General features: G+C 32.7%; 1 pseudogene; it reads right to left on the bottom strand.

Annotated features, from left to right (window-relative positions):
• Positions 1-45,242: 45,242 nt before the first annotated feature.
• Positions 45,243-45,800, bottom strand: LOC149545987 (chaperonin 60 subunit beta 2, chloroplastic pseudogene; annotated as a pseudogene).
• Between the last annotated feature and the right edge of the window lie 26,289 nt (positions 45,801-72,089).

Genomic DNA, 72,089 nt, shown 5'->3' with positions numbered 1-72,089 from the left:
AACAATTGATAGAAATATTTCACAATTTTTGTGTGAAAATTTCTTATGGGTATAGTGGGCTCAGTTCAAAACATAGGTGATTGATTTATAAAATTATATGTTATAAAATGGAAGATGTTATTTTATTTTATAGTTCATTTTGTGTATTCATTTGAATTTAAAAGTTCCAATAGGTCTTTAGATGAACTAGATTCTATAGTAATGTTCACTTGCTATCAAAAAATTAGTAGGGTAGCCAAGAGCAATTCTTGTCAATTCATTAACATGGGCTTCCAAAATGAGAATGAAGATAAAAGTATTAAACTTAGAATTGAAGCCTCCTACAACTATCATTTTTCTCTCTGGAATTTGTATGGGATGGGCAATTAAATCCCATTAAAATTATAGACCAATAAATTAATGAGAGAATATACTTGATATCCCTATTAGGAACCTATAAGACTTAGCAGTTATAATATGAGTTGGTTAACAATAGCTCCCCTAAGTTTTTCCCAAGACACAAGATTCTAAAAGAGACATATATACTTGTACAAATAAAAGTGTGGTACAAAATAAAATAAAATAAATACAAATTTTGACACTTGAACCAAACCTAAAATACAAATATATTTATAAAAACAAAAAAAGTAAAACATTGGTAAAACCTACTAAACCTAGGCATCACCTTAACACCATGTTCAAACACAAAAAAACAAATTTACCATAAAATTTGGGTTGTGGTCCCCACTAAGCAGCCTTCACCCTACCACACTTTGGGATCACGTGATAAGCCATGATGGAGATTTATTTACTATTCTGACATGAGTCAGATCACTATTCTAGGGACTTTATAGCTAAAAAGGTAAAAGGAGTTGTTGGATTGCTGGATGGTGGGTCCCTACCTCCCCTTAGCATCCTCTTTCATCTTTGAAATATTAGAAAGCTTTTTAAAGGAGGCATATTCTAACATAAAGTTAGCAAGGTCTCCCGTAGGGGCCCACCTTGGGAGGTGGGAGAATGGCCACCCACCTAGGGAGTAGTCATCCTTGGGAATGGGGTAGGCTTAGGGTTAAAAGGGATTCTTTCCTTGTAATATGTGTTTGACTTAGGATTGGGGAAAATGTTAATCTTTAGAAAAGATGTATAATTTTAGCCATGGAAAGTTTGGTAAAAGGATTTGGGTAGGTGATAGAGTAGTAAGTGGTAGCAAAGACTTTATAAGTAGTTTATTTTATTTTATGGTTTTATATTTTTCATTTTTTGTGTAGTGTTAGGAAAGTGGGGATAGTCAGGTATTGAACCTAAACCAATAAAGGTGTACTCATAGGTAATAGTTAGATTTATAAAGTTAGAGGATGATTATTAACAAAGATGTAAGCACTTTATTTATTTGGGATTTGGAGTAAAGTGGTAGTTAGTAAGTAGCTTAAGGATGGATTGTGGTTTAGTAGTAAGCATGTTAATATTTATTCTAAGAATAGTATGACTAACTGTTAATCACACTTTAAGTGTATTATATTTAACTATAAGTAAATGTGGAATTTTTAGTAGGTATTAAAGATAGGGTGGTAGCACTTAATATTTAAATCAATAATTTATAAGAAAATTTTCTAGTACACGAACATGTTAGTAAGACATATAGTTAAAAGTGCTAAGGTTAGTGAGTTAGTAGATGGTACTAGTCTAGTTAGTGATGACTATACCATAAAAAAGATTTAAATTAAAATTAGTTTGATAAGGCCAAATATATAAAAACGTAGTAGTCTTGACATGTCAAATTAATATAAATATCAATATACACCTTGAATTGCTCTCTTATTTAGGGATATCGGTTCTATAGAATAAATAATAAATAAGTGAAGGATTAAGTGAAAAAAAATCAAATCCAAGAAAAAAATGATATATGAGGAAGGGATACATAAATATGTGCAATTATATGCAAATGAGAGATAAATGAGGAGGAAATGTATGTAGGAGGGCAACTGTATTCAAACCACATTTAGACAAATTACAAAACATCTCTGCATTTGTAAAAAAGAAACATACGAACAATGCTACTACATGAAAAAAAAAATTGAATCTTCACTTACTATGGCAAAGTGCCTTAATTAAGAGAAAAGAAGATGAAAAAGGGTTATATCTAGATATCGCTGAAAATTTGTATGCTAACTTGGTAAGTGAAATAGGTGATCCCTCATAAAACACTTAAAATCTAGTTTTCAATTTAAACTAACTTTGTTTCATTGACCACTCTACCATATCCAAATTTAGTGGAAATACACATTGAGAAGTCACCATTCAATAAGAAAATTCTTTATTAACATAGATCTATACATACTACCTATAGTACACCTTTCAACAAAAAAATTATTTATGTTTTTATCTCATAATTTTAGAGCATGATAGTTATGTGTTATTTGTTTTCTGCTATGGAAGAGCATGTTTAATTATCTATCTCAGTTTACATGCTACATTATGAGATGGATGTGTGGTGAATATTTTATGGTTAAAGTTTTGGAGTGTTGATTCAACCCTACCCTCCCCTTGTTAGAGTTTACTTTCCCATTGTTATTTCCAATAGATTGTCCACATACGTGACAACCATTTATGTAGTTATCCTACAACTATTTTAGTTGTAACTTTATCCATCACCTTTTTCTCAAACTTCTATGAGACCATCATATAAGTCTTTCATTTGTGTCAATGTCTAGACCATTTAATTTCTCCACTATTTGAACTAATTGTTCAATGATTGGTACTTTCTCATTTAGGTTATCAAAAAATATTTTATCAAGGAATATGTACTTGACCTTATATAATACATCCTTTTGTTGTTGTTCTTTTTTTATCTCTTATTTCTTTTTATTTCTTGCTAATATATCCTAAAGTGTCTTGATCTGATCATAAGTTAAGTTGGTTTTTGCCCAATTTGGAATCACAATAACTTCATCAAGCATAATAGGTTTACCTTTCATATCCTAAGGTGAGTGTTACGCCTTCTTCTTTAAACTTTTTCCATGTGAGTCTAGTATGTTTGAGCTCATCATAGTTACCTCAAGACTAGCTTGTGTGACTATACTATCATCCCAACTATCCTTATGATGTCTCCTATCTTTTTCTCTTTTGAACATACAACTATACCCATATGCTGTACAATTTATGTTCTTTTCCCTTCACTTCAACTATTCAGAGCTCACTCACTAAACTCAACTAGGATACCTCCTTACTTCCTTGAATATAAATTCCTAAGGCTAGTCATATTTGACTTGTTGTACATCCATATACATTAAAATTTTGTCTCTTGTCTTTCTTCTCATCTCATTCTCTTCCCTTAGTTGATTAAATTTTTTGAGTAGGCACTTATTTGGCATGTTATATATTGGTCAACATGCTATATAGTACTTGACAATACCAACCTATACATTACCATCATTATTAACTAGACTTGATATAGAAATAAGAGAAGATGAAAATAAAACTATTCGAGCTGCCACCTATGTTTCAATCATTGGATAATATTTAATTTCTACTAATACAATTTTAGGGTCTATCAACTTAGCATGTGGTGGCAACAGTATAGACTTGATTTGAACTTGACTTTCACTTTGCTATATTGAATCTATCAGGAATTCTTTAACAAGAATTGTTGGCAATCCAAAATGAAGATGGGGGGCATTGAATTAGAATCTATTATACATTTAAGCTTTTCACAATGTTATACTACATTCACCACATTTACCATATCATATCCAATTGCATGTATAACTTATATAGTCAAATTGTAATAATATATAGATCTAATCTACTAGTACACATGCATGATAAGTAATCAAATGACACAAATATTTGGTTACCTAGAAACCCTCCAAGGTGAACGTAAAATAGGGGTGGGGATGACACCCACAAATCTTCACTACTATAGTAAGAAAGTTAATATATTACGTGGTTACAATTATTAACCATATCCAATGATCTACCCTTTGAGGGATCTTTCTCACCATGTTAGAGGGTTTTAAACTTACAACAAAGTAAGGACATTGTTACAAGATTTAATAAGTTTTGTTAATACCATGTACTTTAGAGATTTATGTTGTCCCAATTTGTTCAATTAATATAGTACTAGATCCTTGGTCTACTCTAATAAGATGATGTTTGATATCCTCTTTCCAATATGATATGATCACTTATCTAATATAGCTTTTTTTCCTTGACTCCTTTGACTAGGTCATTTCACTTATACCTCTTTGCCTCTTCTTCATGTTGGAAATTTATTCAACACTCCCCTCAAAATTCAAAAAAATTACTTAACCACCTTCAATGTACTATAAGTTTTCTAGTTGTATTGAGCATTGATAGATTAGTATTTTGAAGCAATGACAAGCCCACTATAGAAAGTGGTATTAGAGCTTGGTTATAGGTTTGAATCCTCGGATGCTTAGGTAATAGTGAGGGGGATATTTTTGAATAAAAATTCAATAATCCCTTTGGGATTCATAACAAGTAATTAACCATCTCCTGTGTACTATAAGTTGAGTGGTTGTATTAGGCATTGATATGTCAATCTTTTGGTGCAATAACAACCACATTATAACACTTCAATGGCCAGGCACTTAATCTGCTCTATGTTATTCACTCCTCATTACCATATTCTTCATATGACTAATTTTGTACATATTAAACCAAGTTAAGATCTATTATACTTAGAATTTTAATAAAGAGTTTTCTAGATACTTCCTTGATTCACCTCTTCATCTAATTTTTTCTTAACTAAACATAGGGATATATTATCTACATCACAAAATGTGTAATAAAAACTATAATAGCCTCCATAAGTATTAAATATCTTTTCCATCTCATCCTAAATTATTTACCTCAAAGTTTATAAGATTCTTGACTTGTATGTTAATGATGCATTACTTGACAAATACTATTTTTGATGCTCATCACTCACTATATATACTACTAATACTCAATCTCTAGTGTGCTTGACACCTTTTGTGTAACTTAGCTTCAATGTGCTCAAACTATTTAGTAAACATTAGACTCAACTTATATTGAAAATATTTAGTGACCAAAGACTTTCTTGACTCCTATAGAGGTTGACATATACATGTTTTATAGACAAGTCTTTACATGTCTTGTCCTAGATAGACTAGCTTAGTCATAGTGATGACCTACTAACTCTATATAGTATTTGACTAAGTGTTTGACACTAATAAACAACAATAAATAGAGATATCAACCGTATGCACTAAAAAATGATCGCTTACACTATGGGCCCCTATTCTTAAATTTATAAATTTCCTAAATCAATTTATTAATTTCTTGAATTAATGCATTGGAATATTTTATTGAATCAATTCAAATAAATTTCCTAAATCAAATTGCAATTAATTTAATTATTTCAATATTTGCTAAGGTTTAATCATCTTATTATAAGTCTTATTTGATTAAAAGAAAAAAATAATTAATTAAATAAAATAGCTCATATTTAATTAAAAAAAAATTATCTTTTTTAATTAAATAAAACCCCCACTTCAATCTCTCTTTATGATGAAGAAAAAGGAAATAAATTAAAAATAAATAAATAAGTCTTTTTCTCTCTACACTTAAATTCACATATTTCTAAGTGGGATTCCTTAATATCCTATTGCCACTTTCTTGTAAAATACTCCTCTTTTCTCATTGGTTGAATTTTGTCTCACATGGATCAAGTCTTATTATCCCATATTGGTTGTGAGAGGCCACCCACCTTTACAATTACCTATATAAGGAACCCTCTTCTTCTCATGATAAGAATAATAATAGATTTTAGTTGCTATAGTATTGTTATCTTGTATATTTGGAGAGCAATTTCAGAGAAGGATTGTGAGCATTAGGGTTTGGACATTGTAGCTTCATTGCAGCTTCTTTCTTCTTGTCTTCTTCTCACTTGCATTTATGGTTTCCATCATAATTTTTCATCCTTGAATTTTCATATTAGCTTAGATTCATATTTACTTTCATAGATTAATCTTGCATTGTGATTTTTCTTCATAGATTAAATTTCCTTTCCTACATTGCTTTGCATTGTTATCATTTAGATTAGGTTGCATCTTCATTTGCATGCATATTTTGATCTTTGAATCTCTCATTTTATGGTATACTTGCATGGGCACAAACTAGGTCAAATTGAGGGCCTCCATTACAAACCCTTACACTTCATGAATAGAGAGCTATGAGTAATCATTATAGACCTCATTCTTGAGAAATCTTCAATATAATGACTCGTAGAAGTATGTCAACATTTTATCACACATTTTTGGCACCCATTGTGGGGCAGCCCAGCATTACATGTTGGTTTTGGCTATTTTCAGAGCTAACCCCCTTTGCGGGTCTGTTTGGAGATGAAAACCCTTGATCTTAAAGTTCTAATCATATCTCCCAAATGCTTTATGTTTCAGTCTGACAAGTTTCTTTAGGTTCTTGACATATCAGAGAAGCTTCGTTAAAAATTTAGATTTGTTTAACGTAATTTCTATTTTTTATAATTTATTTATTTTTTTCTAAAAAATTGTTTTTTGGCAAAAATTAGCAATTTTTAAAAAAAAGTATACATTTTTAGAAAGTTCTTTAAATTCTTAATAGGGTTGTTTGTTTTTGTTTTGATTTTACAGTCCATGTGAGGGCTTATACACTCGATTTTAAACAAATAGGTTTTTTTTGACAAAATGGGTCCCTAGGGCACAAATGAAAATATTTTCCTAAAATTATGATATTTTTGGAAGGTTTCTATTTTTTAGCAAGGGTCTTGTTTCTATATTTAGGGATTTGGGTCTAAATGCATGGCATATAGGTCCAATCTTATTGACTAGGTAAAAAATTAGAATTAAAAAAGGGCATTTAATGATTAACTTGCATTTAATTTTCATATGATTCATTACATGATGTGAGTTTTCATTTGGGTTATTTTCTGGTTATTATTACTCCTAAAAATCAAATTTTTAGAGCTAGCCTTAGGATTTTCATAAGACATATCTATCTTGTATTAGTTTGCTTGTTGTTTTCCTAGAGCACTTGCTTGGTTTGTTAGATCAGTGGAGTAATATGTGTGCATTCCTTTGGATTTGAGGTATTATTCTACATCTCTATAACATTTGGACTTTGGAATTAAAAGTGAACCTCTCATGTGTTTGGCTTGAGTGTTTTATATTATTTCATAATTCACATTTTGATTGTTGCTCTAAATTTGTACCTAGATTTTCTTTCTTGCATACATGTTTCACATGGTAATTAGGCCCTGTGAACACTACTTGTGGTGATATTGAAAGAGTGGGCTTCATTTTCTTTCCTTACATGTGAACATATTTTTTTCAATAGATCTCCTTGTAGGTAGGCAATGCTTTGATATTATTTCATTATCTCGCTTGGTTTGTCTTCAACATTTGCTAGTACTTTCTCTCTTGAGATTAATGGTGATTGTTATTGGCTTTCCAAATGTCAGGAAAGTGATTTCAAATTAGTGTGTTGATGAATCTATTTTCTATGTTCAGGTGAAGTGAAGAGGCTAGAGGAGTATGCTATGATCCCTTTTCGGCACATCAAAAACTTGGAACCCTTGAATCCAAAGTAATTCCCCATGTGGTCCAATTTTGTGATTCTTTCTTGATTAGAGATGGTTAACCATAGTGTATACTCTCTTTATTAGGTAAACCATGTGGAAAAAACCTCAAGTAGTAGTAGCTACTTTCACCATTGTAGAAATACTCACTATATAAATGTCCTTGTAGAATAAATCTCCATGAGTGTAGTCTTTTGTTGGGCTATCAAATTCCCTTAGCATCTTTAATTGATTAAATTCTTAGAATGCGTGAAAACCCTAGTTCATTGAGATTGAATTTCACCCAGTTGTGATTATAAGAGTTATAGAGTTGACCACTACTAAGAACCATATTGTAGCCCATTTTTTCTTTTCTAGGACTATGTGTATGATTGAAAAACATTTTGAGAATATACAAGGTATTGGTTCTAGGGAATAGATTTATACTATGACACTATTCTTGTTTATGCACAAGGTTTCATTGTCCCTTGACCATTTCTTATAGAAGTTTTCTTAAACTCCCTAATTTTTGTCTCGTGAACTTAATTTATGATAAAAATCTATTGATGTGTCTAGTTGTTAATTAAAATGAACAAGAAAATTGAGTTCCCAGGTTGAAACCTTTCACAATTTTTTATCCTCTCATTTCAAGTCCTCCTTGTTTGATCTAGGTTAAATTGGGTCACTTACCCCCATGTTGGAAGCTTTTTTGCACCTTGTATTGTTTTATTTTGACCTCTTGAATGAGTAATATTTGATTGCATTGTGAGTTAGAAATTTTCCTTTTTGAGAAGATAAACCTTTGGATTCTTTTATAACACATTTGGAGAGTCTTAGTAATCTCTTGTGCATTCACTTCCATGAAAATTCAATTTCAATTAATTATAATTTGGGTAAATCATCCTTCTGATGTATATGTGCTAGGGTATTCACCCAAAGTAGTGGTCACCTCTATGGTAGTGTTGGTTTATTCCTATTGCAAAATTCTATCTTATAATATCTCTTTTGAACAGGTGGGTGTTTTTACTATCCTAGTTTAGTACTAATGTTTCTTAGGGTTGTCCTATCAACTAGTACCTTTTCTTTCATGTCAATTACAACAATATATCATGTATCAATTAAGGAAAAAGACCTCAAGTAGTCTTTAATACCTTAACCTTAGTTCAAACTCACTAGAGATCTAAAGGAAAAGAACCTATATTTGATCAATCACCTAGGAACAACTCAGAAGTTTGGTTTTTTACCAAGAATAACCTTAGCCACTTGAGTACACCCTTAGTATCTTGTTGCTCGAATATGGATATGAATTATACAATGACTCGATGAGAGAGAGAAGAAATGGATGAATGACTCGATGGCATATTTGAAAAACATTGAGATACCATTTTATTGGGAAGTTCCTCTAATGAAAATCAACTAGTGTCATCCCTTATGTCAACTAGATATCTGAAGGACACCAAAGTAGTGTAAGAAATAAGAGGAAAGCATGTCAAGAAGAACAATCACAAGATGAAAAATAAGATGATGAACCTCATGGAACTTGTGTGACTACAACAAACACCAATAACTTGTTTAGAAATTGAAGACCAAGTTCACTAGTCAAGACACCTTAAAGATAAATGAGTGAAAGAATTAAGAGAATTGAACTTGAAAAGAAAGCCTTCTTAGATAAACAAGTTGCAATGGAAGATAAATTTAGACTCCCAGAGTTGGAGAGACAATCCTTGTTGGATATAGAAGAGAAAAATGATCACACTTACCTTTATCTCACTAAGCGCATAATGGGAATGCAATCTGAATTTGAAAAATTATTAGAGGAGAATACATTATTACATAAATAATCTTCTTTGAGGTCTATATCTTCTACTCATGGACATCAATTTTAAGAGAACTTTTACTCCTTTGAGATTTTCATATGACATGGCTCTTGAGACCTTAGTTACAAATAAGATAACTACTTTACCATTGTACAAGTCTATACCTTACGAACCTTAGGTAAAATGTCCATGGTGTAGAGATTATCAATATTGTGGTTACCATAGAAATAAAGGTCATAAAATTGAAGATTGCATATATTGAAACGTAAAATTCAAGAACTTATTGATGATAGAATCATTGATGCTAAAATTTCTAAAGACTTATATGATAAGGGTACTTCTCTTGAGCATGATCATGTTGATGAACCTATGTCAAGTGATTGTTTCCTTGATACCTCCACTTCTTCTATTAGTCATGAACTTCCTAAGACTTTAAATATATCCAACATACCTCCATCAAACAAAGATCCTAATCATTTCTACACTGATTATGTGTATCATCAAGGGATACATCTAAAAGAAACTTAAGGTAATCTACACTTGGCTACAAATCTTTTTCATGCTACTAAGACTAAATATGATCAACCTTCATGTGATGCTATGCCTACTATCCTAAATTCAACTATTTATTCACTATATTCTCAATATACTATCATGCAAACCTCATATTATCCATTGTCCTTAGAAGTGACTCTATGTCAAGAGGACTCTCAAAAGGCTAATGATATAAATGTTAAGAAAGATCAAGATCAAGAATCCTCCATTTCATCCAATCCTTTTAATAATTTATGTTATCTATTCCATGGTTCTTTTGATCCTACACACCCTTTCTCATTCATTCCACCATGTCTTACGTCTTCTCCTAAGAAAGATCAAGATACTAATTGCACTGTTGATCTTAACGATAAGAAAAATAACCATACTAAACATGTCCTTTCCAAATATGATACTTCTGTTAAGTTTATTAAAAATGGTAATGTTAGTGACAATTTTGAGCCTATTGAAAATAAGGAGAAATATTATGTGCTTACGCTATCCAAAGATCCTTGTCAAAATAATAGTTTTCCATCTTCTTGCTCTACCACTCCATGGTTGCTTCCACTTTATACTCTTCCTAAGTCTTTTCAGGCTCCAAAAAATCCTATCAAAGAAGTTTCTCCTATTTAAGATCCTCATAATGCTATTGAAAATCTTAATGCTTACTCTAAATATGTTGATGTCCTTGGCTTTCATATAGATGTTGATGGCCTTATTGATTATCCTTTCTCATCTTCCATGTCCATCCTTGGAATTCCTCCACCAAAACGAAGGCTTTCATGTCTTCCTTCCATATTTTGTCCTAATGTCCTTTCATTCTCCCCTCCTAACTCTCCTAATTCATCATCCATCTTAGGGCCTTACTTCCCTCCATCTCCTATCTTTCCTTGCAATCAATGTAGATGCATAACCTTGAATACTTTTCATCCACCCACCCATTTAAACTATTTGTATCCTTCTTCTTGTTCCACAAGTCCCAAGTCTTTTGGAAGTAACTTCAATGTTCAATACAAGAAAAAAAAGACTTACAAGAATCCATCTAGAAAAGAAGATCACCATGTCTCCTCTAATCGACATAGGGGCATAATGTCAAAAGAGATATCTAAGAAGAGAGCTACAAAACAAGTATGGGTTCCAAAATATGTCATTGAAAATATTATCTCTAAATCATCAAAAAGAAATGAAAATCCTACTGCTATATGGATTTGAAGACTCTCTCAAAATATTCTAATGTTGAGAAATGAGTAAAGTTGACATTCAAGCTTCTAAAAACTTCCACTTCATCTTCTTCCAAAATCATTCTTTTCTTCCATGTGCCTAAACCACAACCTCTTTTATCCATTCACCATATCCCTTAATGTATTCCTTCATTTACATTTCCTCCATCCTCTTGCACCATTTCAAGGTGTGTAGTTACATTTATCTTTCCCTCCTTTTTGTCTACCCTTTCCAAATCCTTCCATTCACTATCCTTATACCTTCTATCATTTTTCCTCATTTTCATATTTGTCCTATCTTCCAACCTCACTCATTTTGTATAAAACCTTATCCTCCATTTTTCTCTTCCATCTTCCTTTCCCTATTAGTATCTTTGAGCATATCACTTTTAACGTTTGGCATATCATTGTTTATCCTTTCAAGGAACATTATCTAAAAGCTTGCCTTCTTCCAAAAAAAACATTAAAAAAATTGAAATTATGCCTTGGTCAAAACCTAGAAATAGGTACATTCGTAGCAAAACCAAAGAGAAATAAATTAATCCTATGGTGAAAACCACACCCCTGTGGCACCTAGGATAAGTAGTGTGCTGAAAACTTGAAAATAAAACATCATGTGTAGTTATTCTACATCTTTCATCCATTCCACCATCTGTCTTTGGTCTTGACAATCTTGACCTATACACAAAAATTTAGCTATCTTGTGAAATCTCTTATGATGATATTGCTTTTATTCCTTTCATGTTTAGCCTTCATATCTATTTTTCTCCATTCATTCTAGTATTTTTCTATCATTTTCTCACTTGATCTTCATCTAATAAAAAACAGTAAAACTTGATACTATGAAGTCTTTTGACATTTCTACTCCTTTGGATTGCATCCTTTCCTTCTATTGCATTATGATTTCATGGCTCATCCTATGCTGGCCTTTCATTTCTTTTCCAAATGTGCTTTACATGACAAGTTTTCCCTAGCTTGGCTACTTTTGAGGAGTTTTCCCTTGAGAATTTCTTCTTTTAATTCTCCTTCATTCTCTTGTCTTCCATCTCTTCCACTAGCTTGTTAATCCCTCTTGTCCTCCACCTTGCTAGATATTGAGACTACATGATCTAATCCTATAGGATGTTTCATGCCCATTCTATTTGAGTCCATCCTATTAATATATTTATTTATCTTGAAAAAATCTAGAAAATTGACATATTTCAAAAATTCAAAAAAATGATGTATTCCAATAATCGAAAGTACACTAATAATAGAAAGTACACTAATAGGCACTTTGATGTATCTCCAAAAAAATTATATATTCCAATAATAGAAAAAAATCCAAAAAATATATAAAAATCCAAAAGAAATTTAATAATTTTAAGATCCAATTTGTGAAAACCTAGAAATGAGCACTATTTGAGGCCTTTGCACCCCTATTTCTTAGCACGTCCTTGACATATAGCCTTTCTCCACCATTCCTTGTCCCTGTTTCCTTGGTTTGGAATTTGTCTTTGTCTTTGTTTAGGGGGCATGACTATGTTATATTTCATCTATTGGATGTGTTAGTCTTTATGATACCTTGCAAACAATGTTTTTCAACACCACCCTTACTGCATTTTTCAATACAACCCCTGACATCGAGTGTTTTTTCAACACTTATTGGTTTGGTCTTACCTAGTTTTTTCATGTGATCTTACCTACTTGCAAGAAATCAATCCTCATCCTTCGAAGTCAGTATCAATTAACACACTTAAATTTTTAAAATACAAATACTGAATGCTTGAGCTATGTCATGATCTTTTCTTTGTGTGCTGACTATTATTAACTTTCATTCAGTGTTCTTGTCTTATAAGTCTTCCTAGTATGCATATCTAGAGGAGTTGGGGGATGGGGAATATTTTTTCTCTTCTTTCTTCTTGGTGGTGTGGTCTTAAAACTTTAGAGTGTCTCTTATTTTCCCCTTCAAACACTTAGGATATTTGAGGCATCATCCTTGACTACTTTTGTACAATCATTTTTATGGCTAACCCAACATCTATGCCTTAATGTGAGTGTGGTTTTTATACATTAAATTTAGTAAGCTAACATTGGAGTCATCTTAAACTTTATGTCTTTGATGCTTATATTAGAATCTTTCCCCATTCCAATCAGATATAAATCACATTCATATCTTCATAGATGCACTTGTGACTAGTGATTATTGTGTGATTTTCCAATTTCCATTAATAATGGCCTAATAATAAAAATAAATTCCTCCACATTCTTTAATGAATGATGAAGACAAAATCCTATGTTACAGTTGCTCTATTGCAAGTACACCTTTGGATTTTCATGTAGCTTGTATTGTTAGACTTCATGTTACTTTACATTTGTAGGCTACATTATAAGTTTGAGAGGGTTTTTTTTCATCTTTCTTTGGACTTTTAACCAACTATGGTCATGTCTTGATCATCATTTCCTTATCTTCTTCCGTGATCTCAATCAAAATTTTCCATCTTAAATAGTTGATTGATTTTACAACATTCTCTTTCTTGAGAAAAATTCTCTTTCATCTTTCCATTTCTTTCGACATCTTCCAAACTTCTATCTTCCATTTTCTTTCACCCAAGTTCTTTTCTTCTAATTCAACTTTCAGGCATAATCATTCATCCTTGATTATCTACCTTGTTTTTGTGATCCTTATATCTTCATATTACATCATGAACCTCATCTTTCATTCAATTTGATGTTTCTCCTCTATTTCATTTCAATTTCAATCACAAGGGGTCAATACCTCTAAAAATTCAATCCTTAATTCAACTTTATCAATCTATGTTCCACCTAGGACAACCTTGTCTTTGCCAAGATGAAATTGTTATCAAAATTTGTATTCTACATTGTGATACATTCCTTAGTTGACCACACATCTATATTGTTTTGTGATCCCAAATTGACCTCACACTTCAACTACATTCTTTAACTACATGTGTTATTGAAATAATCACACATTATTCAAAGAGGGGAAAATGTATGTAGCCTAAAATGGTCACCTAGACTATGGTTTCCCATTCTTCAATTTATCAATTTCTTGAATCAATGCATTGTAATATTTTATTGAATCAATTCAAATCATTTTCTCAATCAAATTGTAATTAATTTAATTATTTCAATATTTTCTTAGGTTTGATCATCTTATTCCAAGTCTTATTTAATTAAAAGAAAACTTCTCTTTTAATTAAATAAAATAGCACCTATTTAATTAAAAGAACTTCCTCTTTCAAATCTCTCTTTACAATGAAAAAAGGGGAAATAAATTAAATCAAAATAAGTAAATAAATAATTTTTTCTCTACCCTTAAATGTGCATATTTTTAAGTGGGATTCCTTAATTTCCTCTTTCCACTTTCTTGTCAAACACTCCTCTTTTCTCATTGGTGGATATTTTTCTCATAGGGATCAAGCCTTATTATCCCATATTACTTGTGAGGAGCTTCTCACCTTCGTAGTTGACTATATAGGGATCTCTCTCTTTCTAATGATAAGACAAATAATAGATGTTAGTTTCTATAGTATTTCATTGCTACAGTTTTGGAGAAAAATTTTAGAGAAGGAATTTGAGCATTAAGGTTTGAGCCTTAGGGTTTGGAAATTGGAGATTCATTGCAACTTCTCTCTTCTTGTCATCTTCTCTCTTGCATTTATGCCTTCCACCATCATATTTTATCCTTGCATTTTGATATTAACTTGGAATCATATTTTGTTTCATAGATTAATCTTCAATTATTATTTCCTTTCATAGATTAGATTTCCTTTCATGCATTTCTTTTCATTATTAGCATATATACTATCTTTCATCTTCATTTGGATGCATATTTTGATCTTTGAATCTTTCATTTTATGTTGTAATTTCATGGGTACACATTAGGTCAAACTAAGGGCCTCAATTACAAATCCTTGCAATCTATGAATATAGAGCTATGAGTCACCATTTTTGAGCTCATTATTGAGAAATCTTAGATATAGTGACTCATAGAAGTGTGTCAATATTTTATTACACAGTGACAATCTCCCCCTTGTATATTAGTGGCAAAAATACTTTTTCATGACTAAATTATTAAAATAAATAGTATGTGTGCTTCCCCTAGGCCGATGACTTAGTTAAAAATAGAACTACAAAATTTTGACTTCTCTCAAATAAATAATGAACAATACACAATATATCTATACATATATGCACATGAAAAACTAAGTACTTAGATTGTTTTAGTGTTATAGATGGTTTTCCTTCTGAAATGTTGATTCATTCGAACTTATCTAATCATGTAATCAACATCAAATTCTTATTTCTTTACTCTTTTCATTGCCTTTATTTAGAATATGTAATCATCATTACATTTCCCACTTTCTTTTTTAATTATGGATTTTACAGGGGTTAAATGGGTGCAATCAAACCATATTTTTCAATAAATGTATTGTGAGATTGGTTAGTCATAGCAAATATATGATCCAAAGTAGTTATTGCCGATTTCAAAATGTGATTCTACAAATATAACCTAGCTTGCAAATCAATCAAACTTACAACAACCAAAAGATTATGATTTTTATTGATAAGATCTTGTGTTGATTTTATTTCTCGTTGCTTAAACTCCAAATGAGGTATTAATATTGATTATCAATTTTTTGTTTAATATCAAATGCTTCTAGAAAATATCTTTAACATCACGAACTCCCTACCTTTGTTGTCACTCTGTTCTTAGCTCCTCTTGTTTATCCTTCTTCACAAAATCTTTTGCAACCAAATTATTTATTCAAGTGTGAGATTTTTCTAAATAAAATTGTGGCATCTCAATAACTTCATCAAGACTAACTTGAATATCTGGTGAGCTATCCTTTATTGATTTCTTTTTCTGAAGGATCAAGTGTTTCTGCAAGACACTTTTTTAGGAGATGGTGAGGGTGTGTCACCACTTGTTATTGCTTGTACATTAATGATAGAAATAAAAATTAGTGCACTCAAAACTATTTAACTATCCTCCTTATTTTACTCAATGTGGGGTTTTGACACATTTGGCCATCCTTGATCTTTGGTAGAAATGTCTACACTAGTTTCATTATTAGTTTTCTTTGCCTATTTCTCCTCATTATTTCTATATGAAGGCATATCTTTCTCAATAACTAGATTATTGTGTGTGATGGCATAAACTAGTGACATGCTACCTTATGGAATCGACACACCTAAACTAATTTTCATCACTCTCATCATCTTGAACAATTACTATTTCAATATCCTTTTCTTGTGTTACATATTTAGCTATAAGACCAAAAGTTCTAAACATAGGAACAAATCTGATCCTATATTTCTCAAAAAATCTTTCTATTTGTTGTCATGACAAATCAGGCATAAATTTGGGAAATGTACCATATTTAATGTTTTCCTCTTCTTCAACTACTTATTGGCACCTTCTATCAAGTCTATTATACATACCTAGTGGAATTTTGTTCTCTAATTATGAAGTAGCCAACCAATCACATGTCATCATATCTACCATGGCTTCTTCAACTTTTGATTTGTTCTCATCATTTAATGTATCATATTTTACATATCCAAAACTAGATAAATGATCAGAGCCCTATATATCAACACATAACTCATCAACATTTTTTCTTCTTTTTTCCTATCCCTTAGTCATTCTTTTTTACTTTTATTTTGATCCACTAGACTCAGTAGTCTCCACTACTCTTTTCTTTGCAAATTTGTTGGCTCCAGTTGTTGCTCTAGTCCTTGGTTTGATAAGTAGTAGAGGAGAGAGGGGTGTCAACACTAAATTTTTTGCATATCCTTTAAATCTTTGTTTTGAGGTTGTGTGACAACAACTAAGGCTTTACCATTGATTTTTTCTTCTTATTCCTTCTCTTCTTCATCATCACTAACATCATCTTCTCGAAGACCTTGTATAATTTGCAAAGGTTTCTTGCACTTGTCTTGAGTACCCATCTTTTCCTCTTGGTCTTCAATCATTTTCTTCATTTTCTTTTCCTTAGATAGTATCTTGATATTTATAGTGATTCTTTTCTTCAATTCTATAAATTTTCCAAAATACTTGATGCTAGTATCAATCTCTTGCTTTAATAATGGAACAATATTTGCATTAATTATATCACTATAAACTTCATAGTCAAATGTTGTTAGCCATGCCTTAAGAATACTACCTACACAAATGTGTTATTGATATCTACTAAGAATATACACATCAGAATAATGTTTCATTACCAATTATTATGGTATTCTCATCATCATTTTCATTATTTTCTTGAATTTTTCAAAATAGGTATCCATGACATTTTCAAATTTCTCTCCCAATTGAGTAATGTATTAATTGATTTGTATTATGACTAGTTTACTTTGTTTCCAAATGATATGTCCAATACCAGGAAAATACTTATAAATATAAAAGAAAGTACACATAACAAGTGGTCCAAAATTACAAATTGCATCCTTTTCCTTCCTAACAGATGTCATCTATTCTTCTAATTGAAGCTTTTGCAACTGAAGAAGATCATATTTATGATTTTTCATAAAAATCTTACATGCCTAATCTACTGCCATACATGGCACACTATTCAATCTACTTGATTGATAGTGTTTTTGAGAAATCACTCTCATTGTAAATTTAATCAATGTTTTAGAAATGTTTGTGATGGACAACCTTCATCTATTCCACTTAGCTCCTATGTTGTCCTAGACTTCCTCACAACTCAAACATCAAATTGTCTTCTTCTTATATATTGTAGGATAAACAATAACCTTGTGAATACCCTTCTTGGTTATCTTGACTAGTCCATTTTTGCACAAAAAATTCATGTTGTTGATCCTACTTAGTGAAAAATTGATCCATTAGATCTTAAGATTTCTTCAAAATTCTAGGGAACAAATCAACCCTTTCCTCTCATTAATTTTAAATTATTCATTGAAAACTCATTCATCACACAATTTCCCATATGCTTCATGAATCTAATAATCTCCTACTTCTCCAATCTCTCACATGTAGCAACTTTGCACATCATGTATCATGATTAGCTTGGGTGGTATTTAGGATAACACACCCATTGAGTCATCTTTCATAACAATTCAAAAAATAGCAAGAAATTTAGGTGGAGGACATTCATCATTCTTCACCAATTGAATTTTAGTAACCTCTAATCTCTTATTCTTTCTTGTGGATAATGAAGTTTCCATATTTATTTGATAGGGTTTGAAAACTTCTACTTTTTGGATAACTTCGTACTACCCAAATATGCACTTGTTTAATCTTTTTCCTTATATTGTCTATTTAAATCATCTTAGGATTTATTTTTTCTCAAATCACACTATGCTCTCAAATTCTATACACAAGGTATGCAATAATGTCTTCAAATATTGAAAAATACTTCCTTCAATTTGATTTAGGGTCTCCATTAATGCTAAGTACTCATTTAGATGGAAGACAACTATCTCAATTGATATTGTACCTTTGAACTAGTTCTTCTTTCTACATCTCAATCTCTTCCATCTAACTTGACCTATATAGTAATTTAACTCCTCAAGTACTTAGTCCATATTGAAATGCTTAGCCAACATAGACTATTCTACTGATGTTTGGCACTATCTATATAGATGATTCTTTTGTACTAGAACTTTCATAGATCTATTCTTATACATCTTTACTTATAGAAATATGAAATATAATAAAATTTATATTAGAAACTAATGTATGATATATCATTTAAATATACAATTCATTACATATGTTTCTTTCTTAGTTTGAGGTGATAAGATCATCTTCTCCATTGGACTGGGTGACCTCAACTCTATTTGTTTCACTATTTCAATCTTATTCCCTTTTGTTCCATGTTTGATTCATCTCCTTCCTTGCATGATCAATGTCCACTTTTCTTCACCCTTAGTGTTGTGATTTTTTTTTTGTACTTGAATCCTATAGTTTTTTCCTTAAATGTTAAATCTTGTGACATTTGGAGCATACATTTTAGGTGTATGGTTCTTGTTTCAATTAGACCAATAGGGTTTTATCTGTGATCTAAATTCATATGCTCTACATACATAGTTTTAAATTTATAATATTACCCTTCAAATGTAGGTATAGTAGGTGCATTCTTCATTCTTTATCTACATTCATGTATCTGATCTCCTTGATTCTTACAAGAAAATCAATAACTAGTAGACTCATGTTTGGGATTTTGCATTCCATTTTTTTTTCTATAGATGTTAGCAGTATGACCAAGTTTTCCACAATGATAACATGTTGGTTTTCCTTTTGATTTTACATTTATTGGTTCTCTTTTTCTAGATGATTCTCCTTGCTTAGTAGATGAACATTCTAAACCAATACTATTGCCATATGATCACAGAAGTTCTTCAAGCTATTTCATTTTTTCATTGGGATTGTTGAATATTTCTACTTGTTCTTTCTCATTTTTGAGTTCATTCTTCAATAGGTCCTTCTATGATATCAAGTTTTCTATTTCCACATCCTTTCTATTCAACTATTAGTTTGCAAGTATCAGTTGATTTATTATGTCAAGTTGAGTGTTGGTAATATGATTTACATGAGATATCCTTTATTCAAGTCTAGTTACCATTTTCCTTTTATCTTCTTTAGAAAAAACCTTTACTTCCATGGATTTCCTCTTTTGCTTCATCACTTCACATTGCCTTACGAATTGGTACTCATGTTCCTTTTCTAGTACTTTGAATTTTTCATTCAAGGTTATACTCTTTTCAAGTATATCTGTAGAAGTTGTTTCATTTTCACTTGAACTTCCAGTTCCAAATAGTCCTTTGGTTTCAACTTGTTTGTAATGAAACTCATTTATCTATATAAATAATTCATTTCCCCTTTTTAGGGATTTCTTTAGTTCTTGTCAATTTTTCTCAAGTTGTACTATCACCTAATTATGAATAACTTTGCCTAATTTATAATCCTCCATCACTAGGATCTAAACTCCAAGTTGTTAAACTTCTTTAAGAGAACTCAACTATGATATCAATTTTTGGAAGTCTAAATATAAAAAAAAAGATACTCAGAGGGAGGTGAATCAAGATTTGTAACACATTTAACCTTTTCACAATACTATAATGCATTCACCACATTTACCATCTCATATCCAATTGTATGCAAAACTTATATAGTAAAATTGTAATAACATATAGTTCTAATCTATGAATCACATGCATGAGAAGTAATCATATGACAAAAGAATTTGGTTGCCTAGAAACCCTCCAAGGTAAAGGTAAAATAGGGGTGGGGATGACCCAAAAATATTCACAACTATAGTAATAAAGTTAACCTATTAGGGTTACAATGTTTGACCATCATGAGCTGAAAGTTGGTTATCTTTCTCCATCAATGTCTTAGCATAGGCTAGTTCCTTATGAAAGACTTCCATATATGGGGTCAACATGGATTGGATACTTATCAGGTTAGCTCTAATAGTAGCATCTTATGCTTGTAGTTTGGCAAGCCTACCTTGTGTGATTAGTCAGATTGAGATTGATCTATGATGGGTGCCATCGCGCTATGAGGAACTGCTCGAGAGATATCAACAATGACATAGCACCTGGGTGCCACATGTCACCTTAGTAGGGTCAAGCAGTATGGACCCTCTAGGTTGGTGCCTTGTTAGACCAAGGTGGTGCTTCGTTAGGCCAATAAAGAATAGCCACATATGCTAGGTTAGAATACAGTCAGCGCATGGGACCAGATCTTCAACGTGGCTAGTGTAGTAAAAGGTTAACTTCTCCACCGTCTGATCTGCAGTGATCAAGGGCAAGCACCATCACGTTATGGAAGAGTTGCACAATTATTACAATAGCGAGTTGGCACCTGGAGGACACGTGTCTTCGTGGGTCCAGGTTTGGAGGTGCAGGAAATATAGACAGCGATACGTGGCTAGTTTCCATTGAATGATACATTGAGAAGCAGTATCTATCGCTTGTCGTCAAATCAAGGAGAATCGATAGAAGACACCATCTCGCTATGGTGAAGTTGTGTGATCTTTACCATAGTGACATAACACCCATCTGCCACGTGGATCAATAGGGCCAAGTCTCAGCAAAGTACGCCAGGTGTCATTCGAGTGTGGTGCGTTTGTTGAGGTGGCACCAGATATGATGGGCCCAGGGTAAGGGCAACACAGTGGTATGAAGAGTCTTCATGATCATTCGAATTTAGGCAGATCAATGGAAGGTGATGTCTCGCTATGGAAAAGTTGTGCGATCTTTACCATAGCGACATAGCATCTTGCTGACACGTGTCTCGCTGGCAGACTAGGGTTGATAGTTAACGACTTGCAGTTGGTGCAATCGTCGCAGTCAACGTGGCAGTTAGTTTTGATGTTGCGGCTAGATGGTGAAAAGGTGGTGCGGTCAGATTGGTAACCATCATAGTTAGATATAACAGTGGGGCGCTATGTTACTATAATGACTCTCAGGGCATGGTGCCCATAGCGACATAGCAACCAGTCTAACATAACGAATGGTCAGTGCGTGGGACCTTGAGGAGGTGGCAAAATAAAGAGAGACGATTGGCTCGCATGGCCTAATTGGCACATGAGGAACTGTTTGACTTGCTTTGACCTCGTAGATTCATGAGCTAGAAATAATGAATCAGGTTTTTTGCCACGAGATTTCGATCCTGTGATCAATGCCACCAACTCAGAAGTGAATGCAAAGTGCAAGGACATTCTACCACCATTACAGATCTATCTACTATGTTTGGGGATGTTTTCTGGTGCTGTTCTATCTTCTCCAGGCTCTTTCTCAGTGGAATATCAGATTTTTGGTACTCAAAACCACCAGATCTTTGATTGGATTTTTAGGGTAAGAAGTTAATGCCAGTAGGTGAGAAGTAAATGTAATGCAAAAAATCCTCAGTTATGCCTAAACTATAAAGGTAATTTTGTGATCTTTTCTAGCGGAACTTTTTTTTTGATTTCTCTACTACTACTCATAGGTCTGCAGTGTAAAATTCCCTTTGTCTTTGAGCTGCATAACATTCTGTATCATCTCCTTCAACCATCAATGTGTATGTGCATCCATCTTGCCTCTCATTGGTGTATTGTTAAGATCTATGGCTTGCATACTATATCTATTTTGGCCTATTGGATAATATATAAGTGAAATCCTTTTCCTTGTGTTATTCAGTTTGGTTTCTTGATCTGTATGTGGTTATTGATTGACATAAGTCTGGGTGTGTATGTCTTTTGAATGTTATCTTGGTTTTGTAGTGCATATATGGGCAGAAACGAAGTCTGAACACTCTATTTTGGTGCATCACCTCCTTAGATTAGACTAGGTACATTTGCTTTCGTGCTCTCCTTCTCCCTTTTCCTCTCCAAGAGTAGATAGGTATGCCCTGATAGTAAGAGGAAACCGGCCTTCTCTAGAGACTCAACCTCATAGTTCAAGTCCCACAGTTTGGAGGTTGTTTCCATGTTTCACTAGGTTGTCCTCACACATAGGCCTTGGACAAGGGTGCAAACCTAAGTGACAACAGTAGGTTTATCCACTTTTGGTATCTTTTCTTTTCTTTTATTCTTAGCTAGTTGAGGTGCTTCCTTAGGTTCTTTGTCCTCAACACCTTCTTCTTTTTCTCCTTGATCTTCTCCTAAGCCTTGAGGTAATTTCAATGGGGCTTAGCCTTGTTCTTCCTTTTCATCTTATTCTTGTTCTTCTTCTTCATCTCCTTCACCAAATCTCTTCTTCAACATTTTCACAATTTTTATCTTCTTTCTAAGAACTATAGTTGTCTCCAATTCAATTGTTATACTTGATTTAGCTTCCTCATAATTACCAAATGAGGGGGTAGTTTTGTCAATTTCTTTTGCAAGAAGAGTTGTAATAGTTGTAAAGGTCTCATCTATATTTATATCATCTAGCAAGAGCTTCAACCATATGACCCTTAGGATAGTTGCTTATTCATATGTGTGTTCTGCATCAAGGAGGAAACAAATATCATCATAAAGTTTTTCCACTAATGATACATGAATCCTCAATCTCTGCTTCATGGATTTCCTAAAATCCTCAAAGTAACTAGTCATTACTAACTCAAAGTTGTCTCCAAGCTATTCTATAAATTTTTCAATTGGATTTTAAATTAACCTTTTGTTCTTCCAAGAAACCTCTCCACATGTAGGAAATGTGTTTTGCATGTAAAAGAATGCAAACAAGTAAAGAACCAAATTTTTATAATGCAATTTTTTAGCTTTCCTTATGGCCCCCAAAGTTTTCTGATAGGTAATGTAGTTTTAACTCAGCAAGGTCATAGGAATGGTCTCTCTTTACTATCTTGTATCCGAAATCAATAGCCACACATGAAACACTATTGTGTTAGCTAGAGTTAAAAAATCTTATAAGCTATTCCTCTTACTAAAAAGGCAACTAGACAATCTAAAATTGTGTCAATAGACATTCCTCTTTTGTTCCACATGATACCTATATTATTTTCTATAGTTTCCTTTGCATCACTTCTCATTCTCCTAGTTTGGTTAAGGGTAGGGTACCCTAATACTCATTTTATCTTCCTCTTAGTGATCTTAATTGGTCCACCTTCCAACCAAATATAGTTACAATGTATGCAGATCAGAAAAAATCATATCCATTCGATCTTAAATGCTTGGGGATAATCTGGGGCATAGGTTAACCCTTTTCTCTTGATTTCTTTTTTCTTCTCTCAAGGCTCCATTGTCACATAATTGACATTAAATATCCCTTATTTCTATATCACCTACTTTTCCAATCTTTCCAGTGTAACAACATCTAACATCTTTTATCATCAAAACTTTTGGTGGTATCATCGATAATGCAACACATGGGTCTCCCTTATATGTAATCTCAATAATAGCTTGGAATGCAAGCTACCTAATATCATTACTTATCAATTAAACATTAAAAGCCTCTTTCCCATATTTCCAAATATTTTTAGAAGAGCTAGACATCATTTGACTACTTAGGGTTTGTGAGAAATGAAATAGTGAAACTTGACAATAGCTTAAAACCTTTCAAATCTAATCATTGATGATGAGAAGTAGTTGAATCCAATTCACAAACACTTGAATCTTCTTTATAAATTTTCCTTCATGTTGTTTGTGCATTCTATAAACTCTAGTAAGTGAAAGTGATTCAAAAATTGACTTATATAATCCTTCATATATGGTAATAAATGCTCAGTGCTTACATAACTATAGGCTCAATTATCATAGGATTTGCAACTCACTCAACAAACACATGATTTCTAATATACTCAACTAGAAAAGTAAGTTTTTCCCATATTAATATAAATCCATGTCTCATCTATACCTATAATATCATTCATACTCAGTAATAATAATAATGTCTTCCATGCTCATCATAAACATAGAAAACAAGAAAACTTTAGATTTTCTCTTGATTCTAATCACTCCATTGCATCTCAATTAATTCATATATAATCTTTGAACACTTAGATTCTTAGAACTAATGAAAAAAATAACTTTTGAAATATCAGTCCCATACATACCTCTTGATTTCCTAGTTGGAGGTGATATGATCACCTGATCCATTGGATGAAGTGACCTTATCTTGACTTGATGTGTTACAATTTTCCTTCCTTTTCCATTTCTTGTTCATCTACACTTTTCCCTTTTCAATATTGACATTTTCTTTATGATTTTTAAATTCATTGCTCGACACTGGTGACCTAGTTAGATAGTTTATGCTAATATGACTAGTCTTGAGACAATTGAAATAGGTAGTCTCATTCAACCATCTATTGTAGTTGCCTTTGAAATGTGTTCTAATGCAATTCTTAAGAACATGTCCATATTCTTAATAATAGTGACAACTTTTCCTTTGTTGCAATGCCAATCATAGGAATTTGGATTGTGATTTGCCTTTGTTTTCTTGTTTGATGTCCACTTGCTCTTAGATGTACATTCCCATGCTTTTTGTCCATACTTTTGAAAATTGTAGTAGTATCCTTCAAATCTCTGAGTTCTTATGGTCTTCTATCTAAATTTATGTACCAATCTCCTTGCTTGTTTCACTTATCATAGTAACCCTTGAATTTCTACTTCGGGTTCTAATTTCCATTGTTGCTCTTGCAAACATTTTTTTTATGACATAGATTTCTATAATTATGACAAGTGGGTTTATAGTTTCTAGCTTTTTTGTTCCTTTGCTCACCACTTTTAGATGGTTATCCTTCCTTAGTAGTAGTGTATCCCAATCTAGTAGTATCATTGTTATGTTTTTGAGATTTCATAACTTTCTCAAAGTATTTGATGGCTTCACTTGGTTTATTGAATCTTTCAATGAATTCCTTCTTTTGTCTAAGTTCATTCTTTAGTTGCTCATTTTTTGACTTTAGGGTTGTGGTATAAATTTTCTTTCCATTCAATTCATGGTTTACAATCATCAATTGATTCATTGTATCTAGTTGCATGTTAGCAAGCTTTTTGACATATGATGTTTTCTCTTCAAGTTTGTTGGTCAATGTTCTTTTGTCATCTTCAATCATTACTTCTTCTTTTTTATTAGTTTTTTTTTTTTTGTTTGGTTACCTCACACAGCAATATTGATTTAACTTCTTATTCTATCTTAAGATTTCTAACCTCTTTAGTTAGGCCATTATTCTTTCCCATCAGATTTGCAATTGTTGAATCAAACTCTTCTGAGTTTCTATCTTCAAATAATCTAGTAATGTCTTCTTCTTGGTATTGCATGTCATTTTTCTAAATAGCTATTTTTTATCTTCTAGTAAGAAAACTTACAATAAATAATATAAATATTTCCTCATAACCCATAATAGTTCTGAAATTATAAATATGTAATTGAAATCCACATGCAAAAGAATAAACAACATACCCTCATTGATGGGGAAAAAAACCTAGGCTCCAAAAGCATCTATCGCTATGTATTATTCAGCAAGAATACCATGGCAATATAATCATGGAAGCCTTCAATGCCATAGCCACAACCAAGTAATCTATGTGAAAAAGCATGAATCCACACATCTCATGCCATGCTTCCAACCTTCACAAATTCTCCTTTGGCTAACTTGTTCAAGCCTTGTCCCACTCGACTCTTTCCCTTTTTGTGTTTTTTCTTGTCTCTACAACTACCCTTGTGGCTACTTATATAGTAGCAAGTCCCACAAAACCACCGAGTGGTATTACAGAGACCACGTGCTACCTAACTCATTGACTCCATGTTTAATATTGGAAATTTAATTATTTTCCCTAATATTAAATAATTACATGAAATATTATCACAATGTTATAATACAATTAATCAACTATATCCCATGGGAATCTTTACATGTTGCACATCCATCTAGGTGCAACATTACATAACAAAATCAAATAATTTAATATAGCATTAGTATGCAATGTGTGAAATACCCATTATCTCAACAATCTCCCACTTGTTGTATACATTACATAGGGTCAATCTATAGCCACATAGATAAACAATAGAAAAATCCCTCCTAGCACATCCACCATCATTGATGAAAGTACATCATATGCTCCATCCTACTACCCACAACAAAATCAAAGTAACTAGCTTCTCAAACATGAATGATTTCACCTCCTATTATGCCGCTATCACTAAACATATATAGACGTCATCCAAAGAGAATGCCACCCAACTTGTTGCATTAGAAGATCATAAAATCCTCATCTACCTAAAATGTCAAGCATAAAAAACCTAATCCAAAGGCAATCACATGTATTCGTAGTTGTCGAAATATCCATAGCTGAAATAACACAAACATAAAGTTCCAACCCATCCAACTATCCATACCTCAAAAGGTATACCAAGTGAATCTCACATCATCACCATAGCCAATCTCTAGCTTGCAATCATAATACCCAAGAGCATTACTTGTCACATCTATAACAAGAAGCTCCTACTACAAAAGATAATATAAAATTTATAACCAATCCACTTACAATGTCTAAAAAGAATGAATCTATGTAGTATCGAGGAAATCCACAACACATAAACCAATAACCTCCAATAACAACTCTCATAAAAAATCTCCAATAGTCTCCCAAGCACTCCACAACCAATAAAGGAAAGAGATAAAGGAATCACCATGTCATCTCGCACATGAAAAACATGAGCACAAACCAGTGACTACAATCTCTAACCAATCTCAAATCCAACGTAAGCATAAAATGAACATCCAAAAAGATAACCAAGACCAAAGAGAAACCATGCAAATCATAACCTGTATCATGTCCTTCTACACACCACTAGATGTAAATTATGCAAGTTTAATCTCCTCCATAAAACTCCAATAAGAAGCCATTATAAAACCTATTGTCACAAAAAAATTGCACCCTTTCTTGAAGTTTTTACCTAAAGTTTGTTAGAAATAGTGATTACTGAGAGCAGGAGGTGAATCAATAATCTACAAACTATAATTACCAACTGGATATTATTTATTACTTTAAACCATGCATAACAAAGTAATAAAGTAATGTTGAATAGTAATAGTTTAACAATGCATAAAGATAACTCACAGCACCATGTTTTGTTAACTAAGGAAATCCTGGCCAAGGGAAAACCTAGGTGGGGATGATACCCACTACATAATATACTGATATATAAGTTTCTTGTTAGAGGATGAACCCTGTTAGGAGTCAATGAGAAAATTTAGTATAAGGAGTTCGCATTAGGAGACTTTGAATCCATGTTAGAAATTGTAGTATAAAGAATGGAAGATGAGCCCACTACCCAACATGCACTTCTAATTACAAGAATAGCTCACTATTGGATACAATTGATTAATTGTGTGTTGTCTTTGATGTTACACAAATTTTATAATCATTATCAGTTAGTATATGTTGAGCTTACTTGGGTAGTGAACATAGTTCTCAGTTTCTATCGAGTGTTCCTATGTTTATCTAGTTCAAAAGGTAGTGTCTACCAAGTTCACTCGGGTGTCAAAGGAAAAGTTACATAAAGTGAGTGTTTACCAAGCTCACTCGATTAATGAAGGAAAGTTGGATGGAACCAGTGCTAACTGAGCTCACTTGGTTGCCAAAAGGATTTTCATAAGTTTGCAGTGTTAACTGAGCTTCTATTTATTAATGAAGGAAATAATTTTAGAGTTAGTTTCTACTGAACAGGGTTGATTAATGAAGGATTTTCATATTTTGTTGTATTTGAGCTAACTTGACAAAGTGGATGATATAATTATAAAGTCAAGTTGTGATTTCAAACACTACTACATTTGGGCTCATTTTTCAACCATTATTGGTCAAATTTTTGACCAACTTATTGGCTGGTCAAAATTTTGACCAATACATTGATCAAAAACTTTCACACAATTTCTACCAAGCATTGGTTAAAATTTTGACCAATGCTGGTAGAAAATTGCACAGCATTGGTCAAAATTTCAAACAATGCTTTGTGGAAAATTTTCAAGTAGTGGTTGAAATTCCAACCAATGTTTGGTAGAAAACCCCCAAGCATTGGTCAAAATTTTGACCAATTTTTGGTCGAATTTTTTTTATAGAGAAATGAGTAGTTATGAAATGATCAATCAAGAGGAAATAGTTGAGAGCTTAGAGTGACACAATTTTTAGATGACCATATGAAATAAAATGGGCATGCAAGTAGAAAGAAACTAGAAAGATAGTACAGATGAAGGCATGAAATGGATGGTTTTGGAGCACTTAGCATAGACATTTAGCATTCAGTACATATCATCATTCAAGATCAAATGGGTTTTTGGGATTATACACATAGTGAATAATAAAGGAGGGAATTGAACCCTTCTTGAGGCCCACACTTCTTGAGGTCCACTTCAGCAATGGCCCTTTTTGTGAAATTGTTGTCTAAAACCTTTCTAATGAGATAATGTGTTATTAGGTCTTCATCAATGGGATGGAATGTGAATCTAGGAGGTAGTTGTGCATCGCCCATATCATGACTATAACTAAAGTTAAGAGCTTCTATTATTGAATTCTCTTTCCTATCACTTAACTTTAGTTATAATCATGATATGGGTGATGCACAACTACCTCCTAGATTAATGTTCCATCCCACTGATGAAGAGTTCATAACACATTATCTCATTAGAAAGGTTTTAGATAGCAATTTCATAGGAAGTTCCATTGTTGAAGTGGACCTGACCAAGTGTGAGCCTCAGGAAGGAGTCAATTCCCTCCTTTATTGTTCACTATGCATATAATCCCACACACCCATTTGATCTCAAATGGTGATATGTACTAAATGCTGAGTATCTATGCTGAGTGCTCCAAAACCATCCATTTCATGCTTTCATCTATACACAATGTCTTTCTAGTTTCTTTCTACTTGCATTCCCATTTCATTATAAATGATCATATGAAAATTATGTCACTCTAAGCTCTAAATTGTTTCCTCTTGATTGATCATCTCATAACTTCTGATTTCTCTAACATAATCCATTTTTTCCTAACATGTCACCTGCTAATATAGTGATTAATAGTAAATACTATGATTATCTTGATCCTAGTTTTAGTATTGGCTATGGTATTGTTATTATTCTGAGCCATTTTGTTAAGGACTATATCTCTCAAAATAGTGGCATGTACTAGACAACCTATTCATCATGTATTTGAGAGAAAATAGCCTTCACATAAATATAAGTTTCTTCTTATCATCTCTAGAGAAAAATATAAGACAACTTTAGACTCAAAAAAACTGAGTGTAAGCTAGAGCCATACCCAATGTTCTCATCATGAACAAAATAGATCAAGTAACCATTGTCCTCCTCCAGATCTAACCTAGAATCCCTAGGTATAAATATTGCCTTAGAACCAAATCTTCCAAGTCCAAAGTCAAAAACCCCTAGCACATTGCCTCCAACTTTAATTTGAAACTTTCCCACCTCAAGTTCTGCTTGAAAATCAAACTTTACGAGTCCATTGACCTTAGCTAGTAAATCTAATGTAGTACCATACACATAACACTATTTTCTACATGCATTTTCAATCATAAAGTAGAATTAGATATTTCCCAATCAATCTTGTATCCAAGGCAATAAGGTCGACCAAAAATAGAGACAAAATCAAAGATATATAAGACTCTTAAGAGATATCTTAGCTTTTTTGTAGAGTGATTGACTAGCCTACCTAGGATAATCATAAAATTGACAATTGTAATGTTAACTTATCCATTACTAGTTGTAAAAGAGAAAAATGTTCTACACTCCATAGACCAAGAGGCAAAGAAAGAGCTCACACCATTGAAACTAAGAAAGAAAGCTGCTCAATTTACCAAGAAAATTGTGTTTTTATATATGTTTAAAAAGATATATAACATGTGTGTTTATATTCCTATAAAGCTAAATCAAACAACCTTTGCTAGCATTATTGATGCATGTGCCAAAACAAGAGCTTTGGAGTAAACTATGGACATGCATTAGAGCATAAAGAAATTTTTTCAGATTTTGTAGTCACAATTTCCATGGTAGACATGTTTGAAAAATGGAAGCATAGACAAGGCATGTGAATTTTTTGACAGAATTCACGAACAAAGTGTGGTCATGGTATAACACTACTAGCTTTTTATGCATTGTTAAGCTCCTTTACTGAAGTCTTAGTTTGTTTCTAGGTGCTTAAAATGAATAGTGCAGATATAAGAATGGTAGAGATTAAGCCTTGGAAACCATGAAACATATTGGGTGAGCTGAGGATGGTGCATTGGAGGACACACAATAAAATAGTTTAATTGCCTAATGTTATCACCTTGTTATCAAATTTGATCAATATAAAAAAGGTCTGAAGTCCCTATTGAAGACATAGACTAATTTGTATACTTTTAACAATATTTATTTATTATGATTTGACAAAGTTAATATGATATTTAATTCATTTATATTTTAGATTATAATATATAATATAAATTATATCAATTGTAATAATAATACATATTTAATGATTATATAATATTATACAATGGTTTGTTCTATGAATAGTCTTATAACTATTATCTTTTAATAGCTCCTCTTAAGGATTATTGTCTTTATATATATATATATATATATATATATATATATATATATATATATATAAGCTATATTTCCAATGTTTACAATTTATTTGTTGTTTATGTTTATTGTATTATTAATTCTATGTCATACTATTATATTAATGATATAATATAAGACTATTTACTTTTATATTTGTATATTTATTGTTCTATCATTTTTTATTAAAGTATTAATTTGTTATTTAATTCATTTAACTCATTAATATTATAATTATAATATAATATTTTACATAATTATGCTATAATCTTATATATTGTTTTATTTTTATATTATTAAATATATCACTATTATATAATAGATTATAATATTATTATTCTTAATTATTATCATTGCATAATATGATATTTGAATATTCATATCCTTTTAATTTGGGCTCATGACAAGTCCACCCTTCCACAAATTTCTTGCCCTCAAGAAATTCCTAATTTCCACTCAACTTAAAAATCAAGGGCCTATTCCTTGATCATTTTACTTTAGATTACTAAAATAATGATTATGCTAACAAAATTATGAAATATAAATATATACAATATTTAAACATTAATGCATGAAGATACAAAGTAGACATGAAGTATACACATTAATGCAAGAAGATATGAGGCAAGCATGAAGTAGACACATGAATGCATGAAAACACAAACCATACACGATGAAGACAGATGATGCAATGAAGGCACAAAGCATACATGATGTAGAGACATCATACATTATTTGTTGATTCTCTATAATTTAATTTTCACAATGAATTAGAGTAAAGGGAAGGATTTAAAATATACTTCCCCAATATGCCTTTTGATCATGGATCCTGCAAACATAAATAATTATTAGCATATAATAGCTTTAGAGAGAGATGAGTCTTGTGATGACCTCTTTTCTCATTTACATAATTATTTGGAAGGAATCTTTCTCTCCCCTCATTACTATCATCATAAGATGGTAGATTTATAGTGCAAAGGGCATGTGAAACAGGCTACAAGCAATTCCCTGGAGGATATCCATCATGTGCCCAAATTTACTCTGCCTCTCTCTCCACCAAACTCCCTACCTTAGGATATCATAATGCGGACGAGAAGATGAGTGTTAAATTTAATTTACTTAGTTTATTTCGAAGATTTCTTCTTTAGTACATAGATAACTTTTTTTCACCTTATTATGATCATCTTGAGATGGTAGATTTACGATGCAAAGGGCACGTGAAACAGGATACAAGCAATTCCTTGGAGGATATCCATCATGTGCCTGAATTTACTCTATCTCTCCCTCCACCAACTCCTTATCTTAAGAGATCATAATGTGGATGAGAAAATGAGTGTTAATATAATGAACGTAATTATTTGGCATAGGAATCTTTCTCTCTCCTCATTACGATCATCTTGAGATGGTAAATTTATGATGCAAAGGGCACGTGAAATAGGCTATAAGCGATTCCCTAGGGGATATCTGTCATGTGCCCGAATTTAATCTGCCTCTCCCTCCACCAACTCCCTATCTTGAGATTTTGTAATTCGGATGTGAAATAGATCCCTATGTACTATCTAATCACATGGCTTTGCCTTCTATCATAATTGGTTTAATTTTTTTATTTTTTTGGAATATACACTACTCTATGGACATGTATTTACTATTTTGTAATGTTAGGTGTAAAACTAATAGTCACTAAACTATGATAAGTCACTAGGCCTCATTTCATGTATTTTCGATGGTGTTTAATACTTTACTTAGTGCTTACTAAGATTTGATCATACATGATCCTTATATATTATACATGTATCTACTTACTTTGATATAATAATGTTATAATACTAAATCTTCTCCCCACTTATAGTTTAGGGTTTCATATGAAAACTCTTCCACATCAATACTAACTCAAGGGTACTAACTGACCCAAACTCTATTCAAGGTTCTTGTTCTTAGAAATGAGGTATCTAACAAGAATAACAACTTTTCAAATTTGAAAACATCTATTCATTTGTGACTTAAAGGCTTACAAAAACCCTTGCACTTCTGAGCTCTCTAAAGGAATGTGGACTTCTTACATCACCCATGACTGATCACACCTCAAGGAAAAACTTCCCACTCACTCCTATAATGGATGCTTAACATCTCATGGACAAATCCCCAGGGATCTCAAGTAGATAGCTAATACGACTTATAATATTAGACTCATAAAAATGAAGTCCAACATCAACATAGCTATTCTTAAGCATTGACAACTTCTCATCTACTCAAGAATATAGTTGCTTATTAAAAATGGTTAAATCTATGTTATTCGCAATCGTCAGGAAAAACAATAACAATGAAGTGTGTAACTCTAGTCAACTCAAGTTTACTTGGGTTTGTATGATAATCTCAATGTCCTAGACAATCCTCCCAAGTTTAAACTAGTATTATCATAAAGAACATAAATCTTAATTGTCAATCCATACTTTGAAAATGCAGATCAGGAAAACCATTATAAATGTCAACTTTGCAGTCTACTAAACTTCAAATCATACTTATGACTACAAATAATTTGAGCATACAGTCATTCAAGTTTTAAAGCATAATTATGAGTACAAGTTTTTTTTTTAGTGTCATGTAGGTACTCATAATAAGTGACACACAGACTGGTATAACCTCAAAGAAAAAAAGAATCCATGTATTATAAATTCACAAAAAATTGTAGAGATTTAGATGATAATAGCTCCACTTTCTTCACATAGAATTTACTAATAGAGAATGAGAGTGATCTATTATAGAGTCATAAATATTATTGTATTCCAATCCACAATTTACTATATTATAATATAAGTTTTACCTTTCCATCATTTCCATTAATAATTTCTAATTATGAATTCACAAAATCTATATATACCATATATGTGAGTAACTTCTAATAGCATTAGATATAATATCTTATAGATTAGATTTTATTTACTAATTCTATTTAGTATTTATGATCGTATCAAATATTATTCCATTTATGTTCCAATTGGAATATTAAGATTTCATCATATCACTAACAAATTAAATAAACATTTATATAATTCCGCGTACCTCGATGATGGGCCTACCGTTTCTCATGTGGCATGTGCACTAAAGGACCTTTAATCATTAGATCTTTAATCATTAGATTGTAGACATAACTTCTAGTAGTTATGATAGTCTTACCAAATCATATTTTCTTCTTACCATAATTAGATAGTTATATTTGGCACAACGGAAACAAAATTTTGGTCAAACAGTTTAAGGTTTCCTCCTTGTGCTCCAATGTATTTGATGAATCTAGGCATTTTGACAAACAGTTCACATGCATCCACAAACATCTCTTTGTTGTGATCTCAATGAATTCATCATGCCACAGATATATCCTTTTAGGCTTGAATGCATAATGTAGTATGGACTTCATATGTCCATAACCCACCATCTGTGCTCCTTTGTATTCTATGGATGATTTTATCCTTTTAAATGGGCAATGAATACTGGACTCAAACATTCGGTTTTTCCCATTAATGACATCGGTTATCATGAAATTGCATTGCAACAACAATTGGTAGGTCTTCTTCATGTCAAATGTGTTGATTCTGTGAGGCCAATACATTGGAGCTGGTATGATGACTGGAAGCCATATTGTCACACAATTTATGTATATTGTTGGGTTCAAGTTCTCTTCTCTCCCATATATATGTATAATATGATTTTTGAAATCTAACTTGAATCATTTCATTTCTATAACCCATGACCCTTCAGTCAAACAGAATACATGTAGTCAACTCTGCTTCAACTATCATCGGGTTTGATTTGTTCCTTCGACCCCATAGTTGGGGACCAGTGGACACACTTTTTGATTTATGATTCTCTCATATGGTACAACACCCCATTCAGAATCATATGAAATTTGATCAATTGAATCACCATTGGCACCCTGTTTCTTCATCTGTCGCAGTAAAATGGATTCAACTCTTCATTTACCATGGATGAGCATGTAATAAGGACACGAAAAATTGTGATCTCATGGTTACTTCTCATATAGATGAGCATGTAATAGGACACAAAAAATTATGACTTAAACCATGATTTCTTCCCTTACAACACCACTGCCAAGCTTAGTATTAGAATGAACCCATCTGCACCACAATCGCTGCCTTATAGTATTCCAGATGCCATCAGTCAAGTGTAAAAATAAAATGGCTTGCAGGAAGTCAATGAGACTAGTTGAATTTGTAAATCTATCCCAGACAATAGTCCTTGCTGATGTTTGGTACTCACTCAATAATTGCTTCCTTTTGCGCGGCGGCCTTGCTATCAGTATTCTTTTTTACCTAAACCATTGTTGCTATTTTGTCTATTAGCTCATAGCTCTTTGAGAGTTGTCTCTATGTTTTCTATTGTAACCTAGAATCTTATTGTTTTGTTCATTACCAGTTCCATTCATCAAAATCCTTTAAATATACTGTTCCTTATTCTGAGCCTGCAGTTATATTTGGGTGATTTTGCATTTTAAAGTATCCAATTGTCTAATGAGATTTCATTTCAAATAGTGACTCTAGATTTTAGTGTCTCATCGTATAATGGTATATCATAGATATGTTGCTAAAAATGTTCTGGAGAGACCTCAAAGCTTAGGTTACTAGTGACACACTATTAGGCTGCGATCATAGCTGGAATGTTTATACAAACTTAATTATACTAAAATCAAAATAGTGCCTGACATAATGCTGTATGAAATGGAGTTCTGTTTGCTTCTCATAGATGATTTTCTTCATAGAAGGGAAGCAAGAGCTCAGAGAGATCTCACAAAACCATATTACAGAGATTTTTGGAGAGGAAGAATACCCACTAAAACATAGTCCAAGCTTTTATTCAAATGCAAAAGGAGAAATTGTGGAATTATTGAGGTCAAGCCATAAAGTAGATGCTAGAGAAGGATGCCATTATGAGTCAAAATAGGAAGCTACATAGGCTACACAAAACTTCTCAGCAATCATAAGCGTATCATAAGTCCCACAAAAAAAAATCAATTAGGAGACATAAGATCCGAATAGGGACAGGGTTGCTCAAATAGCAAGTGGATATCGTTGTTATAATAGATGTATAGAGCATATTACAAATAGCATCTCTATACTCACAAGGGTCACTGAAGAATTTCTTAAAAACCTATTGTGGTTTCCTAGTGTGTTAAGAACCGCAACATCACCCTTTTTTTTGAGGGATTTTAAAAGTTCAAGAACCTCTTTCAATATTGTTTATTACAGTATTTTGCCAGTAATATTTGGAGCCCATATGAGTAGTGCCGCTTGGCTTCTTAACAATGTCAGCCCTTCTTTGGTAGTTACTGGTTGTAGGCTAACAATGTGATCCTCTTTATCAAATTCTTAAATGGCAAAAGGATTATGGAAATACTAATTGGATTGCTTCCACAACTACTCTCCTTCAAGGTCCTTGTCTCTTGGACTCTTGCCTATGAATGGCTGGAATAGGGAGATTAGCGATTATACTATAGTATCAATTTTAACATCAAGATGCCATGAGCCAATCTCAGACAATTTCTTTGCTCTTTCTCTAGTGGTTTCTGAACTATTCTTCATAGGTTGGCAGGATTTCTGATCTGATACCATTTGTAATGAACCCTTTTTGGGGGTCATTTGTTTTTAGGACTTTTCCCTTTATTTATATTCTTTTTTCCATATTTTTTCAATGATGCCTTTGACAGATGTTAAAATTTCAACACTAACACCATTGAAACTAAGAAAGAAATTTTCTTCATTTGCCAAGACTGATTACAATTGGATCATTGGTCTGAAGTCCCTATTGAAAAGATAGACTAATTTGTATATTTTTTATGATATGTAATCTCTTGAATCAATTCATATATATATATATATATATACATACTCATACCAATAGCCAAGACATAGGTGGACATGTCTATTCATTAATGAAAAGACATGACTGTATATAATAGTATATACTATTAACAATATTTATTTATTATGATTTGACAAAGTTAATATGATTAAGCCGAGAGGCTTTCTACAGTGGAAGCATCAATCAATGTAAACTTTTATCAATTTTTTAAAAAATTGACAATTGTATCAAAGTCACTCCACAATAAAGTTTTGAAATGACTACCACTTAATATTTCCCACCGGTTGAATTGAAATTATTATTAATTTATCAACGGTTACAACAGTTTCTTCACCAGAAAATTCTTCACACTCCTGCCACATATTAAATGAAACTTAGTAATAATAGAAGAATTTCAGCAAGTGAATCGACCACTTCAACATAATGAAATGTTTGTAACTGAATCTTTCTGGAAGCAATATAACTACTTTATTTATCTACCTATATAGAGGAGAGGAAGCAGGTGAGACAGATAAGGGCACCAAGCTGAGCATTAAAAAGAGTTTCTTGATTCGTCTCATTAATTTCAGTAGCCCAACTTTCCAAATGCCTCTTCCTCACATTCACAAATTTCTTTCTCCTCTTGATCTGACCCTCAAATCTACCTCCTCTATGAACTAGGTACACCAGAGATTTGAATCGGGGTTAAATGGTTTCAAAATCTTTAGAGTTTGCTTCAAGACTTGAAGAGGCAGATCTGAGAGAGTACGAATGGACTGACACAATCAACATGGTTTGATCAATCACCTACAAGAATAGGTGATGAAATGATATTTATATATCTCTTTTCACCCTTGATTTGTAGCCAGAGCTAATCAAGTTTCCTGAGAGCATTAAGCTTGCACAGAATGCAGGGTACTAGTTTGGAAGGAGCACCCTCCAGATAATAGTTGCAGCCCTAAGTCGGCAGAGTCAAGGTAGGAAAGATTCGTCGACAATGCCCTGTATGTTGTGGTGCATCTTTAATCAGAGTGGGGTTTGAGATTCAACATTGTGATTTGCCCTGAAAGTTGGGGATTTTATGCTAATTTCTCTAAATCATGTACTTGTTTTATGTATCTTTCGGTCAAAGACTTCTTTGCTATGTCGAGGTTGGATTTTCCTTCAAATTATACAAATTACATTGGTCGATATGATTTTTTTGTTTGAATTTCTTTTGTTCATTTCTGTGTTTTAGATTGCAGGAGATCAAGGTCACTTTTAAAGGTGACAAGTAGCAGTTTTCTATAGAGTAGATCTCTTCAAGAGCGTTCATCAATATGGAGATTATTGAGACTTATTTGGGGCCGACCACAATGCATGAGTAATAATTTTGGGGTTGAATGTGATGATACATTGCTCTCCTACATATAATGATCCATCTTTATTAGTTTCAATTTAGTAAACATTAAACATTTGATAAAGATTTCATTTTTATAAAATGAAGAATAAACTATTTCTATGTTCCCAAAATGCATTTTCTTTTAGAAGTTTCTATTTTTCACAGATTTTTAATAAGAAATATTTATGTGAACTATATTAAAAAGTTGAAATATTTTAGAAGTTTCTATTTTTTATAGATTTTTAATGAGAAATATTTATGTAAACTATATTAAAAAGTTGAAATATTCTAAAGACATAAAGTAAATATATAGAAACTTCCTACCTTTCTAATTGAAATAAAAAGTTGAAATATTCTAAAGACATAAAGTAAATATATAGAAACTTCCTACTTTTCTAATTGAAATTAAAGATGTTTAGAAATAGTGAGAAACTTTTATAAATATTAGAAAAAAAGAATATTTTGAAAGTATATAGAAAACTAAGATGTTTCTATAGTTTTTAATTGTTTAGTTACAAATACTTAAACAAAGTAAGATTATAAGGTTTTTTTCATATTTACACTCATAATAAATTCTTACTTGTAAAGTTTTATTTTAATAAAAATAATATATTTTTTGTATTATTAATAATATTTTATAATTTTCTATCAAAGTAAATCAATATGATTAGAACACACACACACACACACACACACACACACACACACACACACAGATATATATATATATATATATATATATATATCATAGATTTTAGAGAGGAATAATTCATTAGTAATAATTAGCATGTCATGATATTAGTATGGTGAAATATTTTTATTATTAATTTTTGTATTATTGAGACAATGATTTGAAATGACAATGAGTGTGAGGATATGAAATAAAAAACTAATTTGTAAGAATTAACACCCTAAATTGTGTAATTATATAGATACTTAATATTGGCTCCTCATAATTGTCACAATTACCTATTCTTAAAACAAGTTATTCAAAACATGGGATACACACATGCCTTTCAAAGATTATATATTCTTAAAATAATGGTATAACTAACATGGCACTAACAACTACTTTTTTACAATCCATTTAAGAATATCAAAATAAATATGCATCTTAAGCCCAAATGGTGAAACTTAACCCTTACCCTAATCCTAAATAATGAAAATGTACATTCTAAATGATAAACTATAAATCCTATTTGAAACCATTATCCTAAATGGTAAACCCTAATAGAAAATTATGTAACATAACATAAATAAGAAAACCTAACCTTAATAGTAATAATAAATGTTAAACCCTAACTTCAAACTTAAAATTTAAATGATAAACCTAAATGTTCAACCCTAATCCTAACAATGACCTTTATCAAAATTCTAATATAAATCATATTCATAACCATAATACTAGAGAGAGAGAGAGAGAGAGAGAGAGAGAGAGATACACATACATGTAAATATGTGATATGTAACATATGTCTTCACATACATTTAATTTAATTTAATTTTAACATTTAACCAAATTGTAATATAACATCAAACCCAACTTTAAATTAAACTAAATTTAACTCTAATCCTAACATTGAATCAATAATTTCTAACCTTAAGTCTCCTAAAAATATCAAGCCAAATTGAGCCCTCATGTTAAACTAATTCTATACTTAACCATCTTACCATTTATCACAAATCCAATAAATTACGATTCCTGAAAAATACACCTTCCTAACCCCAATCTTCCTAAATTTAAATTAACAATACATACCAAGGTGACCTCTACCCTAAGGGACATATGTGTGTGTGTGAGAGGGGGAGGGATATGTTGAGAGTAGTGAGGGGAGAGAGTCCACAAGCCATTAATCAGGAGTAGATAGATATGAGGGGGAGAGGGAGAGGGAGAGGGAGAGGGAGGAAGAGAGTTGGGGAGGTAAATAAGGAGAGAGTTGGGAGAAAGATATAGGAGGAAGGGCAAAAATCTTAGGTAGACAAAGAGAAGGGGGAGATGAGAAAGAAGGGGCAGAGTTAGAAATATGAGATAGTGCTCAATAAGTTGGATAGTTAGGGCTCGTAATAGAAAAAGGGGATGATGGAAGGGGGAGAGAGGGAAAAAAACATAGAGTAATTACCTAGGGACATGTGAAAAAGAGATTGTAATAGGATGAGGAGGCGGTGATAGACATGAAGAAGACATAGTGGGTAAAGAGTGAGGATTATATATATATATATATATATATATAGAGAGAGAGAGAGAGAGAGAGAGAGAGAGAGAGAGAGAGAGAGAGATCACTTCTTAGAGTGGGGTTTCTATTACACCAAAGTGTCAATTTATCTATGCTCAATACAACCACTCAACTTATAGTACATAAGAGGTAGTTAAGACCTTATCACAAATCTTGATGGGAGCTCTAAACATTTTTCAAACATGTGGAACATGTAAGAGAGAGTGGGAGAAGGGGGAGAGGGTAACCAACATGTGGTAGAAATAAATGGAAAATAAGATCCAAGAGATGGTGAGAGGTCATAATAACTCTTATGCTAGGTTAATAAGAGGCAAGAGAAGAGATAGAGCTAGAAAGAAAGATGATACCTAGAACTTAGAATAGCGATAGATGTGGTCATGGAGGATAGAACAAGGGAGGTTTGTTAGTGTGAGAGAGGATAATTATGCAATTACACTTTCTCTCTCAACTTCGCATCCTTTTTCTACAACCTCATGGGAAAGCGATAAGGGGAAGAGGGCATACTAAGGAGAGGAAGGGGGTAGAGACATGACATAGAGCTCAAGAAAGAGGATAGTTAGGGTTTTCCATAAACATAGAGAGAAAGAGAGAGAAATGCATATATAGACTCACATATACACAGCTATACACACATGCACACATTTATATAGAAAGAGAAATGGTATATACATAGACACACATATACACATATATAATCAAGATATATACACTAACGCAAATTGAAAATCTAATTTCTACCCTAAATTTAATTTTAATTATATGAATGAAAAACATTGAATGGAGAGAGAGAGAGAGAGAGAGAGAGAGGGGGGGGGGGGGGGGGGGGGGGGGGAGGGAGCACATCACTGACACTTAGGAGTAGATATAGAGGCTAAATAGGGGTATGAGATTGTGAGAGGAGGGAGAAGAGACTTAAAGAGATTAAGGAGGTAGGGAGGAAGAGAGATGATGTAGAGATAAATGGTAATAAAGGAGAGGATATGGTAAGTAGGGTTCAAAATAGGACGAAGGGAGAAATGTAGGAAGGTACATGAGGTGGAAAGAGATAATGTCGAAGGGGAGAGTGATTAGGTAGAGAGAAAGAGAATAATTAGGATGGAAATGGTGATAGGGTGAGGAATTTGGGTGGGAGGGAGGGAGGGAGGGAGAAAGAGAGAGAGAGAGAGAGAGAGAGAGAGGAGAGAGAGAGAGAGAGAGAGAGAGAGAGAGAGAGAGAGAGAGAGAGAGAGAGAGAGATGTGGTAATTAGTGTATGGATGCCAATTACGGTCCAAAAGAGATGGAGACATGATGAGGGGAGAGAGAGAGAGAGAGAGAGAGAGAGAGAGAGAGAGAGAGAGAGAGAGAGAGAGAGAGAGAGAGAGAGAGAGAGATTGTGTGCTTAGATTTGGAGAGACATGGGCTAGAGATATATAATAATCAAGAGGAATAGATGGTGAGAGGAGGAGAGATATAAGAGAAAGAGGCAATGGTAGAGGGAATAGAGGAGAGATGGGGTAAATATAATAATTAGGGAATGTGATAGATGGACATGGTAATGAAGGAAGGAAGAGAATATAATAGTGATAAGTGGGTGGATGGGGATGGGGGGTTTAAATAGGAGAAGATATGTTTAGAGGACGGTGGGGAGAGAGGGAAAGATAGTAATTATGCTAGGTTAATAAGAGGGAAGAGAGGAGATAAAGCTAGAAAGAAAGATGATACCTAGAACTTAGAGTAGCGATAGATATGGTCATGGAGGATAGAACAAGGGAGGGTCATTACAAGGGGATATATGCAAGAGATGGTATAGGAGAGAATAATTTAAAGAATAGTTTATGTGTGTGTATGTGTGTGTGTGTGAGGGGATGGGGGGGGGGGGGGGGGGGAGGGGGGGCGGGGGGTGGGGGGGGGGAGGGCAAGGGGGGTGGGGTTAGTGTGAGAGAGGGTAATTATGCAATTATACTTTCTCTCTCAACTTCTCATCCTTTTTTTGCAATCTCATGGGAAAGCGATAAGGGGAAGAGGACCTACTAAAGAGAGGGAGGGGGTAGAGACATGACCTAGAGCTCAAGAAAGAGGATAGTTAGGGTTTTCAATAAACATAGAGAGAGAGAGAGAGAGAGAGAGAGAGAGAGAGAGAGAGAGAGAGAGAGAGAGAGAGAGAGAGAGAGATGCATATATAGACTCACATATATGCACCTATACACACATGCACACATATACATAGAAAGAGAAATGGTATATGCATAGACACACATATACACATATATAATCAACATATATATACACTAACACAAATTAAAAATCTAATTTCTACCCTAAATTTAATTTTAATTAGATGAATCAAAAACATCGAATGGAGAGAGAGAGAGAGAGAGAGAGAGAGAGAGAGAGAGAGAGAGAAGGGGTCTTTTCGATCAGTGTGAATGCATCGTTGACACTTAGGGGTAGATATAGAGGCTAAATAGGGGTATGGGATTGTGAGAGGAGGGAGGAGAGACTTAAAGAGATTAAGGAGGCAGGGAGGAAGAGAGATGATGTAGAGATAAATGGTAATAAAGGAGAGGATATGGTAAGTAGGGGTGGAAATAGGACAAAGCAAGAAATGTAGGAAGATACATGAGGTGAGGAATTTGGGTCGGAGGGAGGGAACGGGGGGGAGAGAGAGAGAGAGAGAGAGAGAGAGAGAGAGAGAGAGAGAGAGAGAGAGAGAGAGAGAGAGAGAGAAATGTGGTAATTAGCAAATGGATGACAATTACAGTCTGAAAGAGATGGAGACATGATGAGAGAGAGAGAGAGAGAGAGAGAGAGAGAGAGAGAGAGAGAGAGAAAGAGAGAGAGAGAGAGAGAGAGAGAGAGAGAGAGAGAGAGAGGTGGTAATTAGCGGATGGATGAAAATTACAGTCCAAAAGAGATGGAGACATGATGAGAAGAGAGAGAGAGAGAGAGAGAGAGAGAGAGAGAGAGAGAGAGACAGAGAGAGACAGAGAGAGAGTGCTTAGATTTTGAGAGACATGGGCTAGGGCTATATAATAATCAAGAGGAATAGATGGTGAGAGGAGGAGAGGATATGGTAAGTAGGAATGGAAATGGGACAAAGGGAGAAATGTAAGACAATATGAGGTAGAAAGAGACAATGTAGAAGGGGAGAGTGATTAGGTAGAGAGAAAGAGAATAATTTTTAAAACTGTGTAAATGTGTAATTTTTAAAAGTATGCAAATGTGGAATTTCTAAAAAATATGTAAATAGATAAGTTTAAATAATATATAAATGACTAATTAAAAAAAATAAAATCAAATGAAAACTCTAATTCCATTCCAAAGTTTAATTCTAATTAGTTCAATAAAAAATAAATTTGATTATATTAATGATTATATAGCTAGTGATTTATTTATTTTTTCAAAGGGAATCTATTTCATTAAGAATATTTTTGAAGTGAGCATATAAAATCTATAATGTACCATAAAATATTATATATAATATTTATTATTTATCCTTGTAAATTACTAAATAATAATAATATTAAAAATTTATTAATTACAAATTTTCATAATATACTAACTATAATAAATTATAATTTTAAAAATAATGTGTTTCAATTTGCACCACGAGTGCTACTAGCCTATATATATATATATATATATATATATATATATATATATATATATATATATATATATATATATATATATATATATATATATATATATATATATATATATATATATATATATATATATATAATAAGTCGAGATATATCCTTCTCGAGACACCTATTTTCATAATATCACTTTGTGCAATAGGCACCACAGGAGGATATTGTAGGCTCATTTTATATATATATATATATATATATATATATATATATATATATATATATATAAAAGCTAGTATTTAATCCATTTATATTTTAGATTATAATATATAATCTAAATTATGTAAATTGTAATAATAATATATATTTAATGATTATATAATATTATACAATGGTTTGTTCTATGAATAGTCTTATAACTATTATCTTTTAATAACTCTCTTAAGGATTACTGTATTTATAGATCATTTAATATTTATAAGAGATTATCGTTTTATATATATATATATATATATATATATATATATATATATATATATATATATATATATATATATATATATATATATATATATATATATAAACTATATTTCCAATGTTTACAATTTATTTATTGTTTATGTTTATTGTATTAAAAATTAATTGTAAGACTATTTACTTTTATATTTTTATATTTATTGTTCTATCATTTTATATTAAAGTATTAATTTGTTATTTAATTCATTTAACTCATTAATATTATAATTATAATATAATATTTTACATAATTATGCTATAATTATATATATTGTTTTATTTTTATATTATTAAATATATCATTATTATATAATAGATTATAATATTATTATTCTTAATTATTATATTGTATAATATGACATTTGAATATTCATATCCTTTTAATTTAGACTCATGACATCATGTTCAAAATATTAAAAAAGTTACTTCATTATGGCCTATGACAAACTGACCAACATAATTAAAATTAGATATAAAACTGCCATGATAAATGATAAAGAGACAATAATTCAGGGTTCACTTCATAATCATACTAATAAATAATGCCTCCAGTCAACACGGCAATGTCATCCAAATATTTACTTTTCCTTTCTCCAAATCCAGGAGTTTTTAAAGCAGCAATCTTTAGTGCACCTCGAAGCCTGTTGACAACAAGGGTAGCCAGGGCTTCTTGCTCAATGTCTTCAGCAATTATTAAGATAGGATAACCACCATGATCTGCATCTTCCAATATGCCAATCATATCTCTTGCGTTTGCTATTTTCTTATCAACCAAAAAGAGCTGCAGGTTGAAAAGCAAAATAATTTCATTTCTGCTCATTTTAAAAACAGGCTAAAAATGGCAAAAATGATTTCGATCCATATATTAGTTACCTTACAATTCTCATACTCTGCTGTCATCTTCTCACTGTCTGTCACAAAATATGGGAAAATATATTGACAGTCGAATTGCATTCCCTCTACACTGTATAAATTATTTTCTGCACTTTTTCCTTCTTCAGGCCTCTGCAATCATATTTCCAACTTCATAATTGTTCCCAGCAATTACTGCAGCCACATCTACTAACTCGCTATCTTCAACCTGAACCATATCAAAAATACAAGGTTTGAAAATCTACAGAAATGGAACATCTGACTGAGGTTCTACACTATGATAAGAAATCCAGAGCAAAAGAACAGTCCATCCCCAATGTAATATGTAGTCTTACAAGACATAAGTAAACAATTATATTTCTTTTAACATACTGGGCAGGAAAATAGACATATAGACATCACTAGGTGTGAAGAAACTAAACATTTCATCTGACCAAAGACTCAAGCACCACTCAAAGTAATTCCAATAAGACCATACAGATATGGACGGGGATACAACTTCCTGCAGACCCCAGATACGAAAAAAATAGGGTACAACAGCACTTAATCAATATGTATTTCTAACAAATATAATATCAAATGAAACACACAGTACTCTAATGTCATGCATGACACAGTGCTATACATTTGATCTACTGAAGCTCATTGCTATCAGTTGGGCGGACGGGTGCAACGGGGAGGGTAATTAGTTTCCACTAAAATGAAAAAAAATATAACTTGGTCAGATGACAACCATCTCATACAGATTGTGAAACAAGCTCAACCAAATAATCAACACAATGATCCAAAAAGATAAAATTTACCTCCTTTGAAATCGCTTTTAGTTCAGTAACTAAACCTTTTACAGTCTTGTCAATACCCCTGGTAATCTGAATGGGATTTTCTCCAGCTCTAACAACCTGAACACAGAAACCCTTGCCTTCAGCTAATTCTTTTCAAATATCAGGTGATTGACCTCTTTCAATGTTTTATTTATCTTAAACATTGCAAAATTATTTATTTGATTTATATAAAAGGTGTTTTCACAGCACATTGAATCATATGATGATTTACAAGGATTCAGCTGCAGAGTTTAGAATTGAACTTCATCTGCCACATTCTATTTATTTTGTGATTTCTTAATCAAGCTTTGGAAAAGGCACTCTCGGATCCCATACTAGCAAAAGTACCTTTATGCTTTCAGCTATTAAACCTTGTGCAAGAACCACCGATGTGGTAGTTGCATCACCTGCCAAATCATTTGTCTTTGCTCCAGCTTGCCTCACCAACTTGGCTCCAATATTCTCGACAGGATCCTCTAATTCAACCTGTCATAGAGACAACAAAACTAAATTTTGCATCTAAAATGCACTTGCTGAAAATTTGGTTTCTTGGAAGCTGTTGTTTTTTATATACCACCTTATTCACAAATTAAACAAGTGAAGTATAAGCTAAAATATTAATTGACTCTGAAAGGCTTAGTAGTTGGCTATAGATGCACCCTTATGTGTGATCTTTTTTCTTAAATCAATATAAAAAGGTGTGGCCCCTCAGGCCACAATTTACGTGGAAATGAAAAAATGTAAAATAAGCATAGATATAAGATAAGAAAAATAAAAAACAATGCAATAATAACAAAAGCAATAGCCGTTGCTAAAGTCTACCCTTCTCATACTTTGTCACTTGCATAAGCTCAAAAGAAGAGATGCTATAAGCCCTGGAAAACACATAGCTGTTGAACCTAGGAATTCTCATAAAACTTTTCAATGTGGAAATCCTTTCTCATCATGCATCTGAAAAATAAGTCTCGCCATTTTTCTTAAAATTACAGACAATGAATTTAAGGCTATAAGAATGGACATGCCTACCATATATGACACTTTGGGTTTCAACGTTGAAACTAAAAGCATCAACATACGTTGGACAAAGCAATTTAAACAAATTGAAATGGAGCACCCAAACCAGGGATTGCTAAATCTCCTAATCAACCAGTTTTTACGCTCTGCAGTAACGACCTAGTATTTATACCAATTATGCTAATGTTTATGGAATATGTATCATAAATATTACCTCAAATCCGGCAGATTTTAGAGCTTCTAGACACTGACTTGTTGTACAGATGTCAGACAACCCATCCCCAAGTTCAATCTCTGCCTATCATTTAATAATTATGACACAACAAAAATGAGATATACTAGTTTCTTATAGAAGTACTATGCTTGAACTCTATATGATTCTTTCATAATTTAATACACAGACAGACTTCATTTGGGCGGGTCCAAACCTAAATCTTTTGGTGTTCTTCATTCTTTGGATCAAAAGAGTTAGTCATACACCACTCATATGCTGCAAATAGTTGACCAGGCTTAAGTACTCTTCTTATCTCTTTATAGCAGTCAACCTTACTCACCGGTTACATAAAGTTTGTGAGTATTGAGAATAAGGCATACAAGTGTAGAATACTATAACAAGTAAAGGAGACACTAATGTCAGCTTCTCAGTTAGTTAAACAAAAGATTTCATGATGAAGCATAAATTGCAGAAATGCAAATTTACGTATCTTAATCAATGGATAAATCTTGGATACTTACCAAATCTGGGGCATGACAAGTAGCCTCAATTGCATATATTGCATTAAAAGAATCATTTGCAAAAGGAATCTTCATGAAATCTCCCTACAAATCATATATCACAAATCAATTCTCAAAGAAATATACTTTCATGACAAATGTTTAGAGAAAGCAATTAACTGGTAATGAGCAATCTTCGAGCAATTCGATGTTGATGTGTGTATATATCATTTTTTCACCAACGAGAATTAAATTGACTTGAACCCCTAATCTGTGATGAAACTAGTACATTAATAGTCTCTACATTTAACCATAGGAGAAATTGTTTACCTTTACAAAGTCACAGGTTCTATTGACTCCACAGAGCCTATTTAGTTCTTGAAAATGAAAAACTTGAGCAAACTGGCAGGGCGCACCAAATATTGAATGGATAGACAATAGAACCCCTTTATTTTCCATCACGTTCTAGTCAATATAAGGTTGTACGTGCATAAATATCGCATTATTAACATTACATGGTAGATATACATTGAAGGGCAAAAGGAAGACATTTTCAATTGATTTAATTAAATCAAAAGCATGCATTTCAAGATATTATGTGTCCAAATAAGACTTATTTTAAGGGGAACTTACTATTCCTCTTGCTATTTGGTAAGCATTATTGTTCAAGCCTGTTATTAAAGTGCAACTGGAGACAAAGTCACATGGTAAAGGTTATATCATTCTCCAATCAGAGTATAAATGGTTTGCATGCTATTAAGAAAATTAACCATTATGTTTGTAAGTTTTGTCCAATGAATATCTAACAGTAACTACTAAAAGTAAAGACACAGAATAACTTGTTAAAGAAACAAAGGGGTGAGGCTAGGATTTAAGTACTGTATTGTTGACAGTATAATGATTATGTAGTGTACTTTTTATGATTTTTCTTCCTCTTTTTTTTGGTCCTATAAAGCAGAACTTCAAATGTATGTTAAATTTGTGTGATTTGCACAAGATGTCCAAAAGTCCAATGTTGCAGTGTCCATATTTTTCTATTCTATAATGTTGGAAAAAAAGCTTGACTCAGACTGACAATAAACTGACCACAAAGGGGCCAGTAGTTCAATAGTAGTAAATGGAAGGTTTTAGGTTTGAGTCCTAATTGGTCTATATGAGTTGTAGCTCAACAAATGGTATTAGAACCAAGATAAGAGCCCCAAGCACTTGATGTGTCACTTTAGAGGTGCATTGAATGTAAACGACATCCCATTCTGATAATGGATTGGTCATGAATGGGTCAATAGCTCAGCTGATATAGCACTTGAACAATAAATTAGAACCCTTAGGTATGAGGTTAGTTGGTTTGTATGAGCTGTAGCTCAACATAAAGAAAAAGGGAGCAAAGAATTAGCAAAGATTCCAAAAACCCAATAGCAAGTTCATGAGATATTAAAGCTAGATCCTCACGCACATTTTCACTTCTAGAAAGTGCAAGAAGACTCTTAAATCCCAAGTGATACATGTAAGCAGAGAATCTGTTAAGTGTGTGAGGTAGTCACTGAACCATTAATCATCTCTTCATAATTTAGAAGTAAAAACCATTTCTATAAGACATGAGAAAAGGCTATGTTTCTATTGTAACAATTAATAAAGATGTTGCTTTTGTAGCAATACATTGGTGAACCATGTAATTTAATATTTTCATGCAAACTTGTGTGTGTTCTATGCTTTCTTAGTTCTCCTCCTATTTTCCTGTTTTTAAAATCACTCAACAATTGGTTTTAAAGTTGAATGAATTTGAGTAGAAATGAAGGACATAGGTGAGTAGTGGACTAAAAAATTCTTGGACCAGTATTTCAAAAGGTGGAAATTGCAAATGGAAATGTTATTTAAGAGTTCCAACCCATGCTAGGTTTAGTTGTTTAAGAGTTCCAAATTGCTTAGAAAAGGAAGAGTTTGACCTCCGACATAGTTGGTTGAAAGTCTCCCAAGGTCTTATAGTTTCTTGAGTGAAATAAATAAGGATGGTTTCCCATGTCCAAAAAAGAAAAGAAAAATAATCAAGGAAATGATTTTTGAATGGCAATACAAAGATTACGTGAATTGAACCCAAAACAACAACAAAAAAAAAGAGACAAACTTTCAAAAACAGTAAGATAGCCTCCAAGGGGTTCAGCTTTATTGTTTGAAGGAGTTTTCATTGTAGATATCTAAGTTCAAAACCTGAAGGGACATCTAATATGGAGCTCTAAGTTGTGATTCATGATAATTTCCAATTAGATTTGTGACTCTTGGTCTTTTATATGTAGTTTCTAGTGTAGGTGCTTGAAAGAAGCTAGTACTAGTCTCTTGTTGTGCTTGAAATTGTATTGGTCTTATATTGATGCTAATATGAATGGAACATTTGTAGACAATTATAACTATAAAAGAAGATGAAGGTGACTAGTCCAGTCACTCAAAGCAAAAAGAAAAAAAAGAGAGCGACTTTGGGAGAGAATAATGAAACTAATATAGTTGCAATATGGTGGTACTTAAAACAAAAAGAGCTTTAGAAACATCAAAAAAGAAAAAAATCACATGCATATATTGAGTACCAAAAATCAAGAGAGCTTAGAGATCTCCAGATGGTTTATGAATAAGACTACTATATAAGAACATCTCTGCTATCACCCCTTAAATTCTAAGACAGAAAACCTAACAATTGGCCATCTATGATTATTGAGCAAAATAACAACAAATAGATTTAGAGAGAAAAAAAGGTTCCTAATTTAAGCTGGTTTTGGCAATAAGTACCAATCAAAAGGTTTGCAGCATTACTAGATGCCTAAGTCACAAGGTTTGAAATTCATATAATTCAGAAGAAGTTTGGAAAGGATAAAAATTTGCTGAAATTTGAACTTCATGGATGAAATTGGACATATCCTATGACTTAGCTACATACCTGGACAATAGCAACATGTAACAATACTCCCCTTAAACCAACAGCAATAGAAGTTGCAACCATTACAACTGGCCCAGTAAGAAACCTGACTACCATTGCAAATGTTGCAATTGAATTCCCACATGCTATGATTTTGGCTTGCAATTGTTGGAATTATGATATATTTGTCATTACTTACAACACTTATTCAATTCTGAATGCTTACCAAGCTCGGACCAAGCATTCCTTTGGAAACTAAACTTATGAGCTTCGCCGTATTTACCAAGTTCTCAGTGCTCACCTAGTCATCAGTTGAAATCAGTGTTTACCGAGTGATCAAGGTAAATGAAAGACTTGGTGTTTACCAAGTGATCAAGGTAAACAAAGAACTTAGTGTTTACCGAATGATTAAGGTAAACAAAGAACTTAGTATTTACCGAGTGATCAAGGTAAACAAAGAACTTAGTGTTTACCAAGTGATCAAGGTAAACAAAGAACTTAGTGTTTACTAAGTGATCAAGGTAAACAAAGGACTTAGTGTTTATCGAGTGATCAAGGTAAACGAAGGACTTAGTGTTTACTGAGTGATCAAGGCAAACGAAGGACTTAGTGTTTACCAAGTGATCAAGGTAAATGAAGTACTTAGTTTTTATTGAGTAAACAAGGTAAATGAAGGAATCAATGTTTACCAAGTGAAGAAGGTTATCAATGGATTCAGTTTTCACCGAGTGACATAATATTCACCGAGTCACCAATGGTTACCAAGTTCCAAGCTACTTAGAGTGATTAGTATGGACCATGCCTCTACTCTTACTGAGTGCATGACAATGCAGTGTATTGTAGTGGATTCCGAGTATCAGAAGGTCACCGAGTCAGTTTGAGGAACCTGATTTTTCTACTATCTGGTCGACTCAGTAAAGATTTGTTCACTTGTGTTTGGCCGACCTTGCCAGTGTAAATATTGGAATGGTATATATCACTTGAAGAGAAGCAATGTTGTATGTCATTGTTGGTAATATATTGCAATATTTTGAGAAGAAGGAAAGCGAATCAGCAACAAAATAGAGGAATACAGCAAGGTCAACATAGATGCAAAAAAGTTATAGCTATCACATTAGGTGATCAAAGCATAAAGGATCTTATCAGCAATCAGTTGTAACCAGATCCACTACATCATTCTAAGAGGTGAATCAATTTGTAAATCTTTTAACAAGGTAGACTTAACAGTCTTGTGTAAATCTCCTAATAGAGTGCATACTTCATTGTATGTTTGTAAATCCTCTAACAAGGTGGATCTAGCAATCCTACTTGCTCCTAACAGGGCAGATCATCAAAAGTGATCATTCTAAGCCTTAACTGGCTAACTTTATCCTGCAGTATTGAAGTTTTGTGGGCATCATCACCACCCTAGTTTTACTTTCTAATTGGAATGTTTCTGGGTCACCAAATCAGTGTGTTATGAGTTATAAATGTTTATATTTTCATACATACAGTAGATTAGATGGATGAATGATGAATATTTTATTATGCAGAATTGATTTAAAGTTTTAGAGTTACTGATTAACCCCTCCCCTCTCAGTAACCTTGTTAGTCTTGATTATTTCCAACAATTGGTATCAAAGCTTTGTGGTTCTCAAGATAAAGTTTTTCAGCTTGAGTAAAGATCAAGGACAATGGAGATATTTAGACTTGAAAAATCTATTGAGAATGAAAAGCTAGATCTGGAAATGGGCATGGCTCAACTCAAAGAAGCAAAGGAGCATCTTTCACAATCTTTGAAAAGAAGGAAGGAACTTGCAAGACAAATGAATGATCATCAGTATATTGAATAAAATATTGAAGACCTTTTACCATCAAGCAATTCAAATGAAGCTAATGATGCAATCAAGGAACTCCTAGCAAAGAATGGTTCACTGCAGGAAGAAGTAAGAAAGCTTAGAAGAGAACAAGAAATCTAATCCATCAGGCTATGTGAAATTTTGGAATAGAGAAATAAGCCAAATGAAGACTTAGAGGTAAGAAATAATCAATCCTTTCCGCATGAAGATCTTATAGGTCAATTATCTAATTCAAATGAAGAAATTATGAATCTAAGATCTAAGAATGAAAGTTTGAGGAATGATTTAATCACTGAAAGACAAATCAATGCAAGCTTACAAAGTGATCTAAGATTTGAAAGAGAAATCAATGAAAGTTTGGAAAATGACTTGATCACTAAAAAGAAAGTCAATGAAAGAATGATGAAATCTCAAACAGACATGACTCAACTAAATCAGCAAAGTGAGCAAAACTTTCATAAACAAAAAGGTAAAGCCGGTCTTGGATACAAGGAAGAAGGTGAAACCTCCAAGCAAGGTGCTCAAAGGAATCAAAAGCCCTCTTGCAATCACTGTGGCAAGATAGGTCATACATCAAATGAATGTTGGAGTAATGGAAAGGCAAAATTCAATGGCAAATGCTACAACTATAATCAGCATGGTCACAAAGAAAATGAATGCAAAGAGAAACCAAAGTTTGAAGGAAAATGTCACAAATGCAAGAAACAAGGTCACAAGGCATCTGTATGCAGATCTAAATCATTCAATCTAGCAGAAAAAATTGTCAATTTATTATTTGGTTGGGACTACAATACTTGGTGCAGATGTCACTATTGTGGAGAATATGAATACGTTGGAATAAACTGTACAAGGCATCACCTAAGGAAGAAAGATACTACTATAAGATGTTATACATGTACTGAACTTGGTCATATATCCAAGAATTGCATGAACATAGGAAGAATTAAAGATTAAAAGAAAGCCAGAGCTGACAGCATTCGAAAACAGATGAGACAACAATGGATTCCTAAATCTACTGAGCCAAAAAATTCAAATGATGGCAATGTCACTGAAGAAGTGGATGACTCCACCATTTCTAATTAGAATCATCAAGGAAGATCAAGGACTTCATCTTCAAGCAATATCCTAAGTAGTTCCAAAATGAAGGAGTGCAAATGGAAAATCAGTATTCCAGATATAAGACATAGTTCACTGTGATGCATCTACTGAGCAAGGTTGGTTTCAGACTTAATCGAGCTAGGTCAGTAATATGAAAGGTTTTGTTTGTTTACTGAGTTGCAAGGTTTACCAAGTAAGTCGGTGACTATCTGACAAACCCTAGGTCATCTCAGCTACCTTCGTACCCGAGAATTAATGGAAAATTTTTCATCAAAAAGGCAGAATTTGATCTCATTTTTCACCATGAATTTAAAATATATAGAGAAAAGAAATTTCCAAAAGCATGTAAGTGAGTTCAAGTGATTTTCCAGCAAAGAATTTTTTTTATGAAATCATTCACTCATCGAGAAGAAATGGCATCTGCAAGCACCAACAACAGCAAGGCAAAGAGAGGTTTTGAAATGCTTGTGAAGGGAGTGGAATGGAAAGCACCTAGCTTCAAGCTCGTTCCGGCCATAGCTAAATCACTCGACCTGCATGGAGCCCAATTGCAGATTCCACCAAAGGTACTACTTATAAATGACATTCATACTCATTTCAAATGCATTGTTCAAGAGATAGGGACACTAGATATGGAAAATGCCCTAGCCAAGTTATGTGTGGATGGAACCCTCAAACCTGAACACAAGTATCTAGAAACCAAGGGCTTGACTCATATCGTGCATATTCCTAGAAAATTCCAAACCAAATGGATTAGGTATATCCTAAGTCAGGTGCATAATGGTCAATTGTGGTTGGAGCAACCCGTAGTGATAACAAAGAAGATGATTCACAAAATCATGGGTCTTCCTATGCTCAGCAAAACCAAAACCACCAAAACCCTAGGTCAGAAAGAGCTACAAAAACAAACCCTAGCTGAGTGGGATGGTAGAGGTTTAAAGGTTAACACTATACCTGATATGGAATTAAGATTTGGCATGCATATAATTGCATATAAATTATACAGTTCCAGCAGATAAAATAGAGTACCTTGTGAAGCTGTGGATTTGGCCCTCAAGATTGTAAAAAAAAATCTTGAATTTGATATGTCGAAAGTAATGTTGAGACAGCTAAATAAAAATATGGATAGCATAAGGACTTCAAAGAATAACCCCTATAAATTTGGATCTCTATTAATATGTTTATTTTTCTATGTAAAAAAATTCTTTCCATCAAAAGGAATAGTAGAATGGAGAAAAGACATTCCAATTTTGTATCAAATAAATGAGTTTGTAGCAGAGATGGGTGAAAATTTTGATAGTATAATGGATAATTATTTTGAAGACTTTAAGGAAAGGATGAATAACAGATTCAGAATTCCTCCTAAGCTTGTTGAAGATTATAAGGATGATGTATGCTTCATGGTTGACTATGACAAGGTATACATTCAAACAGTCAAACCCTGAGTTGCATGGGTGAAACCTCTTCCCTATGAGGTAAATATTGATGAAGTGAGAGATATCATAGAAGCACTGGTAAATGAGCTAGTAGACCCAAGGCAACAAATTTTTGGAACCTATGAAGAAGCTAAGGCCAGAATTGAGCTTGTAATCAAGCTACCATAGGCCATAAGAAAGAGCAAGAGGAAAATAGCCAAATTGAAAACTACAACCGGTCCTCTTATGCTTATCAAGGGAAAAGGTGAAGATGAAGAAGGTAAAGAAGAAGAAGGAGGAGAAGAAGAAGGAGAAGAAGAATCTGTAGGAGAACAACCAAAGAAGAAAGGTAGGGAAATCATTACCAAACCTAAGAAGAAGCCTACTGCATTATTTACTAGAAGAACTAGAAAAGGTAAGCAGGAACCTATACTAGTCAGGCCTGCACCCACATTTGAGCAAAGGCTCAAACTATTGGATGAAGTTGCTAGCATCAAAAATTTCAAGGTATTGAAATTTGAAACTAGAATAGACGCTGAGAAAATGTAGATTGAGGAACTAGTACTCAGTAAGATGGGTAAATGGAAATACTCCCTAGACAAGATTGCCCCTCAAATCTCAAAAGAACTACAGGAGAGATTGCAATTGAGATGGGAGTTAGCCACCCAAATAGTAAAAGATATTTATGAGCAATCCCTAAAGAACCTTGGACCAAGTCTCACTAGAGCAGAAGTAAAAACTAAAATGAAAAGTCATGAAGGTAAAATGATGATTAGATTCCACACCTGTTTGATTTTGATCAAAGATATTGAGCATGTTGTAAATGATGCTACAAACATGTGGAAAAACATCTATCATCTACATAAGCCCAGTGAAGACCCAGTGGAAATCAAAGATGGTGATAGCAACAACGATGATGAGTTTGATAGCACTCCATCCATCACAGTCTCACTACGAGAGCTCCATGCACTGATAGAATATAAAGAGGAAGAAGACAAGGAGGAAGAAGTTGAAGAGGAAGATAAGGAGGAAGATGATTAAATGAAAATTGCAGCAGTAGTTATTGCATCCCTTCCTCACTCTCCACCTAAAACTATGACATCATCAAGGTTGGAGTCAACTTCAATAGGTTTGATAACATCTACATTAGATTTATCATCTGCACCTGCCACATCTCAGCTCCAAGTATCATCAATGGAAGTGTCTACCACTTCAACTACCGAGCTACATCCCTCTTCTTCAGCTACCGAGCTAGCCTCCTCTGCTCCATCATCATCAGTCAGTATAGTAGTAAGTTCCACAATTTTGTCAATTCCAATTTGTTCTACAATTTTGTCAACATTATCTGCATCTACTTTAGGCCCAGCTAGTTTAGATACTACATTACTGAGTGTATCACCATTTTTGGCATGTACTCCAATTTTTGATCTGGTATATACTCCTATTGGCACTCAGTCCTCAAGCATCCCAGTTTTCACTACTAGTCCTTCCATCTCTACTATTGTGTCTATTCCTAAGGTCAAACCAGTCATCACAGAAGTCAAACAAAAGCAACCATTAAGACTTATGATCATTGGAAAAGAAATTCCTGAAGATATTGACATAGACACAAAAATAGTAATTCCAAAGATTGACTATGAAAATGCAACCATTGAAGAAATGAGGTATGCTAGTCAACTAATTGAGATGAAGGCTATGTAGAAGTAGCTAAGTTTTGAAAGGGATAAGGAATATAGAATAATTGAGAATGCCCAAAATATAATTACGGAAGTTGTAGGTGTTGAAGTAGATTCTACTCAACACATTTTGATTCAGTTAGAAGAGGCTATAAATAAATTCAATGAGGACACCTCTAGTCAAGAAAAGTTGATGGAGAAGGCAGAAAAGAAGTTTGATAATAAGGTGCTTGAGCATATTGCCCAGCATATAGCAATAAAACAAGTTGAATTAACCATAGTTTTGGCCAACATTGAAAATTCTTTTAATAATGTAATATCTCTTTTTGCTAAGCTTTGTGATGTTACTGAATATACTAAGGAGATAAGAGAGAAATTGAATAAGATAGATGAGGATCTAAAGGAAAGCGCACAAAACCTAAAGCTTGACCCTAGTTCAAGCTCATTTCATCACCTAAGGATCAAATTTTTGTCAGAGAAGCAGGCAGAGTTGCTCAGAGAAGAGGGAAGGATTCAATCTACACTGCTAGATATCCAGAACATGATTCTTCCTATCATGGACACAATGCATAAACATATTGCATACTCCAAAACATTTATCAATGACAACAATTTCTCTATTACAGACCATGTGATTGAACTCTCTACAAAAGTTCAAATAGCTCTATCCACATGCAAAATCTTGCAAGAGAATTGGGATAAGACTCTGCAACTCATTCTCTAGGTACATTCTCAGTTTATCTCACATTTTCATGTCTCTATGTAAATACATTATTTTATTCTTTGGCATTATTGTCAAAAAGGGAGAGAAAGAGATACTCAAGAAGGAATATTGGTGAGATAAATGTACAAAAGGGAAAAAGAGATACTATGAATAAAAGTCATATAAATCATGTAAATACCTTGTGTATATTGTATGGGGGAGTTATATGTAAAGAAGCCATGTATATTCAGCAGAATCAGTCATCAGTATGTCAGATGTTGTATATAATTTTGGCTCATAAGTGTTTTGGTCACTAATCCCAAAGGGGGAGATTGTTGGAATTATGATATATTTTTCATTAGTTACAACACTTATTCAATTCTGAATGCTTACTGAGCTCATACCAAGCATTCCTTTGGAAACCGAGCTTATGAGCTTCACAATGTTTACCAAGTTCTTAGTGCTCACCTAGTCATCAGTTGAAATTAGTGTTTACCGAGTGATCAAGGCAAACAAAAGACTTAGTATTTATCGATTGATCAAGATAAAAAAAGAACTTAGTGTTTACCGAGTGATCAAGGTAAACAAGAAAATTAGTATTTACCAAGCGATCAAGGTAAACGAAGAACTTAGTTTTTATTGAGTGATCAAGGTAAACAAACAACTTAGTGTTTACCGAGTGATCAAGGTAAATGAAGGACTTAGTGTTTACTGAGTGATCAAGGTAAATGAAGGACTTAGTGCTTACCGAGTGATCAAGGTAAACGAAGGACTTAGTGTTTTCAGAGTGATCAAGGTAAATAAAGGACTTAGTTTTTACTGAGTAAACAAGGTAAATGAAAGAATCAATGTTTACCAAGTGAAGAAGGTTATAAATGGATTCAATTTTCACCGAGTGACATAATATTCACTGAGTCACCAATGTTTAGCAAGGTCCAAGCTACTTAGAGTGATTAGTATGGACTGTGCCTCTACTCTTACTGAGTGTATGACGATGTAGTATATTTTAGTAGATGCCGAGTATCAAAAGGTGACTGAGTCAGTTTGAGGAACCTAAGTTTTCTACTATCTGGCCAACTCAGTAAAGATTTGTTCACTTGTGTTTGGCTGACCTTGCCAATGTAAATATTGGAATGGTATATATCATTTGAAGAGAAGCAGTGTTGTATGTCATTGTTGGTAATATATTGCAATATTTTGAGAGGAAGGAAAGCGAATCAGCAGCAGAATTGAGGAATACAGCAAGGTCAACATAGATGTAGAAAAGTTATATCTATCACATCAAGTGATCAGAGCATAAAGGATCTTATCAGCAATCAGTTGTAACCAGATCCACTACTTCATTCTAACAGGTGAATCAATTTGTAAATCCTTTACCAAGGTAGACTTAATAGTCTTGTGTAAATCTCCTAACAGAGTGCATACTTCATTGTATGTTTGTAAATCCTCTAACAAGGTGGATCTAGCAATCCTACTTGCTCCTAATAGGGCAGATCATCAAAAGTGATCATTGTAAGCCTTAACTGGCCAACTTTATACTGCAGTATTGAAGTTTTGTGGGCATCATCCCCACCCCAGTTTTACTTTCTAATTGGAAGGTTTTTGGGTCACCAAATCAGTGTGTTCATGAGTTATAAATGTTTATCTTTTCATACATATAGTAGATTAGATGGATGAATGATGAATATGTTATTATGCAGAATTGACTTAAAGTTTTAGAGTTACTGATTCACCCCTCCCCTCTCAGTAACCTTGTTAGTCTTAATTATTTCTAGCAACAATGCCATGAATAGTCCTATGACTGAAACAAACAATTTGATGCACAATACTAGTTAATCCATTACAATAACTTAAAAGTTATTTCTATGTGACAAACTCACTGAAATCTTCATCTAGTCTTAGATGTTTACAGGGCTTAGATAAGTCATGCTCTAGGGTGTGCAAAATAACTCCTCAAAAAGAGAGATAGAGAAGGATTCAAAACATACCCAAACTGAACATGACCATACCAAGACCAGAATCAAACAATATTCACATTGACCGCTCTAGGATGGCAGGCATTTCAACTTTCCATCTTCAAAAATCATTATAAAAACAAGAAAATATATCAGAGATGTTTGATATTGATACAAAATGAAACAAATTCATTTATTCATACACCTGTATGTCATAAAAATCCTTACACACTTCAAAAAATTGTATTCCCTTTCACTTACTGAAAATCAATTCACATAAAGTTGACATTCAATTAACATGGATCCTAATATTCACAAGTATAAGGTCATGTGCTCCATTGTAGTAGCCTATAGATTTAATTCTGTTAACTGAAAGAATTCATTGTTTTGTGTACAATCCTCAAAAGTAATATTTTCCCTCATCCACTTAATCTTAGACAAAAGGCCATATGGTAGTAGGGGAAGAGACCTAGTAATAATTAGGAGTCTAATTATTGTGAGGGTTTTCTGATAGATACTCTACAATTACCACTTTTAAAAAGTCTAAAAAAAATTATAATAAGTGTAGTAATAGCCGATCACATATGTACTAATAGTTGATCATCTTTTAACTTTCTTGGTTGCTGATTTGTCCATTTGTGACACAAGTACTATTTTTAAGTGAGCAACTATTGAGGGTTGAACATAATGGGTTTCATGCAAGTGATGGAACTTTTTGACCACTTCACATTCCATGGCCTCTACAGAGAGATCTGTAAATGCCTAAATGTTGAAACCTTAGCTTTAAGCTCTTTAGTCACCTAAGGAGGTCTACTAAAAAAATGGGCATAATTTGACTTATAGTTTAGGAGATCTAGATGTACAAAGTTATTTTGGGTGGCTACTAGGTCTCTTCCCCTATAGATAGAACTATATAACATAAACCATAAACAATGGTAACCTTAGCAACAGCAAGAAATTGTTACAAAAACTATACAGAGCAATAGGTTATGGCTAGAATAATTGTTAATCAATAGTGGGAAACAAAGAACTCTGATATATTTAGGACTCACTTCAGAACAATTTGATATAGCATAGTAGTAGTAGAAGTAGGAAACAAACTTGAAGGTGATGAGGAACCAAGTGAAGCCTATAAGACTAGAATAAGTATTAGGATTTTGAATGAGATTTCTACACACCATGATAAGAATAAGTCTAGTCATGATGTTGGCAGGAGGCGTATTTGTGAATTTGGTTTCATTGTGACCTTTGGGATTAAGCTTGGCTGTTGAACTAGAACCAAACTTGGAGATGCTCATGAGGGGAAGACAACCTTCCTTTTGATCAATTTCCTCTTGATCCATTCCTATATTCTTCATACATTTGGTGAATGAAAAAAATTACACTATGAAAAAGATGTTTCACTCAAATCTATCAACCTTACAATGAAAAAAATTGCAGAATGGTTAAGTTTCTACTCACAATCTTATAAGTTTACCAAAATTCATAGGTTAGTTTCAGAATTGGGGATCAAATTTTAGTCTGTAACATATTTTGAAAATGAAAATATAACTTCTATAAATGTCTCCCCAATTTAGATAAAAAGTTGTGACTACATCATTTGGTTGTACTCAAGAGCTAGCAATAACTATATTAAAATTTATGTAGGGGCAGCCTCAAAGCGAGGCTACCCTCAACACTCTTAAACCAAACATTTCTTAGATTTCTCTTGGACTTATTGATTTAGCTCCTCTTTACTGCTTCCCCATCAACTTCTACCCCTCTGCAATCTGGCTATGAATAAATACCACCTCTTCACCAAAACTTTAATCAAAATTTTTTATGGAATCCATTTGCAAATAAAAAATTAAACCCTTAACCATCCTCTAGCTCATTTGTTCGCTTGGTCAAATGATTTTTTTATTTTAATGTTAAAGCCCATGTTGGTCAAAATTTCAACCAACATAGGTTAGATTTTTTAAAAAGAGAAAAATTTCCTTCTACAGTCCAACCAACCTAAACCTTTTAAATTCATGGTTGAAAATTTTGGTAGAAAAATGAGGTCAAATGTAGAAGTGAAAATGTGCGAGTAAAATAAAATGGAAGTAAATGTGTGAATTATGGTGATGTGTTTGAAGATCTATTGATGAGTAGAGGAAGCAAATTTGAACGATAAGTAGAATATCCTTGTGGTGCAACAAAGCCATATTCAATTAGGAAGGATCAAGTACAAGCCAAAAGAGAGATATAAAATTAGAAAATTAGTTTCATTTAAATCATGTCATCTCATTGTTACTCTCCAACCCTTGTAGTAGTGATCTAAATCTCCTAACAGAGTCAGCTTAATAGCTATTTCCAAATCCTCTAACAAGGTGGCAACTCTATTAAATTACTCTCAAGACCTCTAACTAGGCCACTCCTAATAGGGTGATTAAATCCTCTAATAGGGTCACACCTAACAGTGTTTTTTGCAACCTTTAATAGGGTTGGCCCCTAACAATGCTCACCTTAGAAGAGTGACAATGAGTAACTAATTGCTATTGGTAGTTCTTTTCCAAATTAGGTTTCCACATTAAATCTTGGTGTCAAAAGTGTTCAGGCTATTTTATTTATGTGTTTACAACTAAGTTAAAGTAATGGTAATCACAACCAACTTCTAATGATTTATATGTTAATCTTTTACTGAGCTAATCCAATTATTACCGAGTCACATCATTCTGTGTGTTTACCAAGCTTCAGCAGTATTCAATTATCTATTTGCATTTTGTACTGGCATCTAAGGGATCAACGATTTTTTTTTTAAATAATTGATTCACCCCTCCCCTCTTAGTTACTCCTCTTATATTTTCAAAAATTGGTATTAGATCTTTCGGTGCTTGCAAAGAAGGTTTTACAAACCTAAGCTAAAGATCAAGATGTCTTACAAAAGAGAGATTCCTAAGGTGAATAGAGACAATTTTGTAGCCTGGTAAGGACTTATGAGATTACATCTAGCCACCATTAGTGATTTAGGGTGAAAGTATCTTGATTCTAAATATAAGACTCTCACTAGAATATTATTAGTCGAAGAAATTGCTGAAAAGAAGAATCATAATATCATGATGATTGATACTGCATCTACTCTTAGTTATGCTAAATTTGATGAGGTAAAAGATTGCAAAATTTCATTTTTGATGTGGAACAAACTGAAAAATATCTATGGAGGAGAGGAAAATTTAAGAAGAGCCAAAGATGGAATCCTTAGAGGATAATTTGATCAAATAAAAATGAGAGAAGATGAAAACATTGAATAATATACAGAAAGGATCAAGGCCAGTGTAAGTGCAACCAAACCATCTAGAGGAGACATCAAGGAGGAAATTGTTGTAAGTAAAGTGCTTAGAACTCTTCTTCCTATTTATTCAATTAGAGTATCTATTGCTCAAGAAATGAGATGTGATCCAACTAATAAGATAGGTTTGGATGCTCTAGTTGGATGATTAGTAGCTTTTGAATTAGAGAATTATGATAACTATGTTCCTGCTTCAAAGAATATTGAATTTGCATTTAAAGCTATACTCTCACTCAAAGAAAAGTGTAAAAAGTTAAAATCCAGTCAATCAGGAAGTGGAGAAGATAGATCATTAGAAGAAATTTCAAACAGTGATGTTAAACTTTCTAAAGCCCTTCTTTCAAGGAAGTATTCCAAAGGAAGAGGAAAGTACACAGGTAAACTTCCTCTGATTTTTTTTTCTTGTGAAGAAATTGGTCACATTGCTGCTAGGTGTCCAAACAAGGAAATTAAGGATGAGAAGAAAAGTAATAAGCATACAAGGACCCTGAAGACTATAGAAGATTTGTTTATTACAAACCTAATACTCTACCAAATCTATCTAAAAGAAAAGAAGCTTTAGCTCCCAAGTCCCTAGAAACTTCAATAGTTACCGAGTTGTACGTAGTGCAACCTAAGCTACAATGACTTGAGTCATAATTAGAAGCTACTGAGGTGGTTCAAACTAAGCTTGATGGACCCAAGTCATAGACAAAAGGACCCAGGCTTGAAACTAACATTCAAGAAGTAGATGTAGGAACTCATTCAAAGACCAAGGAGCCTATGTTAGCAAGATATGTCAGAAGACATCATGCACCCAATTAGATCATTGGAGACAAATTAGGTAGAGAAATGACAAGAACCAAATTAAAAGTTACATGTTTACTTGTTGAATTTGAACCTAGAAGTATTAAAGATTCTCTAGAAATTGAAAGTTGGATTGAAGCAAGGAATGAAGAGATAGAACATATAGAAAAGAACAAAACTTGGACTCTTGTTCCTAGATCCAAGGATAAAAATGTAATTGGTATAAAATGGGCATTTAGAAATAAGCTGAATATAAATGCAAAAGTATCAAGGAATAAAGCAAGATTAGTCTGCAAAGTTTATTCTGAAGATGAAGGTATTCACAATGGTGAGACTTTTTCTCCTATAGAAAGAATTGAATGTGTTAGAATTTTACTAGCATTTGTAGCACATAAAGGAATTAAAGTATATCAAATGGGTGTTAAATCTGCATTCTTGAATGGAATCCTTGATGAGGAAGTCTACTTTGAACAACCAAAAGGTTCTATAGATCCCAGTAAAGGAGACATGGTTTGCAAACTACAAAAAGCATTATATGATCTCAAACAAGCCCCTAGAGCTTGGTATGAAAGATTTTGTAATTAATTGGCACAAATTGGTTTTCAAAGTACTAATGATGATAGCAGTCTGTATATTAGTGAAGGACCAAATAAGAAGATTATGTTAGTATAAATATTTTTTGATGATACTCCATTTATAGGAAATGATTTAATTTATGCAAAGCATTCTCAAAAGAAATGAATAAATCATTTAAGATGTCCATGTTTGGTGAAATAAAATTAATTTTTGTATTCTAAATAAAACATAACAAGAATGGTATCTACATCACTCAATCTAAGTATATCAACGAGATACTGAAGAAATTTGGAATGGGAAATTCAAGACTAGTTGGAACACCTATGTCTACTAGACATAAGCTTTCCAAAAATGATGGTTCCAATGAAGTAGATAAGACCATTTACAGATCTATGATTGGAAAAGTATAGTATGTAGTTCATACAAGGCCCGATATCACTCTAGCAATTGGAATAGTGGCAAGATTCTCAAAAAATCCCAAGGAAAATGACATGATGGCAATCAAAAGAATCATGAGGTATCTAAAAAGTACTAAAGACAATGGTTTATGGTACAAACTTGGAGGCAATCTAGACTTGAAAGTATTTACTGATGGTAATTGGGAAAGAAGTCTCAATAATAGAAAAATTGGTGGAGCATTCTTTCTTGGTAAAAGACTAGTATCATGGACAACAAGAAGAAAAATTGTACATCTCAATCCATAGTAGAGGTAGAATATGTACTAGTAGCAGTCAATTGTTCTAACATTGCTTGGTTCAAACAACTGTTGGAAGGATTGAAGGTAGAAATCTAAGATCTAGTTGTCATATATTGTGATAACACCATTGCAATCTATATATCAAATAATCCATTAATACATTAAAAAACAAAGCATATTTCTATAAAGTATCACTTCTTAAGAGAGTTGGTGCAAGATAAAGAAGTTAGATTGAAATATGTGAATACAAAGGAATAGATTGCAGACATATTTACCAAGCCATTACCTAAGGATGCATTTTTGTATCTAAGAGGTAAGGTAGGGGTCATTCCCTTATTTTAAATTCACTAAATGAGGTTTAGTGAATGTATCAACTAGAACTTATTGGATATTAATCAATTGAAGCAGAATTGGCAAGGGCATATTGTAGATGAATTAGTACTTAAGGTATATTTATATTTATAGAGTTATTTTCATTGGCATGTGTTGTCAAAGAAGGAGAAGTTTACTATCATATCTCTAAGCAATTTCTGAGACCAGAATAAAGTTAGAATCCATAGAGGGAGAAGTCTTCTAAAGAAGAAGTATGCTAAAAGAGGGAGGATGTTCTGAATGAACATGATATCAGCCATTGCAAATAGAATTAATTAAAAGGAAGATCTTATACTAACAGAGGGAGTTCTCAAATCTAAAATCTAAAATTTCATTGTGCTAACATGTTGTGTCACCATCAATGTCAAAGAGGGAGATTGTTGGATACAATTGATTAATTATGTGTTGTCTTTGATGTTACACAAATCTCATAATCATTTTTAGTCAGTATATGTTGAGCTCACTGGGGCAATGAAGACAATTCTCAGTGTCTATTGAGCATTCCTATGTTTACCTAGTTTAGAAGGTAGTTTCTATTGAATTCACTTGGGTGTCAAAGGAAAAGTTGCAGAAAGTGAGTGTTAACCAAGCTTATTGGGTAAGGAAGGAAAGTTGGATAGAATCAATGCTAACCAAGCTCACTTAGTTGCCAAAAGGATTTTCATAATTTTTTTGTGTTAATTGAGCTTGTGTTGGTTAATGAAAGAAATCATTGAATATAGTTAGTTTCTACCTAGCAAGGTTGGCTAATGAAGGATTTTTTTATTTTATTGTATTTGAGCTAACTTGACAAAGTGGAAGATATAAGGTCAAGTTGTGATTTTAAAGTGTGCAAGTAAGAAAAAAGTGGAAGTAAATGTGTGAATTATGGTGATGTGATTGAAGATCTATTGATGAGCACAGGAAGCAAATTTGAAGGATAAGTAAAATATTTTTGTGGTGTAGAAAAGCCATATTCGATTAGGAAGGATCAAGTACAAGAAAAAATAGAGATCTGAAATTAGAAAATTATTTGCATTTAAATTAGGTCATCTCATTGTTACTCTCTAACCATTGTAGTAGTGATCTAAATATCCTAACAGAGTTGGCTTAACAGCTATTTACAAATCCTCTAACAAGGTGACAATTCCATTTAATATATCTCAAGACCTCTAACTAGGCCACACCTAATAGGGTGATTAAATCCTTTAATAGGGTCACACCTAATAGTATTTTTTTAAACCTTTAACAAGCTTGGCTCCTAATAGGGCTCACTTTAGAAGAGTGAAAATTAGTAACTAGTTGCTATCGGTGGTTTTTCCCAAATTGAGTTTCCATGTTAAATCCTTGTGTCAAAAGTGGTCATGCTATTTTCTTTATGTGTTTACAACTAAGTTAAAGTCATGGTAATCATAGATAACTTCTAATGGTTTATATGTTAATCTTTTACAGAGCTAATCTAGTTATTACCGAGTCCCAACATTTTGTGTGTTTACTGAGCTTCAGTATACTCAACTATCTATTTGCATTTTTTACTGGCATCTAAGGGATCAAGGATTTATTTTTGTAGTAACTAATTCACCCCTCCCCTGTCAATTAATCCTCTTATATTTCCAACACTCACTACCCAAAAAAGTAATCAGACTTCTAGAATATAAGTACTATATTTTCTTCCTTCATTGATCTCTAATCTTTAGCTCAATCTTGGATCAAAAATACCTTACAAAAAACTTCACAAATATCACTTTCATAGAGAGTTCGCACATCACAATATTCACACAACTTGTCCATCCTTCAACACAAAATGTGCTTTGCATAAATACCATGCCTTTACACAAATTTTTGTTGGGTTAGCAAAAACCACAATTCACTTTTCTAACTTAGAGTAAACATCTAGGATGTCGTCCCTAATTGGAGATGTAATTATTTTGTAAACAAAATAATCCTTTCCTTCAATTCCATTGTCATATTTCGTTAAAACATGATTATCTCTATCTTTTATAGATTGTACTAACTTCTAAGATTATATACATCATCAACAACATTTATAGTATATCCATCTAATTTCACTAGTCATAAGATGACGTTAGGAACAAGTTATAACAAAAACAATACATTGTTGTATACCAAATTCTATACTTAGACATTTTCTGATTACAAAACACTAAGTATCTTTATTTTTGAGGTTTCTTATAAGAATGTACATCATGTGTTTCCATAAATGACAACAATTACATAACTCTATTAGCCAATTGTCAAAAATCTTCCCCTTTGGTACACTACCTTATTTACTAAGGCTAGTTACCTCATGAACTATCAATTCCAAAATATCAATTCCATTATCTTGCATCCATAGTTTTCCATCATGCATCCTACTTAATATGAACTATGTTCATTCATCTATGTTCAATTCATGGTAGAAATGATATTTGAACAAGTCTACTTCCCTTAAATGTTCAAATCCAAGCTCTATAGTCATGTCGTGATTAAAAACTAATTCCATATCCTTTTTCATGTATTCACTACAAATAGACTAATATTTACTATTAAGATAACTTCCTACATCTTCAAGATGTACTACATGTTAGGGTTTCCTTTAGTAGGTTTTATGAAAACAACCTTCAACTTATGTCTATCCCCATTATCAACATTGTGCACTATTAACATGTCCATAATTTTATCAAATATGAACTTTTACTAAAAAAAATTGTAGAAAAATGATAAAATACCTCTTTCCAAAAACAAGGTTTTCTTTAAAATTGCCTTAACAAGAAGTTTCTTCTAAGTGTTGTTTTATTTACATGTATTCACAATAAAGTGGAAATAAATTCTATAATCCATATATTCCGTCAACTTGAACTTTCATTAATTGTGTACTTTGCAAACATGAAAAAGATGCCAATTACATATTGTAATCAAATAACTACTCAAGATCATTTATCTGATCTTTAATTGGCACCCGAGGTTTTTCATAGCTATTTTCCATCATGATAAAACTTTATTGAACTTCACTTCATGAAATGCTTTGCAAAAACATATTTTTTATCTTCTATTATAGTATTGACCTTTTCTATAATACCAATAACTCTAAATTCCTTCGTAACTCATTTAGGTAAGCTCCCAATTACAAGTGAGCTTATGTATTGTCTAAAATTAATTAGATACACCTTTTCCCAAATTTTCTACTTCTGATTCTATTTTTAGATGAAGTTCTCAAATTATGATGCTATGAATAAGCTTAATTCAACTTAGTTGAATCAAACTCAAGAATTGACTTTAATGTTCCTATCTCATCATCATCTAGCTCGTAAAAAGTACAAAGTTGTGTCACCTTTCAGGCTAACTTATTAGGATGACTAAATTTCAATATTTCTATCTAAAACCCAATTTTATTCAACCATATGATCTAGATAAAATTATTCTAGCTAAGTTAGATATGGTCTCAAACTTTGTCCAATTTGAAATGTCTATTAAATGCATGTTTTGTACTAGTTTCTATCCAATTACTAAAGAAATAAAATTATTCTAAAAAAGTGGTGTTTCAATAACTCTTACTAATTTTTATGATATTTTTTTAATAATATATAAACACCATTTTATAGAGCTTAGAGTGAAGAATAATCTAATATATAGTTTATAGTATTTTAATTAGATATAGTATATTGTAATTAAAAAAATTTACAAGCATGTATCTTAACACTCAAAAAGGTGTTGATTTTGAGAAAGAAAAAAATATTAAATCAAGTCAAAGAAATTTAAAAATTATATGATGTTCTAGAGGAGAGAATCCTCTTCTAGAATCTATAACTTTTTTTTTTGTTAGAATAGATTTATTTTGAAATATGTGGTGGGAGATGAAAACTATTGATTTTAGGTGAGTTGAAATTTGAATCATTATAAAAGAAAAAATATAGGTCTAAAGCCATTTTTTATTTATTGTTCTACCTATATATTTTATCCATAACAAAGTCTGAGATCAAAGGGAAATAAGCTTATTTCCATATAGTTTTATGGTGGGAACTAGATCCTTGATTTTTAGTAGCCTAAAAATGATCAATAAAAATTAGAAAAACATATCAATTCTTATTCCAAATAATTATTAAAAATTATAATCTTAAACTTCATCCATATCTACACATTTCATTAGTTTACTTCATTTTCAAAATCAAAATAATAATACTAGTTCTATGTCATTGAAGGTGAACATTTATACTTTTGTTAGCCTTTTCCTTTACAAAAGGGTGACATAGGTTTATGCTTTTACCAAGCTTTTCTTTTGACCCATAACTGAAACAAGTCCTATTTTGGGAGGTAGTGAATAAAAATTAGAAACCTATCATTCCCTTTGACATCTCCACTAGCCACAAGGAAGGAGGCTCCACCAAGAGACCTGTTGATCAGGCATTTCCTTAGAATCCTTAAATATCTCACACTTTCAAGAAGCATGCATGTGCTAGTTATAGATTTGGAAAGATCTAATAGTTGAGATGGGTATAGAAAATGTAGCACCAGTTATAACAATGGGACCCAAAACTAATCCATGGTCATAAAAACTCATTACAACCATAAAAACAAGAGAGTCACTCCATCAGGTCGTTAACCATGGTTAATCATAAAAATTGTACAACCATGTGAACAAATGAAGCCAACTATGACCTCGCACCACTAACCTTGGATTTCCCATTTCATCTTGCGATCATGTAAAAAAAAGGGATTTGCAATGCTATGCCTCTAACCTCAGCTTAGGCTTCACCCCATGCAACCATGAAAACTTGATTACTTCATTGACTTATTGCATCATCACAACTTAAATTGATTGGCCCTTATGTTGAGCTTGATCCTCCATCGAATGTGCCATGTGGGCAAGGTTGGGCCCACATGGACACATGTCATTCAAGCATTTCCTTGGATGAGCTAAAGACCTTACATCTTTAAGAAGTGCACAAACACTGACCATTGATCTGCCAAGATTTGATGGTTCAAAGAAAAGTGGGACCTCTAGCTTGAAACCTACCTACATGGATCTCCATGCAATCATATCATTAGAACCCAAAACACATGGCTATACAAAATGTCCTAATGCTATGCTAACCACTGGGAAGACTACATCATGATGTAGTAGCTTGAAGGGAAAATAAGGCTTAACTATGCACAACTGGACAACGGAGGCTCTTGCACAATTTCAACTTAAACACTAGAAAAGATCAAGGCATAAAGGGAAAAGGAATGTAAAGGTTCAAAACTTAAGGAAAATGTGGATAACCTAAAGTTTAATGCATTCTTTGGGTAGTCAAATGTTTGAATAAATATGACCATTGGCTAGCATAGGTAAGATTTAGAATTTTGGTAGGAGAATTTTTTTGGCTAACAACATCCAAATCATACCATTTAACTAATCATGGATATAAGCCTCGCACAAAAAGATAAAACTCATAAAGCATTCTTAATCCAATGAATAAGCCCAACATAAAAACATCTCCCAAACTCAACCAATATTGAAACATATGCGTAAGAAAATAACCAATGCTATAGCATCTCTTAAATGAAACTTCTAGAACTAAATCATGTACTCTAGCTCAAGATCCATATCCATGAAAGATAAGCATAAACATAATGCACATAAGAGAAATAATGGGCTATAACTCTCAAGTAGTAAACTGCCAAGTAGATCAAGATTGGGGAATGAGAATGCTCATCAAGATATCTAAGTCTCTAGCCAAGACTCATCTAAGAAAAGTCTCCTCCCAAGTCCATATCAAGTGAATGCCCCTCTAACTCTCCTACTAAAACCATCAGTTGTCCCAAAAAAAAATTCTCTAATCCAAGAGAAATCATCATCACCATCATCTCTAAGTATCCATGAGCATTGACAACCAATCTATCCATGCCAACTCCAAATGCAACATAGGAATATCATTAAGTATCCATCTTATGATCAATGTACTCAATAGCAAGAAACTAAATCGAGACTATTGTAAAAAGTTCCAACTATGGCCTTAGGAAGATAAACATGACAACATGATCTAACCAGCTCGACCAAATAGATAACATGATCTAGATGAACATACTATAACATGTCAAAACTTTAAACACATATCAAGAGTATAGCACAACATAAAAATGAAACCATTGTAACACCAAGGATAACATGTCAAATGAAAGTATAAACCAAACCTTTACTAAGAATTCCATTAGTCCTCAAGATGCAACCGCCTCCACACACTATGTGAAGATAACAACTGCACCATCCAAATGAAAAGGACATTTCTATAGCAACAATATCTAAGACAAACCTCCAACATCTACAAATACTCAATCATTATATCAATTCCGAAAACTCCCACTCAACCATGGTATCATATAAAACCATCTCATACATGATGGTCCTAAAGGTCTACACTCACACAACCAAAGTGTCATTAACAAATGAAACCAAGATCTAAAAACCAAGAACATACAAACCAAACTATGAACTAATCCTACATTGTCACCTCATCATTATCACAAACTCCCACTAAACTATGTATCCAAGCTATCCATGGGATTATGATGAAAAAAAATCCTCTAACCATGAGAATCAACCAAATTATCAAACCATCAAAGAACTCAAAGTGCACATCATGAGCTCCTCAAAGGAAACCAAATAACCA

This window comes from Cupressus sempervirens, chromosome 7 (assembly GCF_028749045.1).
Source record: "Cupressus sempervirens isolate cs-2001-9-10 chromosome 7, ASM2874904v1, whole genome shotgun sequence".
Classification (NCBI taxonomy): domain Eukaryota; kingdom Viridiplantae; phylum Streptophyta; class Pinopsida; order Cupressales; family Cupressaceae; genus Cupressus; species Cupressus sempervirens.
The sequence above is the reverse complement of the archived record's forward strand: the minus strand, read 5'-3'. Positions and strand labels throughout refer to the sequence as shown.